At 48.3% G+C, this 72,089-nt stretch overlaps 1 protein-coding gene across 7 annotated transcripts; it reads right to left on the bottom strand.

Annotated features, from left to right (window-relative positions):
- Positions 1–47,649: 47,649 nt before the first annotated feature.
- On the bottom strand, positions 47,650–66,137 carry LOC100216561 (uncharacterized). 7 transcript variants are annotated; one of them, XR_560959.4, is made up of 18 exons: positions 64,916–65,006; positions 64,486–64,795; positions 64,319–64,382; positions 64,198–64,231; positions 63,594–63,727; positions 63,347–63,420; positions 63,129–63,207; positions 62,944–63,033; positions 62,228–62,301; positions 61,826–61,913; positions 61,314–61,440; positions 61,125–61,229; positions 57,427–57,550; positions 57,286–57,337; positions 55,800–55,844; positions 49,621–49,665; positions 48,859–48,957; positions 47,650–48,721 (listed from the first exon to the last, which is right to left on the bottom strand). XR_560959.4 is itself a non-coding variant. In XM_020546705.3 (17 exons), the coding sequence occupies exons 2-17, from the start codon at positions 64,539–64,541 to the stop codon at positions 48,739–48,741; spliced, it is 1,266 nt and encodes a 421-aa protein (XP_020402294.1). In that variant the 5' UTR covers positions 64,542–64,795; positions 64,916–65,007; the 3' UTR covers positions 47,650–48,738. The 7 variants fall into 7 exon arrangements, 5 of the variants coding, with proteins under 5 accessions (XP_020402294.1, XP_008664680.1, XP_020402292.1 ...); XR_004855415.1 differs by having other exon boundaries at positions 48,493–48,759; XM_020546705.3 differs by lacking the exon at positions 55,800–55,844 and having other exon boundaries at positions 47,650–48,759; positions 64,916–65,007.
- Between the last annotated feature and the right edge of the window lie 5,952 nt (positions 66,138–72,089).

Raw genomic sequence — 72,089 nt, 5'->3', positions numbered from 1 at the left:
CTTGATTTGTACATAATTTTGTTAAAGTATCGTAATTAGGGGTACCTAGATTACGTCCCTAAATGCGCTTAAACTACCATAAGACACATTCTCTGAAGTCAAGAAAGGATAAGTCGCGATTCGCTCGAGACCCCACTCGACGTTCGCTCCAACTCCGCCTCTTCCCTGAACAACGGTTTCTGCCTCGCCCGAGCCCGTCTTGGACAGGAGGACAATCCCGAGCCCCGCCTCGTCAAAGGTCAATCAAATAGGAGCGACACGACCGCGGGCCCATCCACTTTCACCAACTACGATGACACATGCCCAAGAATAATAGCCACTGCTCCTCCACGTCGTCTGTTGTATTCAAACAACTCCGGACGGGACGTGTGTATGTCAGAGCACAGTCTCACCCTCGAGAGGGAACTTCGCCTCGCCCGAAGCCAACTTCAGCCTCGGAGAAACCTCCGCCTAGCCCGAGCTCGGCCTCGACCAACTACCCCCTGCGAATCCCGTAGGAGGCCACTCCTTCAACTGTTCCCTGCACGATTGCATGCCTAGAGCAGGCTCGTCCATGGCCTCGGGAGGACTTCCGTCTCGCCCGAGCGTGGCTTCGGCCTTGATAGCATCAACAAAAGGACGTTCAACATCACCAGAAGCTACAACACTAACGTCAGATACCCTACAGACCGCCAAGTGCTTTTAGCCATACTTGTCACTATTTCAACAACTACGACTCGGACAACTCTTCCATCAGGCAGGCTCGTGTACGTGTCTGAGCCCTAGACATTGGCTTCAGCTCTCTGCTCAATCAAAGATGCAAATACAGGGATCAGACATCCTTCTCTCGGCTCAAGTCAACAACGAGTACGAAGGCCACGTCGATGACCATACTGGCTATAGGGGTTTGGACACGTCTCCTCTCATATGTGACAGACCCTGGCGCTCCTGGTAGCCCTCCTTAAGGCTATAAATATATGAACTTAGGGCTTCGTTGAGGGAAGAGAACACTTCACGACTTTCACCTCCATGCTGGACATACTGCGAGGCGCGGACGATCCGCACGGGGCCTTCGGACGGCCCGCAACCTGATATCCCCAGATTGTCTGCTGACATAACCTAGATTGTCTCTGAAAGTCGCCTGGAGGGGGGTGAATAGGCAGAAACTGAAATTTACAAACTTTAAGCACACTTCAAACCGGGGTTAGCGTTAGAATAAAATCGAAGTCCGGAAGAGAGGGCGAAAAACAAATCAACCAAGAAATAAAGCGAGTGACACGGTGATTTGTTTTACCGAGGTTCGGTTCTTGCAAACCTAGTCCCCATTGAGGTGGTCACAAAGACTGGGTCTCTTTCAACCATTTCCCTCTCTCAAACGGTCACTTAGATCGAGTGAGCTTTCTCCTTAATCAAACGGGTCACTTAGACCCCACAAGGACCACCACACAATTGGTGTCTCTTGCTTTGATTACAAGTGCTTGAAGAACAAGAATGAGAAGAAGAAAGCGATCCAAGAACAAGAGCTCAAAGAACACGAGCAAAACTCTCTCTAGTCACTAGGTGTTTGGAGTGTGTTTGGGACTTGGAGAGGCTTTGATTTTTTTGAATTGTGTCTTGTATTTATTGCACTAGCTCTTGTATTGAATGAGATGTCTGAAAAACTTGGATGCTTGGAGTGATGGTGGTTGGGGGGTATTTATATCCCCAAACACCAAACCAACCGTTGGGGAGGCTGTCTGTCGATGGGTCCGGTGCGCCAGCCACGTCACCCAACCGTTAGGGTTCTGACGGTTTCGATCGTTGGAGCTCTGACATCTTGGGGCACCGGACAATCCGGTGCCGCACCAGATAGGCACTGTTCACTGTCTGGTGCGCCTTCTGGCGCTGCTCTGACTCTACGCGAACTGTCCGCGCACTGTTCACGTTTGTAGGCGACCGTTGGAGTTGACCGTTGCGCTTGATAGTCGTTGCTCCGGTGGCACACCGAACAGTCCGGTGAATTATAGCGGAGCGGCTTTCCAAAAACCCGAAGGTGGCAAGTTTGAACTGTATGGCCCCTGGTGCACCGGACACTATCCGGTGGCACACCGGACTGTCCGATGCGCCAGACGAGGGTTCTCTTCGGTTTCTGTCGGGGACCATAATTAGGGGTACCCCCAAGACTCCTAATCTCAGCTGGTAACCCCCATCAGCACAAAGCTGCAAAGGCCTGATGGGCGCGATTCAGGTCAAGGCTCCGTCCACTCAAGGGACACGATCTCGCCTCGCCCGAGCCCAGCCTCGGGCAAAGGCAGCCAACCCAGGAGGATTCACGTCTCGCCCGAGGGTCCCCTCAAGCAACGGACGCACCTTCGACTCGCCCGAGGCCCAGCTCGGGCAGGCTTCGCGGAGAAGCAACCTTCGCTAGATCGCCATGCAACCGTCCGTATCACAGGAGCATTTAATGCAAGGATCGACTGACACCTTATCCTGACGCGCGCTCCTCAGTCGACAGGGCCGAAGTGACCGCAGTCACTTCGCCGCTCCACTGACCGACCTGACAGGAAAACAGTGTCGCCTGCCCTGCTCCGACTGCTGTGCCACTCGATAGAGTGAGGCTGACAGCAGCTAAGTCCAGCCTTGGGCGCCATAGGAAGCTCTGCCTCGCCTGACCCCAGAGCTCGGACTCAACCTCGACGCCGGACGACGGACTCCGCCTCGCCCGACCCCAGGGCTCGGACTCTACCTCGACCTCGGATGACGGTCTCTGCCTCGCCCGACCCCAAGGCTCGGACTCTACCTCGATTCCGGACGACGGTCTCCGCCTCGCCCGACCCTAGGGCTCGGACTCTACCTCGACCTCGGACGACGGTCTCCGCCTCGCCCGACCCCAGGGCTCGGGCTCAACCTCGACCTCGGAGGAGTCACCGCCTCGCCCGACCTCGGGCTCGGACCGACCACGTCATAGGGAGGGCATCATTATCCTACCCCTAGCTAGCTCAGGCTACGGGAAACAAGACCGGCGTCCCATCTGGCTTGCCCCGGTAAAACAAGTAATGATGGCACCCCGCGTGCTCCATGACGACGACGGTTCTCAGCCCCTTACGAAAGCAAGGAGACGTCAGCAAGGACCCGACAGCTCCGATAGCTGTGCTCCTACAGGGCTCAGGCTCTCCTCCGACGGCCACGACATCACATGAACAGGGTGCCAAAACCTCTCCGACAGCCACGACGACATGTACTTAGGGCTCTGGCTCCTCTCTGCTAGACACGTTAGCACATTGCTACACCCCCATTGTACACCTAGGCCCTCTCCTTACATCTATAAAAGGAAGGTCCAGGGCTCTCGTACGAGGAGGTGGCCGCGCGGGAGAACGGGCCGACGCGCAAGGCTCGCGCCCTCTCTCTCCCTCCCTCGCGGACGCTTGTAACCCCCTACTGCAAGCGCATCCGCCCTGGGCGCAGGACAACACGAAGGCCGCGGTTTCCCCTTACTGTTTCCCCCCTTGTGTTCCGTCTCGCACCGACCCATCTGGGCTAGGACACGCAGCGACAATTTACTCGTCGGTCCAGGGACCCCCCGGGGTCGAAACGCCGACATTTTCTTTTGCTCCTTTCTTTTTGAACCCTAACCTGATCTTTTTATTGGTTTGTGTTGAACCTTTAGCACCTGTAGAATATATAATCTAGAGCAAACTAGTTAGTCCAATTATTTGTGTTGGCTTTCAACCACCAAAATTATTTAAGAAAAGGTTTGACCATATTTCCCTTTCAATGCCTAGAACTAGATGTCTCATTCTTATACATAAAAGCATGATGAGGACCAGAATGATACTTCCTAGAATGAATTCTCCTAATTTTATGCTCAGGATAACCAGCAGGATATAAAATGTAACCCTCGTTATCCTGTGCCATGGGAGCCTTGCCCTTAACAAAATTGGACAATCTCTTAGGGGCATTAAGCTTGACATTGTCTCCCTGTTGAAAGCCAATGTCATCCTTAATGGCAGGGCGTCTCCCATTATAGAGCATGCTTCTAGCAAATTTAAATTTTTCATTCTCTATCTCATGCTCATTAATTTTAGCAGTTAGTTGAGCTATGTGATCATTTTGTTCTTTAATTAAAGCTAGGTGATCATGAATAGCACCAACATTAATATTTATACATCTCATGCAAATAGAAACATGATCAACAGTGGATGTAGAGGGTTTGCAAGATTTTAATTCATCTATCTTAGATTTTAGCATGGCATTTTCATCTCTAAGACAGGAAATAGATACATTGCAAACATTTAAATCCTTAGCCTTAGAAATTAATTTATCATTCTCAATCTTAAGGCTAGAAATTGATTCATTAAATTTATCAATCTTAGCAAATAAACTAGCATTATCATTTTTAAGATTGGCAATTGAATCATCACAACCATTTCTCTTTTCAACCTTAGCGATCAAATTAGCATTTTCAATTCTAAGGTTGGGGATAGTGTCATGGCAAATGCTAAGCTCACTAGTTAACTTTTCACATTTCTCTATTTCCTTAGCATAAGCATTTTTCACTTTAACATTATTTTTGTTTCCTTAATGAGGAATTCCTCTTGACTATCCAAGAGTTCATCCTTCTCATGAATGACACCTATCAATTCATTCAATTTTTCTTTTTGTTGTACATGTTTAAGTTGGCAAAAAGAGCAAGCAAATCATCTTATCATCAATAGAGCTACCCTCATCACTAGATATCGTATATTTAGTGGAGGCTCTAGATTTTACCTTATTCTTTTTGCCGTCCTTTGCCATGAGGCACTTGTGGCCAATGTTGGGGAAGAGGAGGCCCTTGTTGACAACGATGTTGGCGGCGTCCTCGTCGGAGGAGGAGTCGGTGGTGCTCTCGTCGGAGTCCCATTCCCGGCATACATGGGCATCGCCGCCCTTCTTCTTGTAGTGTCTTTTCTTTTCCTTCCTCTTTCCCTTCTTGTCGTCGCCCCTGTCACTATCACTAGATAATGAACATTTAGCAATGAAATGACTGGGCTTACCACAATTGTAGCACAGTTTTTTGGAGTGGGGTTTGTAATCCTTTCCCCTCATTTGCTTGAGGATTTGGCAGAAGCTCTTGATGATGAGCGCCATTTCCTCGTTGTCGAGCTTGGAGGCGTCGATGGGGAGCCTACTTGTTGTAGACTCTTCTTTCTTTTCTTCCGTCGCTTTGAATGCGACGGGTTGCACCTCGAGTGTGGAGGTGCCGCCTTGCTCGACAATTTGTTTGGAGCCTTTGATCATCAACTCAGAGCTCACAAACTTTCCTATCACTTCCTCAGGAGACATTAGCTTATATCTAGGATCACCACATATTAATTGAACTTGAGTAGGATTACGAAATACGAGTGATCTAAGAATAACTGACCATTTCATGGTCATCCCATTTAGTTCTCCCGAGGTTGTGTACTTGGTTGACCAAGGTCTTGAGCCGGTTGTACATCGCTTGTGGCTCCTCTCCTTGGTTGAGGATGAATCGACCGAGCTCCCCCTCGATCGTCTCCCGCTTGGTGATCTTGGTCACCTCATCCCCTTCATGCACGGTCTTTAGCACATCCCAAATCTCTTTGGCACTTTTCAACCCTTCCATCTTATTATACTCCTCTCGACATAGAGAGGCGAGGAGTATAGTAGTGGCTTGGGAGTTAAAGTGCCGGATTTGAGCGACCTCGTCCGAGTCGTAGCCTTCACCCCCCACGGATGGTACATGTGCTCCAAACTCAACAATGTCCCAAATGCTAGCGTGGAGTGAGGTTAGATAATGCCTCATTTTATCACTCCACATACAATAATCTTCACTGTCAAAATCCGGTGGTTTGCCTAATGGGACGGAAAGTAAAGGAGTGTGTTTGGAAATGCGGGGATAGCATAGAGGGATCTTACTAAACTTCTTGCGCTCATGGCACTTAGAAGTGACGGACGGAGTGTCGGAGCCGGAGGTGGATGGCGACTGAAAGTCGCCTAGAGGGGGGTTGGATAGGCGAAACCTGAAAATTAAAACTTTATGCCCCAACTAGATCCCTTGATTAGTGGTTAGAACAAGATATACAATTGTCCGAGTAGAAACTAAGTCCTTGCTTGTAAAGAGTATTGCTTTTAAATAATGCGGAATTGATAAATCAATACTACTAATAAGTCTATGAATAAATCAAGAGGGCTTAGATAAGAAGAGCGATAACACAAGTTCTTTCTTGCAAGGTGTTGCTTCTCTAAATGAGAATTTAACTCGAAGCAACACAAAATAATGTTGGCAAGGAATAGCGCAAGAGAACTTAGAAAGGGAAAGAACAAACAAATCACAAGCAATAAGCGCACAAAACACGGGTGATTTGTTTTACCGAGGTTCGGCCCTCGAAGGCCTAGTCCCCGTTGAGGAGTCCACTAAGGACGGGTCTTTTTCAACCCTTTCCCTCTCTCCACCGATCACTCAAGACCGGAGAGCTCTTCTTCTTCTCAAGGATCACTTAAGACCCCGTAAGGACCACCACACTCTTTGGTGTCTCTTGCTAGCTTTACAAGCCTCCAAAACTTTGGAGGAAGTTCAATGGGAGTCAATACTCCACGCGCAAATGAACACAAAGATGTAGCACACACTATCTCTCAATGAATCTTACAAGGCACTAGTGCTAAACTCAAATGAGTAGCTCTCTCTTGCTTGCTTTCTCTTTTGTGGCACTTATGTTGGTTGTATTGGTCTAAGTCTTGTGTATAGGATGGATCAATGAATAGATGTGGTTGGGAGGGCTTGAGTATGTCAACTAGATGACTTGGAATGTTGCTTGGGCTCCCACACCTTGAAGTGGCCGGTTGGGGTGGTATTTATAGCCACCAACCAAATTGTAGCCGTTGGAGAAGGCTGCTGGCGATGGGCGCACCGGACAGTCCGGTGCGCCGCCATGTCATCCTCCCGTTAGGGCTTGGAGCTGGTCGACCGTTGGAGGCTTTGTCCTCATGTGGCACCGGACAGTCCAGTGTGCCACCGGACAGTGTCTGGTGCACCACCGGACAGTCTGGTGCACCTTCTGACCAACTGCTCTGACTTCTGTCGCGTTCACTGTTCTGCACTGTTCCTGTCAGAGTCGACCGTTGCGCGCATGTAGCCGTTGCTCCGCTGGCGCACCGGACAGTCTGGTGGCACACCGGACAGTCCGGTGAATTATAGCGGAGGTGCGCCTGGGAAACCCGAAGGTGAAGAGTTAGAGTCGATCCTCCCTGGTGCACTGGACACTGTCCGGTGGTGCACCTGACAGTCCGGTGCGCCAGACCAGGGAGTACTTCGGTTTCCTTTTTGCTCCATTCTTTTGAAGCCTAACTTGTTCTTTTGATTGGTTTGTGTTGAACCTTTGGTACCTGTAGAATGTATGATCTAGAGCAAACTAGTTAGTCCAATTATTTGTGTCATAGTATAAGTGTGATGCTCATGACAGTTTATGCACTAATGAAAGCATGTTATAGACAACTTAAGCATTTTCCCTTAAGGATTTCAAAGAGGCTTAAGGACCATCCACCTTTGGAACAAAGGCAGCTTATCCTCATTACAAGGTTAGGCTTTAAGCTCTTTGACAATAAAATCACTTCACCCAGCTTTAACAAAGATGCATAAATTCAGGAATGAAATATTTGAGAAGTTAAACTAGGTATGAAGTAGGGCTAATGCATGGACATGCTTTCTCTTCCTTTTATACAAGATATGCAAAGAATGTATAGAGAAGGAAGATTTAGGTACAAGTTTAAATGAAAGGAAGTTGTTTTACTCTTTTGTACCTTCTCATAGAGATGCTCTCTTCATTGTGCTTTGTCCTTGGTCTTAGTTGTTTAAGACCTGTACTCAAGACAATATATGGAAATATTTTGCACAAGAGAGAGTTCTACAACTAGTGATCCTTTCCTAAGTCATTGTCAGCATATATCAAATAGATCACAAATTGCATAGATGTATCAGGAATTCTCCTTTTAACTTAGTGCATATCAAGAGATATTGATTGATAGAATATGCGGCACTAAGAAACATAAGTGTTCATTCAATGATCAAACAAATAACAGATGTGATCAAAAGAACAACATATGCAATAGATAAGCTTTCAAATAGGAGAATCCAGTAAATATGCTACTTTAACATTGAAAGCTACAATCATTGATAAAGGTGACATTATTTTACCAAGTTGGATTGAAATGTAGTAGCATGCCTTATGAGAAACTTGTTCTCATACAAGAGACTATATGGGATTACTAAGATAAAGTGATAGTCTCGATATGACCAAGATATAGAAATAGGCTCCCCCTAGATATATGCATCAAAGAATTGGAATGAAGAGAATAGATGCATTCAATTTTAAAGACAAGTAGGGAGAAGCATTATACATCTTGATCAAGGCTTATAAGATTTGCAATAAGTAACTTATGCCTAGTATTCTCACAATGAAAAAGGTTTAGAGTGCTTACAACCACACCATTGATTGTTTTGAAGATCTCATTATCCAAGTAGGTGTTGTTGCTCTTGATGTCTTTCTCTTTCATGTGAGTGTCCTCCCTTTGTAGTTGTTTCTTTTTCTTTCCAAACTTATTGAAAATACTCAAGAAAGATGTTAATGGCACAAGGGAGTATATGATGAACGATGATTTCTTTAGATAGAAAATAAGAACAATTCATCATCCATAAGTCACATAGATATGAAGTAAACTTCTTAACATTAGTGCACATCATTTAAGAAAAAGGAATATACACTTTTTAAACATTTTGATCAATCATAGGAAATTTACTTCTTCATATTGAATTCATTAATCATTACTTAGAAGCAAATCAATATGAGAACATATATAGCAAAGGCATGAAATAGATTCTAATGGACAAGTGCATTTTATGAGAACGAGATTGAATGCACACCTAGCAAAAATTAAGTCCAATAAAGAATCTATTCTTCACATAGGTAAAATAAGATAATTAAGAGTAAATATCCATTGATGGGAAAAAGAGTTCCCATACCTTTGCTTTTACCTTTCTTCCTTAGGGTGAAGAGTAACCCTAGAGGCTTGTGACTTTAGACATGCACTTTCTCTTTTGTAGATTTCCATAAGTAAGCTCAAGAGATACATGGTTAGTAACACAAGCACAAGTTTCCATTTTTGTAATCATTTTGACAATATTTAAAAGTGGATTACTAAAGCATGGAAACTTTATAATATGAACTAGATTATTCTATGATATATGCTTAGTTTTAACTTATGAAACAAGCATAGTTAATTCTTTAAGATAATGGGAACAAATCTAATTCAATCATGGAGAGCGATGAATGAAGAAGAATTATATCCAATATAAGCAAGAAACAAAACAACATAAATCATTGGATTGACTTTTCTTTTCATGTTAGATTACGCATCTCCAAAAAGAAACTTATTCTCTACTAGTGAGACTACATGGGTTATTTAGATAAAAGCATTAGTCTCACTATTCTAGTTATAGAGAGAATTTTCCTTTTATAAGTGTCATAGGGATTTGAATTTTCCTTACATGACACCATATTCTTTTAGGAACTTGAAAATCTCTCTATATCTAGACTCAAGGCAATCATAAGATAATTAGCGTAAAACATGCCATGAGGTACTTACAACAATTTAAAGCATGTAGATTGCTATGGTATAGAGATGATGAATGTACAATCTACCATATGAGAGAAATTTTTTCAAAGAATGGTGACATAATTAAAAAACATTTGAAGTGCTTTCCTTTTCTATGTGACTACACAAGACACATAAGAAATAATAATTTAAGATACTTGCACTTAAAAGCATAAATGTTACCATCCTTTGGCTTTTCTCCATGTTGTAGGTTTTGACTTTCCGGCATAGGATTAATTCTTTATTTCCTACAACATTGATACTTTCCTCGAGATGATATGAGTTTAAGACATAGTAATTAAAAAAACAACCTTGAGTCAATCATGGATATAGATTATTGAAGATTGATAGCTTGAGTTAACAATAATTGAATTAACTCTCTCAATCACCCCAAAGCTTCATATCATCTCCTTCTTCTGCAAGGCTTGTCAAGCACATTTTGGTACCCATCTCTTGATGGGTCCATCAAGGTTAGTCAACAAAGATCTAGGAACCCAAACGTCCTTTGTGCTAGCACTAGGTAAACTCATTACCTTTCTAGCACAAGTTGCAATTTTGGGTTGCCTAGTTACATGTGAATTAATTGACAAGCTAGGAGTGGGATTGTTACCAATGGAACAATCCTTGAATTGATGTCCCTTCTTTCGGCATATGTAGCATAGGCGATCCTCAAGTCTTGAGGATTTCTTCTTTCCTTGTTTCTTTCTTGCTACATGGTTAGTGAGCATTTTCTTTTCTAACACTATGCCTTTTTGTTTCAAATGGGGACAAGACCTAAACAAGTGTCCCTCCTTGGAGCATTTAAAACAAAGTTTATCATCCTTGTTAATAATCAAGTCATTTTTAATATAGGGACATGACCTAATAGAGTGCCCCTTTTTAAAGCATTCACTACACTTCTTACTTCTCTTAGTGTGAAGTGTGACTTGATTATTACCTTGGATGTTACCTTTTATGGAGGCGTGGTTGAGGCTTTTGGAAGAGGTATTGATTTTCTTCTTTCGTTCCTTCCTCTTGACAATCCTCAAGTCCTTGACATTTTCTTAAAGGGATTTAGTGCATGCCATGGTTGTTCCCGTCTCAAGCTTCTTCACCATGTGATCACGGTTATCTTGAGAAGGTTGAGCAATGCACTTCCCTTTTGGTTGTGTCAAGCTCATTTTAGCCTCTCATTTTCTTCTTTGAGCTTTTGATATGTATCATCATTTGTTCCTGCAAATTCTAGCTCAAAGGAAGATTTTTTTGTCGATGGACAACAAGCATTAGCACATGGTAATGTAGTTTCAATTTGAATATATGTGCATGAGTGAGGTTGTTGGGATTTTAAGTTTTCTATCACAACCTCATGAGCAATATTTAATATGATATGATCATCCATAAGATTTTCATGAGAACATAGGAGCTGTTGGGGACTTGTTCTCAAATGCTATGAGTTAAGAACAAGGCAACACATAAAATGTTAATCGGTAAAGTCCTTCGTCCTTCGAAGCATTATTTCCCTTAGGATATAATGATTTTTGGACGAAGATTATGAAGGACGTACCTTCATAAACACAGCATACGATGACGAAGAATGAATCATAAGGAATATGAAGGATAACATAGACAATTATATATTATTATCAACTTATTTTTGCATTATTATTATGAAGAAACAGAAATGACATTGGATTACAAATGTACCTTCAGCTTGGAAGGAGATGAAAGTACAGGTGTGACGCAAAAGCAAATGCCAAATCAGCGTGAACAGTACGGGGGTACTGTTCACCTATTTATAGGCACGGGACACAGCCCATACAAAATTACATTCATGCCCTTTACATTTGGTAATAATTCTATAGTAATCCACCGAGGTCTGAATAGCCTTTTCATCTTTAAGTCGGTTTCATTTTCTGCTACCACGCCGAAGCTTTCCCGCTCACATCTTCGGCGCTGTATCAACCTTCGTATTATTTCGGGCTTCTCCTACTGTGATACCGACTCGAGTCCGAAGATACCTGTTCACACATTATACTCCAGAAATATTGTTAAATCCTGTTTTTGAGGACCTTCGTAAGCCGAAGGCCCCCAACAGTAGCCCCTCGCAATATTAATTTGTTAAAATAATAAATTTAGATTGCGACATGGACGAAGGCTTTAAGCCGAAGGTCCGAAAAAACACCTTCCCTTTGCTAGAATAGCAACATTCACTGACAGGCGGGGTCTTTCAATTTTCAACGCACTGGGCGTATAAATAAGATCATACCGCAAGCTCATTTGGCACGCTCTCTTGCCATCTGCTCCCGCTCACTCAATTTTTAGCTCTTGCGCACCAAGATTTGCTTAGCTTTTTAAGTTTTGAAGCTTCGGCATTGAAAACAGTTTTTTAGTGTTTCCGAAGATGTCTGAAGATAAGAAGGCTGCTGCCGAGATGAAGCTGAGTCTCTCTGAAGAGAAGAATCTGGGGTTTCTTATAGCAATGTCGAAGACCAATACCGAAAAAATCACCAAAGAGATTTTAGAAGGTTTGTCTGAAGATACTGATGACAGCGATAGTTATGATGTGGATAGTGGTGGTGAAGACTCCGAAGATCGCCCTTGGCGACCAAGCCATGCGGTTTTCGGCAAATCAAGTATCAAAGAAAATCATCTTGTCAACATGAGAGGGAGGTATTTCCGGGACTTGTCCGTTGTGAGGGCCGACGAAGGAGAAAAGACTTGTCCGAGCCCTGAAGAAAATGAAGTCGTGGTGTACCGAAGCTTTTTGAAAGCTGGGCTTAGATTTCCTCTGAGCAACTTTGTCGTAGAGGTGCTGAAAATATTCGAAGTCTATCTTCACCAACTTACCCCCGAAGCAATCATAAGGCTGAATATCTTCGTGTGGGCCGTGAGAAGCCAAGGTCTGGAACCTGATGCGAAAAGTTTCTGCAATATACACGAATTATCATACGAGACAAAACCTTGGGGTAAGGAACAGTATCACAATAATTTTGGCTGCTACAGTTTCGTTTCTCGGTCTGGGTCAAGCTGTCCCGTGCCAACCTTTCGGAAGAGATGGCCCGGCGACTGGATGACAGAATGGTTTTATGTGAAGAACGACCTGAAAGTACGGGAAGATATCAAAGGTATAATTATGCGCCCTATTTGGTAAAGCTTCGGCCTGCGGAGGCCGAAGGTTGAAATGAATGAAGCTGCCGAAGAATGCCAGAGAGCCTTCGGTGTTATTTGCTCTTTTATTGGAACGAGAGATTTGGTACAAGAGCATATTGCCTTCAGAGTATGGCCGCTCGCGGAAAAATGGGAAATGCCGCAAGAAACCATAAAGGAGGCTGACGAAGGTGGACTTATCAGGCTGAAGTATACTTTCAAGTTCGGAGATAAATTCGTTGAGCCAGATGATGACTGGCTAAAAAGCATTGAAAATTTAAGTGATGAACTGCTTGGGGCTTACTCGAAGGCCGAAGATACTGCACTGTCAGCAGCCTTCGGAGGCCGAAAAAAGAAAAGACTGAACCGGGTGTTTGACGCAATCGGGTTCGTCTACCCTGACTATCGTTATCCCATTCGAGGGCAGAAAAGAAAAAGCACAACCTCTGCGAAAGAAGAAGCTGCAACTGCTCCTAGTGAGCCAGCACCGAAAAGAAAAAGGATAAAGGTCCTCACACATCGGCCACGCTATATTGAACCAGCCTCGGTGCCTGAGTTCACCGGAGAGACCTCTTCGGCCACCGAAGCTGAAAAAGCCAACCAAGCCAACCTTGCTGCCAGAAGTCGCAGAATTGGCCGAAGCGCCAACAAGAATAGAATTGGAAGAACCAAAGATTTTGTTACTAGAAACCAAAGAGATGGCCGAAGTGCCATCGATAGAAAAAAATGGAAGAAGTAAAAGGATCAACCGAGGGATCAAAAATATCAGAAGCTTTAAGTCCTTCAGCAAATGTTGAGACAATAAAAAATCAAAAGGGGCCAGCGGTGACTCCGAAAAGAAAGAGAATGGTCAATGTGTTAGATGTTCTGGAAACAATTAAGTCCTCAAGCACAACTCCGAAGAAGATTGTTGCAACTTCCGAAGCAAAAACTGAAATTTCTGATACTAAGGCTCTAGAGCAAGAAACTGAAGCTGAAGCTGGGCCCTCAGAGCCTACAAAGGTAAAATCCTTGGAAACCGAGGAAGAAAAAATAACGGAGCCAATTCTTGTTGAAGAAATCAGTGCTGTTGCCCCCGAAGCATCCCCCAAAGTCCTTGATTATATTATTCGTCATGCTTCGGGGAAAAAATTATCAGAAAAAGAGAAGCAAGAGGCCCAGCTTTACGCCCAAAAACTGAAGTATCCAAAGGGGGCGTTAATATTCAACGGCAGTGGAGAAGAAGACTTTTTGTATTGTCTCCCTGACAGCAAGGAGATTTCTGTCTGTCGGGAGATGAGCAAGAGCTTCGGATTCCCAACACTAGAAGACGGGCTCTCGGTGTTGTCGAAAAACGAACTCGCCGACAGCCTGGCATACAATAGCTTAAAGGTGCAAAAAATGAGATCTTTGTATTTTTTGTTGAGACCAAAATTTTTCGTTTGCTTAAATCTATTGACGCACACACATTTTTCTTTGCAGGGCCTTATACTTAGCAATGCCCTCAGGGCCCAAAAAGATGCCGAAGACGAAGGGTGCGCTATAGCCCTGAGCAACCTTTGTTCCGAAGTAATTGAACTGAGGAACGAAGGTCTCGAAAAAGATAAAATATTACATTCATTGATAAATAGAATAAAAGAAGACGAAGCTATTTTTAAAGGTCAAGCTGAGGCTCAGAAGCGTGAAATTGAAGATCTTCGAAAACAACTGGCCAGAGCCAAAGAGGAACGCATACTTGAAGAAACGAAGCGAGAACTTAGCGACCAATGGGCAAATCATTTAGAGGGAACTGTTGAAGAGCTTCGTTCGTCCAGGAAAAGATGCTATAACAAATCTATGGAGTGTGTTAAGAAGTTGAAAACTAGCTTCGCCAGCGTCGACGCATTCTCGAGCGAAGAAAACTTTACAAGAGGCAACCCCGAAGGTCCCATCGAATGGATTAATCACGAAGCTGAGGCCTTCGAGGAAATTTTAAATAGCCGCGGAGACATATGTGCTTTCTCGGGTGCCAGGGGGATTGCCACCATTTTGGAGAAAAAGGGCTGCGAGCATGTAAAGATTTTAGCGCAATCCGAAGCTACCTTGTCCTTCGAAGATGCGAGAGATCCTTCAGCCGAAGCTAGAATGGTTGGTGGAAAATTTTTCACCGATATCTGGGATAATGGCGGTCGAGAAATGGCTCGAGAAATTATCCAAAAAAGCGAGAAGGGCATTCACGATGCTAGAGAAGTGGCTGAGGCTGCTGAGAAGAGCGCAGAGCCCGAAGGGCAAATAGGTATTAACTAATGGTTTTTATTGTGTTGTAATTTTTGGTTTTAAACTTCGTTCGCAATTTGTAATAGCAATGTAGCCGTATCCTGTCCTCCTTCAGATCCTACTAAAGCGTCTCCGGGCCCTCCCCCGAAAGGAGACGACGAAATTAAAAAGATGGCTGAAGCTATCATGGATGAAGTTGTTAATCGGCTCCTGAACGAGGCTGCAGAAGTTGTTCTGAGAGAAGATTAAGTACTATTGTAAAAACTTCTGAAATGTAACATGTGTAACATCTTGTAACCCTGAATATAATATACCTGTTTTTATTGTTCAATTCTTTACGATGCATGAAATTTTACATACGTACCGTTTTTGAGTCTTTGACGAAAAAACACCTTCCCTTCTTTTCATGCTTCGTGAAGAATAATTTTTATTTGTCACAACAATATCCGTAGTGTTCTGATGAATAATATCCAAGCTTCGTGAAGATATTTTCCGAAGCTACACTTCCGAAGATGAATAGTGTATCTCCTTGCGACTTAGCATGATTTTCCCCTTTTTCAAAACATTCTTCTGAAGATCGATACTGTGTCCCCCTCTTGTGCCATATGCAGCATGATGTATGATGCTTATGCTATGCGGAATGATGCGATGATGTTATGTTATGTAAGATGATGTTTATTCCGAAGATACACACACATCCCTGCGATAAAACACATAATCTTTTTGAATCAGCGTTGTCTTTTTGCTATAAGCCTCCCTTAGGAGCTTCTTCGCCTTTTACTTCAGCGGAATCAGCGTTTATTTTTCGCTGTAAGCCTCCCTTAGGAGCTTCTTCGCCTTTTACTTTCAGCGGTATTCGCGTTGACTTTTCGCGCTTAGCCTTTTACTTAGGCGGTATCAGCGTTGACTTTTCGCTGTAAGCTCTGCATTCCCTTTGGAACGACTTTGGAGCAGAAAACTTACACTGCGCTCCCTTTGGAACGGCTTTTTGTGACTTCAGCAAACTTACTCTGCGTTCCTTAGAACGACTTTTTGTTGCTTCGAAGAATTTTTGATAATTCGAAGGTCCTCCTTGTTATCGCAAATCTTTTAAGCTTCAACGACTTAAGCCTGTGAAGAAAATATATTTTCCTTGTGCAAACAACGAAACTATTACATGGAATTTGAAAAATGTCCTTTATTACACAGAAAATAAAACTGAACGAAAAAGACTGTTATCAAGGAAGGATATTTGTCAATAGTGCTGTTGACTGTGCGAGCTTCGGACTGTTCTCTGAAGTCCCTTTGGTGTGGAGCATATTGGCTCCCTTCTGGCTATTGGCCTTGTTGCAGTGGTGGTGGATGCGGAGGCTGTTGCCAGGAAGCTTGAGGTTGACTCGCCGAAGCAACAGAAACTGCAGGGTGGTTGCCTACATATTCTGGAATGTAAGGCGAATGATACGAAGCAGTGTGCATGACCAGCTTCGGCTGAGCCTGTTGTGCCGCAGCTTCGGCTATTTCCTTTTGCTTCTGGATGGTAACATGGCACATCCTGGTGGTATGGCCCTTGTTCTCACCACAGAACAAGCAAAAAATTCTTCTTGGTTGATCTCCAAATCTTCCGCCGAAGCCTCTGGCGCCTCTGCCTCTTGGAGCTGGTGGTCGGAAGGAGCCTTGCTGTTGCCCCGAAGCCTGTGAGGAGCACTGTGGCCTTTGCTGCTGGCTCCCCCTATCATCATTTTGAGTAGAGTTATGGATTGACCTGACGTGCCTCGGATAGAATCTTCCTCCGAAGCCCCTGGTCATTTCAGAAAACCTGAAAGCCTCCTCCCTTCTTTGACGAAAATCATTATCGGCCCGAATATACTCGTCCATCTTCTGGAGCAGCTTCTCCAAAGTTTGAGGAGGCTTCCTAGCGAAGTACTGAGCTGAAGGTCCTGGCCGAAGCCCCTTGATCATGGCCTCAATGACAATTTCGTTGGGCACTGTTGGTGCATGTGCCCTCAAACGCAAGAACCTCCTGACGTACGCCTGAAGGTATTCTTCGTGATCCTGGGTGCACTGGAATAGAGCTTGAGCAGTGACCGGCTTCGTCTGAAACCCTTGGAAGCTGGTTAACAAGTCCTTTAGCTTTTGCCATGAAGTGATCGTTCCTGGTCGAAGGGAGGAATACCAGGTTTGAGCAACACTCCTGACAGCCATAACAAAAGATTTGGCCATGACTGCAGCATTGCCACCATACGAAGATACTGTTGCTTCGTAGCTCATTAAAAACTGCTTCGGGTCTGAGTGGCCATCAAATATGGGAAGCTGAGGCGGCTTGTAGGACGGAGGCCAAGGTGTAGCCTGCAGCTCAGCGGACAGAGGAGAAGCATCATCAAAAACAAAATTCCCATGATGGAAATTGTCATACCAGTCATCTTCGTTGAGGAAACCCTCCTGATGAAGGTCTTGGTGCTGAGGCCTTCGGTGTTGCTCATCCTGAGTAAGATGACAAACTTCTTCAGAGGCTTTGTCTATCTGCCTTTGCAGTTCAGCTAGCCTGGCCATCTTTTCCTTCTTCCTCTGCACCTGTTGATGAAGCATCTCCATGTCTCTGATTTCTTGGTCTATCTCATCCTCTGGCGGTGTCGGGCTAACAGCCTTCCTTTTCTGACTTTGGGCCTCCCGAAGGGAGACAGTCTCCTGATTGTGGTCCAGCGGTTGCAGAGCTGCAGCCCCAGTTGCTGAAGGTTTCTTCGGCGCCATAGCGAAGGTTTATGATCACCGAAGGTGTTCAAAAACTCGAAGAGTGGAAGTGAGTTCACCGGAGGTGGGCGCCAATGTTGGGGACTTGTTCTCAAATGCTATGAGTTAAGAACAAGGCAACACAGAAAATGTTAATCGGTAAAGTCCTTCGTCCTTCGAAGCATTATTTCCCTTAGGATATAATGATTTTTGGACGAAGATTATGAAGGACGTACCTTCATAAACACAACATACGATGACGAAGAATGAATCATAAGGAATATGAAGGATAACATAGACAATTATATATTATTATCAACTTATTTTTGCATTATTATTATGAAGAAACAGAAATGACATTGGATTACAAATGTACCTTCAGCTTGGAAGGAGATGAAAGTACAGGTGTGACGCAAAAGCAAATGCCAAATCAGCGTGAATAGTACGGGGGTACTGTTCACCTATTTATAGGCACGGAACACAGCCCATACAAAATTACATTCATGCCCTTTACATTTGGTAATAATTCTATAGTAATCCACCGAGGTCTGAATAGCCTTTTCATCTTTAAGTCGGTTTCATTTTCTGCTACCACGCCGAAGCTTTCCCGCTCACATCTTCGGCGCTGTATCAACCTTCGTATTATTTCGGGCTTCTCCTACTGTGATACCGACTCGAGTCCGAAGATACCTGTTCACACATTATACTCCAGAAATATTGTTAAATCCTATTTTTGAGGACCTTCGTAAGCCGAAGGCCCCCAACAGGAGCATATCATATTTTTCTTGAAAAGCTAGATTTTCATATTTTAGCTTTTCTACTTGGTCCTTAAGCAAGGCATTCCTATTTACTAATTGTGCAATACAATGTAAAGCGTTATCTTGCTCAATTGAAATAGTTTCATACCTTTGGACCAAATCAACATGAGAGCACTTTAGCTCCTCATGTTCTTTAGTCAACTCGTCAAAGTGTAGCATTTTCATGAAGAGAACATTTTCTAGCTTTTGACGAGCTTCGCTTTGCTCTCTCGCTCTTTCTAGAAGTTTGAGCATGATCGCCTTATCTTCTTGGCTTAGGCGAGCGTAGAGTTGCATGAAGCTTCTTTCTTCCTCCTCATCCTCGTTTGTGCTTCCGCTATCATTTTCATTAGCCACACAACATATGTGGGAATCGAAATGGGAAGACAGACCTCTTGGAGAGGTGGATTCATCGTTTGGTCTCCATCGGTCATTTTCTTCTTCTTCCTTGCAAGGGTTAGTATCACAAAAACAAAAGGAAGTAGAAGCACAAAAAGAACTATCATGTTTGGACTCATCAAATTTGCTTTTAATTCTAGTCCAAATATCATGCACATCACAAATAGGTTTATCATATTTTATTATGAAGGCATGATAACCTTCTTTGCTAAGGGATTTACTTAAGATGTCATAAGCTAAATAGTTTAAGCGTATACATCTTAAATCTTCTTCAGAGGCATTTTCCCTAGCATAGTTAAAAGGAATGATACTCTTGTCTAAAATTTGTTCTAATTGAGGATCTATTGTCCTAAAAGCATTTATCACCCTAGTAGACCATGAATTATAATTAGAACAATCGGAAAGTAATATCTCAAGAGTTACCTCCTTGTTCTCCTTGGTCTTCTTGTTCTTTTGGGATCTTCTTCGAGCCATCACTTCGAGTTGTTAGACTCAATGTGAAATTCCTAGTTTTGATACCAATTGAAAGTCGCCTAAAGGGGGGGTGGATAGGCGAAACCTGAAAATTAAAACTTTATCCCCCAACTAGATCCCTTGATTAGTGGTTAGAACAAGATATACAATTATCGAAGTAGAAACTAAGTCCTTGCTTGTAAAGAGTATTGCTTTTAAATAATGCAGAATTGATAAATCAATACAACTAATAAGTCTATGAATAAATCAAGAGGGCTTAGATAAGAAGAGCGATAACACAAGTTCTTTCTTGCAAGGTGTTGCTTCTCTAAATGAGAATTTAACTTGAAGCAACACAAAATAATGTTGGTGTCGGGGACCATAATTAGGGGTACCCTCAAGACTCCTAATTCTCAGCTAGTAACCCCCATCAGCACAAAGCTGCAAAGGCCTGATGGGTGCGATTAAGTCAGGGATCGGTCCATTCGAGGGACTCGATCACGCCTCGCCCGAGCCTAGCCTCGGACAAGGGCAGCCGACCCCGGAGGATCTCCGTCTCACCCGAGGCCCCCCTCCAGTGACGAATATATTTCCGGCTCGCCCGAGGCCCTGTCTTCGCCAAGAAGCAACCCTGACCAAATCGCCGCGCCAACCGACCAAATCGCAGGAGCATTTAATGCAAAGGTGGCCTGACACCTTTATCCTGACGCACGCCCTTCAGTCGACAGAGCCGAAGTGACCGCCGTCACTTCGCCGCTCCACTGACCGGCCTGACAGAAAGACTGCGCCGCCTGCGCCGCTCCGACTGCAGTGCCACTTGACAGAGTGAGGATGACAGGCAGTCAGGCCCGGCCTCAGGCACCATAGGAAGCTCCGCTCCGCCCGACCCAGGGCTCAGACTCGGGCTAAGCCCCGGAAGACGGCGAACTCCGCTTCGCCCGACCCAGGGCTCAAACTCGGGCCAAGCCCCGGAAGACGACGAACTCCGCTCCGCCCGACCCAGGGCTCGGACTCGGGCTAAGCCCCGGAAGACGGCGAACTCCGCTCCGCTCGACCCAGGGCTCGGACTCGGGCTAAGCCCCGGAAGACGGTGAACTCCGCTCCGCCCGACCCAGGGCGCGGACTCGGGCTAAGCCCCGGAAGACGGCGAACTCCGCTCCGCCCGACCCAGGGCTCGAACTCAGCCCTGGCCTCAGCCGACGGTCTCCGCCTCGCCCGACCCAGGGGCTCGGACTCGACCACGGCCACGGAAGATAGACTCAACCTCGACTTCGGAGGAGCCTCCACATCACCCAACCTAGGGCGCGGACCGACCACGTCGACAGGAGGCGCCATCATCACCCTACCCTAAGCTGACTCAGGCTACGGGGAACAAGACCGGCGTCCCATCTGGCTCGCTCCACCAGATAGGCAATGATGGCGCCCCGCACGCTCCCTGACGACGGCGGCTCTCAGCCCCCTTACGGAAGCAAGAGGACGTCAGGAAGGACTCGATAGCCCCGGCAGCTGCCCCTCCACTAGGCTCCAGTGCTCCTCCGACGGCCACGACACCACACGAACCGGGTGCCAAAACCTCTCCGGCTGCCACGATGGCATGTACTTAGGGCGCTAGCTCTCCTCCGCTAGACACGTTAGCACTTTGCTACACCCCCATTGTACACCTGGATCCTCTCCTTACGCCTATAAAAGGAAGGACCAGGGCCCTCTTACAGAGGGTTGGCCGTGCGGGGACGAGGACGAGACAGGCGCTCGCGTGAGGCCGCTCGCTCCCTCTCCCGCGTGGACGCTTGTAACCCCCTACTGCAAGCGCACCCGACCTGGGCACGGGACGAACACGAAGGCCGCAGGATTTCCACCTCGTTCACGCCCATCTCCGGCCACCTTTCTCCCCCCTTCGCGCTCGGCCTCGCGCCGACCCATCTGGGCTGGGGCACGCAGCGACATTTCACTCGTCGGCCCAGGGACCCCCCGGTCTCGAAACGCCGACAGTTGGCGCGACAGGTAGGGGCCTGCTGCGTGTTGACGAACAGCTTCCCGTCAAGCTCCAGATGGGCAGTCTCCAACAACCTCTCCAGCCCGGGACGGTGCTTCGTTTCGGGAGTCTTGAGTTCATGTCCCTCGACGGCGGCTACGACATGATACTCCTTCCCCCGCCGTGCGACAGCAGCAATGGCGGCCGACAGCCCGCCCGCCGGCGGCGGAATCGACGACGTCTTCCCCGCATGGTGGAAGAACAACGTTCGAGCTCACCCCGTCCTCTCCCCCGCCGACGGAGGAGGAGGCGGGGCAACCAAGGCCAAGCAGGAGGCAGCGCCTCGTCGGCCGTCGAGCGAGTCGACAGCGCCAGCACCCCAACGGGGGGTGCGCCGGGCATCGACCTCGCGTTTGAGACAAAGACGAGCGCCGTCTCCCCGCAACGCGCCAATTCCAAGCAAATGGACGACGCCAGCACGCTCGCGAAAGGCTTGCTGGGCGTCACCCTCGTACCAGAGACGACAGTGCAGTCAGTCCCTGACGTGACTTCATCACCGCCCGTCGACCAAGAGGTACCGACCGATTCTCATCTCACGCCCCCTGGATTCAGCCTCGACCCGCCAAGCGACCTCGCTTTGGCGGGCGCCCTCGTAGAGGCGAGTCCAAACCCTCTGGGGTTTCGTATGCAGTCACCTTGGGACCGGCTGACAGACGTCTCGACCTACGGGCCCTCTGGGTCCGAGGAAGACGACGTGCCCGACTTCTGTTGGGATTTCTCCGGACTTGGCAACCCCAGTGCCATGCGGGACTTCATGACCGCATGTGACTACTGCCTTTCCGACTGTTCCGACGGTAGCCGCAGCCTCAGCGACGAGGACTGCGGCCCAAGCCGCGAATGTTTCCACGTCGATCTAAGGGGTCCCTCCGAAGGCGACCATCTCGGTATGCCGGAGGACGGTGATCTTCCTAGGCCGGTGCCTCGCGTTGACATCCTACGGGAGCTAGCTGTGGTCCCCGTTCAGGCGGGGGGTCATGACCCACAGCTCGAGCAAATCCGCGGGGTGCCGGCCAGGCTCGACGAGGGAGCAGGAGCACTTGAGCCGATCCGCCGGGACGTCGGGCAGGAATGGGCGGGCCAACCTTCGGCCGGGGAAATGCGTCATCTACCCCAGGGCTTCCAGCACCGCATCACCGACGATGTCAGGATGAGGCCGCCGCCCGCTTCCAGTGGAGTCGGCCAGAACCTGGCTGCAGCAGCAATGCTTCTCCGCGCGATGCCGGAGCCATCAACAACCGAGGGACGGCGAATCTAGGGAGAGCTCAAGAATCTCCTGGAGGGCGCCGCGGTCTGACGGGCCGAAAGCTCTGCCTCCCGAAGGCAGGGGTACCCCTCGGAACATCGCGCCGCGACTTCCCGATTCATGCGGGAAGCCTCGGTTCACACCGGGCGCACGTGCAACACAGCGCCTGTGGCCCCGGGTCGCCTCGGCAGTGAGCACCATCACCGCGACCATCGGGCCCACCTCAACGAGAGGGTGCGCCGAGGCTATCACCCCAGGCGTGGGGGGCGCTACGACAACGGGGAGGATCGGAGTCCCTCGCCCGAACCACCCGGTCCGCAGGCTTTCAGCCACGCCATATGTCGGGCACCGTTCTCGACCCGGTTCCGACCCCCGACTACTATCACAAAGTACTCGGGGGAGACAAGACCGGAACTGTGGCTCGCGGACTACCGGCTGGCCTGCCAACTGGGTGGAACGGACGATGACAACCTCATCATCCGCAACCTCCCCCTGTTCCTCTCCGACACCGCTCGCGCCTGGTTGGAGCACCTGCCTCCGGGGCAGATCTCCAACTGGGACGACCTGGTCCAGGCCTTCGCCGGCAATTTCCAGGGCACGTACGTGCGCCCAGGAAACTCCTGGGACCTCCGAAGCTGCCGGCAGCAGCCGGGAGAGTCTCTCCGGGACTACATCCGGCGATTCTCGAAGCAGCGCACCGAGCTGCCCAACATCACCAATTCAGACATCATCGGCGCGTTCCTCGCCGGCACCACCTGCCGCGACCTGGTGAGCAAGCTGGGTCGCAAGACCCCCACCAGAGCGAGCGAGCTGATGGACATCGCCACCAAGTTCGCCTCTGGCCAGGAGGCGGTCGAGGCTATCTTCCGGAAGGACAAGCAGCCCCAAGGCCGCCCACTGGAAGATGCCCCCGAGGCGTCAACTCAGCACGGCGCCAAGAAGAAGGGCAAGAAGAAGTCGCAAGCGAAACGCGACGCCGCTGATGCGGACCTTGTCGCCGCCGCCGAGTACAAGAACCCTCGGAAACCCCCCGGAGGTGCCAACCTCTTCGACAAGATGCTCAAGGAGCAGTGCCCCTATCACCAGGGGCCCGTCAAGCACACCCTTGAGGAGTGCGTCATGCTTCGGCACCACTTCCACAGGGTCGGGCCACCCGCGGAGGGTGGCAGGGCCCGCGACGAAGACAAGAAGGAAGATCACCAGGCAGGAGAGTTCCCCGAGGTCCGCGACTGTTTCATGATCTACGGTGGGCAAGCGGCGAACGCCTCGGCTCGGCACCGCAAGCAAGAGTGTCAGGAGGTCTATTCGGTGAAGGTGGCGGCGCCAGTCTACCTAGACTGGTCCGACAAGCCCATCACATTCGACCAAGCCGACCACCCCGACCACGTGCCGAGCCCGGGGAAATACCCGCTCGTCGTCGACCCCGTCATCGGCGACGTCAGGCTCACCAAGGTCCTCATGGACGGAGGCAGCAGCCTCAACATCATCTACGCCGAGACCCTCGGGCTCCTGCGTGTCGATCTGTCCTCGGTCCGGGCGGGCGCTGCGCCTTTCCATGGGATCATCCCTGGGAAGCGCATTCAGCCCCTCGGACAACTCGACCTTCCCGTCTGCTTTGGAGCACCCTCCAACTTCCGAAGGGAGACCCTCACGTTCGAGGTGGTCGGGTTCCGAGGAACCTACCACGCAGTACTGGGGAGGCCATGCTACGCGAAGTTCATTGCCGTCCCCAACTACACCTACCTCAAGCTCAAGATGTCGGGCCCCAACGGGGTCATCACTGTCGTCCCCACGTACCGACACGTGTTCGAATGCGACGTCGAGTGCGTGGAGTACGCCGAGGCCCTCGCCGAATCCGAGGCCCTCATCGCCGACCTGGAGAGCCTCTCTAAGGAGGTGCCAGGCGTGAAGCGTCACGCCGGCAACTTCGAGCCAGTGGAGACGGTTAAGTCCGTCCCCCTCGACCCCAGTGGCGACGCCTCCAAGCAGATCCGGATCGGCTCCGAGCTCGATCCCAAATAGGAAGCAGTGCTCGTCGACTTTCTCCACGCAAACGCCGACGTTTTCGCGTGGAGTCCCTCGGACATGCCCGACATACCGAGGGATGTCGCCGAGCACTCGCTGGATATCCGAGCCAGAGCCCGACCCGTCAAGCAGGCTCTGCGCCGATTCGACGAAGAAAAGCGCAGAGCCGTAGGCGAGGAGATCCACAAGCTAATGGCGGCAGGGTTCATCAAAGAGGTATTCCATCCCGAATGACTTGCCAACCCTGTGCTTGTGAGAAAAAAGGAGGGAAATGGTGGATGTGTGTAGACTACACTGGTCTAAACAAAGCATGTCCGAAGGTTCCCTACCCTCTGCCTCGCATCGATCAAATCGTGGATTCCACTGCTGGGTGCGAAACCCTGTCTTTCCTCGATGCCTACTCATGGTATCACCAAATCAGGATGAAAGAGTCCGACCAGCTCGCGACTTCTTTCATCACACCCTTCGGCATGTACTGCTATGTCACCATGTCGTTCGGCTTGAGGAATGCGGGTGCGACGTACCAGCGGTGCATGAACCATGTGTTCGGCGAACACATTGGCCGGACGGTCGAGGCCTACGTCGATGACATCGTAGTCAAGACGAGGAAAGCCTCCGACCTCCTTTCCGACCTTGAAGTGACATTCCGATGTCTCAAGGCGAAAGGCGTGAAGCTCAATCCCGAAAAGTGTGTCTTCGGGGTACCCCGAGGCATGCTCTTGGGGTTCATCGTCTCCAAGCGAGGCATCGAAGCCAACCCGGAGAAGATCGCAGCCATCACCAGCATGGGGCCCATCAAGGACTTGAAGGGCGTATAGAGGGTCATGGGATGTCTTGCGGCTCTGAGCCGCTTCATCTCACGCCTCGGCGAAAGAGGTCTGCCTCTGTACCGCTTCTTAAGGAAGGCCGAGTGCTTCACTTGGACCCCTGAGGCCGAGGAAGCCCTCGGGAACCTGAAGGCGCTCCTCACGAATGCGCCTGTCTTGGTGCCCCCAGCTGCCGGAGAAGCCCTCTTGATCTACGTCGCCGCGACCACTCAGGTGGTTAGCGCCGTGATTGTGGTTGAGAGACGAGAAGAGGGGCATACATTGCTCGTCCAGAGGCCAGCCTACTTCATCAGCGAGGTACTGTCCGAGACCAAAACCCGCTACCCACAAGTTCAGAAGCTGCTGTACGCGGTGATCCTGACGCGGCAGAAGTTGCGACACTACTTCGAGTCTCATCCGGTAACTGCGGTGTCATCCTTCCCCCTGGGGGAGATCATCCAGTGCCGAGAGGCCTCGGGTAGAATCGCAAAGTGGGCGGTGGAAATCATGGGCAAAACAATCTCGTTCGCCCCTCGGAAGGCCATCAAGTCCCAGGTCTTGGCGGACTTTGTGGCTGAATGGGTCGACACCCAGCTCCCAACAGCTCCGATCCAGCCGGAACTCTGGACCATGTTCTTCGACGGGTCGCTGATGAAGACAGGAGCCGGCGCAGGCCTACTCTTCATCTCGCCCCTCGGGAAGCACCTACGCTACGTGCTACGCCTCCATTTCCCGGTGTCCAACAATATGGCCGAGTATGAGGCTCTGGTCAACGGGTTGCGGATCGCCATCGAGCTAGGGGTCCGATGCCTCGACGCTCGCGGTGACTCGCAGCTCGTCTTCGACCAAGTCATGAAGAACTCCCACTGCCGCGACCCGAAGATGGAGGCCTACTGCGATGAGGTTCGGCGCCTGGAAGACAAGTTCTACGGGCTCGAGCTCAACCACATCGCCCGGCGCTACAACGAGACTGCGGACGAGCTGGCTAAGATAGCCTCGGGGCGAACAACGGTTCCCCCGGACGTCTTCTCCCGAGACCTGCATCAACCCTCCGTCAAGATCGACGACACGCTCGAGCCCGAGGCACCCTCAGCCCAGCCCGAGGTACCCTCGGCTCGGCCCGAGGCACCCTCCGCTCGGCCCGAGGCATCCTCGGTTCAGCCCAAGGTACCCTCGGCCCCCGAGGGTGAGGCACTGTGCGTCGAGGAGGAGCGAAGCGGGGTCACGCCTAATCAAAACTGGCAGACCCCGTACATGCAATACCTCCACCGAGGAGAGCTCCCCCTCGACCGAGCCGAAGCTCGGCGGTTGGCGCGATGCGCCAAGTCGTTCGTCTTGCTGGGAGATGGGAAGGAGCTCTACCACCGCATCCCCTCAGGTATCCTCCAGCGATGCATTTCAATCACCGAAGGTCGGGAACTCCTACGAGAGATACACTCGGGGCTTGTGGCCATCACGCGGCACCTCGAGCCCTTGTCGGAAACGCCTTCCGGCAAGGTTTCTACTGGCCGACGGCGGTGGCCGACGCCGCTAGAATTGTCCGCACCTACGAAGGGTGTCAATTCTACGCAAGGCAGACCCACCTGCCTGCTCAGGCTCTGCAGACGATACCCATCACCTGGCCTTTTGTTGTGTGGGGTCTGGACCTCGTCGGCCCCTTGCAGAAGGCACCCAGGGGCTACACGCACCTGTTGGTCGCCATCGACAAATTCTCCAAGTGGATCGAGGTCCGACCCCTAAACAACATCGGGTCCGAGCAGGCGGTGGCGTTCTTCACCAACATCATCCATCGTTTTGGGGTCCCGAACTCCATCATCACCGACAACGGCACCCAGTTCACCGGCAGAAAGTTCCTGGACTTCTGCGAGGATCACCACATCCGGGTGGACTGGGCCGCCGTGGCTCACCCCATGACGAATGGGCAAGTAGAGCGTGCCAACGGCATGATTCTACAAGGACTCAAGCCTCGGATCTACAACGACCTCAACAAGTTTGGCAAGCGATGGATGAAGGAACTCCCCTCTGTGATCTGGAGTCTGAGGACAACACCGAGCCGAGCCACGCGCTTCACGCCGTTCTTTCTAGTCTATGGGGTCGAGGCCATCTTGCCCACAGACTTAGAATACGGTTCCCCGAGGACGAAGGCCTACGCCGACCAAAGCAACCAAGCTAGTCAAGAAGACTCGCTGGACCAGCTGGAAGAGGCTCGGGACAAGGCCTTACTACACTCGGCACGGTACCAGCAGTCCCTGCGACGCTACCACGCCCGAGGGGTCCGGTCCCGAGACCTCCAGGTGGGCGACCTGGTGCTTCGGCTGCGACAGGGCACCCGAGGGCGGCACAAGCTCACGCCTCCCTGGGAAGGGCCGTTCATCATCGCCAAAGTTCTGAAGCCCAGAACGTACAAGCTGGCCAACAGCCAAGGCGAGGTCTACAGCAACGCTTGGAACATCCAACAGCTACGTCGCTCTCCTACCCTTAAGATGTTTTCAAGTTGTTCATATACCTCACCCCCACGCAAAGTTTAGTCGTCAAGGAAGGGTCAGCCTTGCCTCGGCAAAGCCCGACCCTCCCTCGGGGGCTAAAAGGGGGGGGAACCCCCTCTGCGTTGAATTTTTTCCTGAAAAAAGATCCTTTCTGCCAGAATGTCTTTCGTGCTTTTCGACTACTTCGAAAGTGGATCCTGAAAACGACGGAGTACACGTAAGCAGCCAAGGCTGACCGAGCCGAGGGACTCCTACGCCTCCGAGATACGGATACCTCACTCATCACCTTCTGCGATAAGTAACTCACGCTCGGATAAGTGATTCCGCGGACCGAACAAGTCTTCACGTTCGAAAGCTCCTCTGCCGAAGCGGTTCTTCGGGCCTTCTCGACTGCGTCGGTGACAGAACCCCAAGGTCAGGCAAGAGCGCACGTAAGCGGCAAGGCCGACCGAGCCGAGGGATTCCTACGCCTCCGGGATACGGATACCTCACTCATCACCTTCCGTGAAAAGCAACTCTCGCTCGCACAGACAATTCTGTTACCGACGAAAAAGTCCAGATACTCGAAACAAGAGGAAAAGAAGCGCAGCTTTACAACACGGCGAGGGTGTGTTTGGGCCTCGGAGACCGCAGAAAACACACACTACAAGATAATCCGATCCTGCAGGCTCGGATCTTGACGGTTGAAGGGAGCAGCAGCACCCTCGGCGTTGGCTACACCTTCGGCGAGGTCCGACCTAGCCTCGGACGGCGACGCGGTCTGAGGATCTACACTCTGAAGGACGACATCATCATCTCGCCTGGGCCATCGCCGCCAGGGTTTTCTCCGAGAATCCGGCCCGAGCAGGCGGCTCGGCTGGTCACCCCGAGGCCTCGGCCAGCTGTCCCCCGAAGACATCAGCCCGGCCCGAGGCCTCGGTAGGTCAACTCCGGCGTCGGTCCCGCTAACGGACGACCCGGCCAGGCTCCGGCCGACCAAGTCTTCTTTTCGAGCCAACTCTGCCTTTGTCCATGCTGACACCGCCACCCCTAGCCTCGGCTCATCGAAGAGCGGCCGAGGGGTTCCTTTAACTAAGCAAGAGAAGCCTCGGACAACAAGGCTGACCGAGCCGAGGGACTCCTACGCCTCCGAGATACGAATACCTCACTCGTCACCTTTACACGGGGCGACTCACACTTGGTGAAGCGGTTCAGACAACCAACAGGCGAGTCTTAGTGCTCGAAAATGAGGAAAAAACACGGCTCTGTGCCAAAAATACATACATGTTCAGGCCTCGACAGCCACAATGAACAAAAACACTGGCATTCAAAGTGCCATTACAAACGGAACTCCGGTTCCACCTCCGCAGGTACGAACAACCCCACTCGATGGGGGGGGCCTACGGAGCAACAGAAGACCGACGGGCGGCTCGCCGTCGCCCGTTCCGGCAGCAACGACAACGACCCCCGCTCCGGGTGGTCGAACTGCAGCAGCAGCCATGGTCCCAGGACGGACGCGGCCACCGGAAGGCGCTCGTTCGCGTTCCCGCTCAAGGGACGCGAACCAGCCATCAAATCCAAAGAGCGGGCCGCTCCAAAGCACACCGGCAGGTCCTCGCTCCCGTCCTTGCCACGAAAGCGAGGAAGAGGGCGGAATGTTGCATCCTAGCTGGGCAGCAACAGTTCGCCTTCCCCGGCATGGCTGGAGGACGCCTCCTCCGCAGAGCTGGAGGATGGTTTCCACCACCAGAAGCTGGAAGAGGAGGTGGCCAGCCGGCCCGCGCGGGAGGTAGAGCCCCGGCTCGCCTCGCTCTCCGCCCCAGCAAGGATGATGAACATCCTTGAAGCTGAGGGCGAGACCAAGATCACAGCCCGACTTGCCTCTCCCCATCCAGGGGCTGGAGGTCACCGTCTTGGGTGACCACCGGCGGAGGGGTGCAGCCAGGCTGCATGATGAAAATCCTTGAAGCCGAACGATGGCTGAATGGTACCAACTCCCACGGAGTTGCGTTCCTCCAACGGCAAGGCGGAAGGACTGCGGGCATCCCCCATCCAGGGGCTCGGAAGGTGGAAAGACACAATGCATAAGGGAGCGCGAAGACATGGTCACCCTTCAAAGGGGGTCACCCTTCTTTTAAAGGCGACTCTCCCTACTTGCGTCCCCAACCGTCGTGGGCTGAGTCTTCTCCAACACGCTCCAAGGTCCTCCCCTACGGCGCGGGGGCTGGGCCCCACGCGTCATGCAAGCCGGCCCAGGGCGGAAGAAGCCAAACCGCCGCGCGCGGTGCATGCAACCGTCCAGCGGTTACAAGCGTCCCTCCACTTTCGCCCAGACCAGCGGGTGAAAGGGCGGGCAGCCATGCAGGCGGCATGCAACCGCGCCAAGTGGGCGCACCTCTCTGACTTCCAGCACGCACAGCATGGAGGCCCAGGCCCACGCGTCATACAACCGGCGCGCCGGATGATATGTGCGAGCAACTGCACCGCCACTCGCGCCACTGCCACGCTTCCTCGACTGCGGAACCAGTACCGCGACTCGAGGCAACCCTACGCACGACCCAGCAGCGCCAGCCTGGCGCGACGGTCAATGCGACCAAAAATGGGCCGGCAGTAATGGCGGTGGCAGGCGGGCAGGAGCAGCGGTCACGTCGTCAGCCAAGCTTACATCCCATCCGGGGGCAGCGAGAGAACCCTCTCTCACGGCGTGAAGACGACGCGCCCGTGTTCCGTTCCTCGAACGGCTCGCGCACGCGCAACGGCCGCCCCACGAACCGCACGCCTCGTCGCATTAACTCCGCGGCGGGACAGGCGGCGCCCCTGGCAGGAGAAGCAAGCAACGCTTCGCCTTCGCCATAATGACCACGTCAAAAAAGGTACGCTGCGTCGTTCAATTTCGTATCCTTTTCCTTTTCCTCTTTCTCTCTCTTACAACAGGGACCGGGAAAGGGGGATACCCCGAAAAGGATCCTTCTCCGTGAAGGAACCAGGCTCCGAGCCTCCCTACTGATCAGAGGTTCGAAGGCTGGCCCCTCGGAAGGGTTCAACAGCCGCCTCAGAGCGCGTGGGCTCCACACCCACTACTGGTCAGAGGTTCGAAGGCCGGCCCCTCGAAAGGGTTCAACGACCGCCTCAGGCTACTCGGGCTCCGCGCCCACTACTGATGAGGGGTTCGAAGGCTGGTCCTCGAAGGGTTCACAGCCGCCTCAGACACAGAGCGAGGGATGACCATGGGTACGTTCGATACATAACCAAGGCTCGGGCTGCTCCCGAGGTACCCTAGGACATTTCCGAGACTAGCGGGAATGATCTTGTAACGGAATCCCATCAGAGGGAGGCATCGAGTCCTCGGACCCCATCGACAAGGGACCGGGTCCGGCAGATCACCCGCAGGTACTTTTGGGCGCGCCTCTGGGCCTCTAGCCGACCCCTAGCGAATGGGGCACGGACGTCCACTCAGATTACCCGCCAGCAGCTCACCGGAGACACCATGTTCGGCGCCCTCCGAGGGCAACATGGCGCTTTCCCCCCCTCCTCCTTGCGGAAAGGCGACGCAGGGGCGTATGTAAAAAAGTCGAGTCTGTCCCTGACCGTCCTCTCGCCCTGTGCAGAGGCTCGGGGGCTGCTCTCGCAAACCCGGCTCCGGCCAAACCGTTGACAGTGTCAACATACCAGCCCGAGAACTTGGGACCCGACCGTGCACCCGGGCTACGACCAGTTCGCATGAGGGAACGACCAGACCAACCAAAGCATTGCGCGAGGCATTAAGACCTCGGAGGAGTCAAACCACTCCTCCGAGGCCTCGGGGGCTACACCCGGCGGGTGCGCTCGCGCGCACCCACCGGAACAAAACGCAACCGAGAAAGGCTGGTCCCCTTGCAAAAAAGTGCGACAAAAGCCTCCAAGCGAGTGTTAACACTCCCTTCGAGGCTCGGGGGCTACTGTCGGGGACCATAATTAGGGGTACCCTCAAGACTCCTAATTCTCAGCTGGTAACCCCCATCAGCACAAAGCTGCAACGGCCTGATGGGTGCGATTAAGTCAGGGATCGGTCCATTCGAGGGACTCGATCACGCCTCGCCCGAGCCTAGCCTCGGACAAGGGCAGCCGACCCCGGAGGATCTCCGTCTCGCCCGAGGCCCCCCTCCAGCGACGAACATATTTCCGGCTCGCCCGAGGCCCTGTCTTCGCCAAGAAGAAACCCTGACCAAATCGCCACGCCAACCGACCAAATCGCAGGAGCATTTAATGCAAAGGTGGCCTGACACCTTTATCCTAATGCGCGCCCTTCAGTCGACAGAGCCGAAGTGACCGTCGTCACTTCGCCGCTCCACTGACCGGCCTGACAGAAAGACAGCGCCGCCTGCGCCGCTCCGACTGCAGTGCCACTTGACAAAGTGAGGATGACAGGCAGTCAGGCCCGGCCTCAGGCACCATAGGAAGCTCCGCTCCGCCCGACCCAGGGCTCAGACTCGGGCTAAGCCCCGGAAGACGGTGAACTCCGCTCCGCCCGACCCAGGGCTCGGACTCGGGCTAAGCCCCGGAAGACGACGAACTCCGCTCCCCCGACCCAGGGCTCGGACTCGGGCTAAGCCCCGGAAGACGGCGAACTCCGCTCCGCCCGACCCAGGGCTCGGACTCAGGCTAAGCCCCAGAAGACGGCGAACTCCGCTCCGCCCGACCCAGGGCTCGGACTCAGCCCTGGCCTCAGCCGACGGTCTCCGCCTCGCCCGACCCAGGGGCTCGGACTCGACCACGGCCACGGAAGACAGACTCGACCTCGACTTCGGAGGAGCCTCCACATCGCCCAACCTAGGGCGCGGACCGACCACGTCGACAGGAGGCGCCATCATCACCCTACCCCAAGCTGACTCAGGCTACGGGGAACAAGACCGGCGTCCCATCTGGCTCGCTCCACCAGATAGGCAATGATGGCGCCCCGCACGCTCCCTGACGATGGCGGCTCTCAGCCCCCTTACGGAAGCAAGAGGACGTCAGCAAGGACTCGACAGCCCCGGCAGCTGTCCCTCCACCAGGCTCCAGCACTCCTTCGACGGCCACGGCACCACATGAACCGGGTGCCAAAACCTCTCCGGCTGCCACGATGGCATGTACTTAGGGCGCTAGCTCTCCTCCGCTCGACACGTTAGCACTCCGTTACACCCCCATTGTACACCTGGATCCTCTCCTTACGCCTATAAAAGGAAGGACCAGGGCCCTCTTACAGAGGGTTGGCCGCGCGGGGACGAGGACGAGACAGGCGCTCGTGTGAGGCCACTCGCTCCCTCTCCCGCGTGGACGCTTGTAACCCCCTACTGCAAGCGCACCCGACCTGGGCGCGGGACGAACACGAAGGCCGCGGGATTTCCACCTCGTTCACGCCCGTCTCCGGCCACCTTTCTCCCCCCTTCGCGCTCGGCCTCGCGCCGACCCATCTGGGCTGGGACACGCAGCGACATTTCACTCGTCGGCCCAGGGACCCCCCGGTCTCGAAACGCCGACAGTTGGCAAGGAATAGCGCAAGAGAACTTAGAAAGGGAAAGAACAAACAAATCACAAGCAATAAGCGCATAAGACACGGGTGATTTGTGTTACCGAGGTTTGGCCCTCGAAGGCCTAGTCCCCGTTGAGGAGTCCACTAAGGACGGGTCTTTTTCAACCCTTTCCCTCTCTCCAACGATCACTCAAGACCGGAGAGCTCTTCTTCTTCTCAAGGATCACTTAAGACCCCGCAAGGACCACCACACTCTTTGGTGTCTCTTGCTAGCTTTACAAGCCTCCAAAACTTTGGAGGAAGTTCAATGGGAGTCAATACTCCACGCGCAAATGAACACAAAGATGTAGCACACACTATCTCTCAATGAATCTTACAATGCACTAGTGCTAAACTCAAATGAGTAGCTCTCTCTTGCTTGCTTTCTCTTTTGTGGCACTTATGTTGGTTGTAGTGGTCTAAGTCTTGTGTATAGGATGGATCAATGAATAGATGTGGTTGGGAGGGCTTGAGTATGTCAACTAGATGACTTGGAATGTTGCTTGGGCTCCCACACCTTGAAGTGGCCGGTTGGGGTGGTATTTGTAACCACCAACCAAATTGTAGCCGTTGGAGAAGGCTGCTGACGATGGGCGCACCGGACAGTCCGGTGCGCCACCGGACAGTGTCCGGTGCACCGCCACGTCATCCTCTCGTTAGGGCTTGGAGCTGGTCGACCGTTGGAGGCTTTGTCCTCATGTGGCACCGGACAGACTGGTGTGCCACCGGACAGTGTCCGGTGCACCTTCTGACCAACTTCTCTGACTTCTGTCGCGTTCACTGTTGAAAGTCGCCTAGAGGGGGGGTGAATAGGGCGAATCTGAAATTTACAAACTTAATCACAACTAAAAGCCGGGTTAGCGTTAGAAATATAAAACGAGTCCGCGAGAGAGGGTGCAAAACAAATCGCAAGCGAATAAATAGTATGACACGCGGATTTGTTTTACCGAGGTTCGGTTCTCGCAAACCTACTCCCCGTTGAGGTGGTCACAAAGACCGGGTCTCTTTCAACCCTTTCCCTCTCTCAAACGGTCCCTCGGACCGAGTGAGCTTCTCTTCTCAAATCAATTGGGAACCAAACTTCCCGCAAGGACCACCACACAATTGGTGTCTCTTGCCTTGTTTACAATTGAGATGATCGCAAGAAAGAATGAGAAAAATAAGCAATCCAAGCGCAAGAGCTCAAAAGAACACAACAAATCTCTCTCACTTAACACTAAAGCTTTTGTGGAATTGGGAGAGGATTTGATCACTTGGGTGTGTCTAGAATTGAATGCTAGGGCTCTTGTAAGTAGTTGGAAGGTGGAAAACTTGGATGACTTGAATGTGGGGTGGTTGGGGGTATTTATAGCCCCAACCACCAAACTAGCCGTTTGGTGGAGGCTGCTGTCGCATGGCGCACCGGACAGTCCGGTGCGCCAGCCACGTCACCAGGCCGTTGGGTTCCGACCGTTGGAGCTCTGACTTGTGGGCCCGCCTGGCTGTCCGGTGGTGCACCGGACAAGTCCTGTAGACTGTCCGGTGTGCCACCCGCGCGTGCTCCGCTCCTCTGCGCGCGCTGGCGCGCATTTAATGCGTTGCAGTCGACCGTTGGCGCGAAGTAGCCGTTGCTCCACTGGCTCACCGGACAGTCCGGTGTGCACCGGACATGTCCGGTGAATTATAGTGGAGCGGAAATCCGAAGCTGGCGAGTTTAGAGTCGCTCTCCCCTGGGACACCGGACACTGTCCGGTGGTACACCGGACAGTCCGATGAATTATAGCGAAGCGCCTCTGCATTTTCCCGAAGGTGGGGAGTTCGGCTTGTAGTCCCCTGGTGCACCGGACAATGTCCGGTATGCCAGACCAGGGCACACTTCGGTTATCCCTTGCTCTCTTTGTTGAACCCTTTTCTTGGTCTTTTTATTGGCTTAGTGTGAACCTTTGGCACCTGTATAACTTATAGACTAGAGCAAACTAGTTAGTCCAATTATTTGTGTTGGGCAATTCAACCACCAAAATCATTTAGGAAAATAGGTGTAAGCCTAATTCCCTTTCAATCTCCCCCCTTTTTGGTGATTGATGCCAACACAAACCAAAGCAAGTATAGAAGTGCATAATTGAACTAGTTTGCATAATGTAAGTGCAAAGGTTCCTTAGAATTGAGCAAATATGAATACTTATAAGATATGCATGGATTGTTTCTTTATTTTTAACATTTTGGACCATGCTTGCACCACATGATTTGTTTTTGCAAAAACTTTTGTAAATCCTTTTCAGAGTTATTTTGCAAATAGTCAAAGGTAAATGAATAAGATTTTTGTAAAGCATTTTCAAGATTTGAAATTTTCTCCCCCTGTTTCAAATGCTTTTGCTTTGACTAAACAAAAACTCCCCCTTAATGAAATTCTCCTCTTAGTGTTCAAGAGGGTTTTAAGATATTGATTTTGAAAATACTACTCTCTCCCCCTTTTGAACACAATAAGATACCAATTTGAAAATCATACCAATTGAAAAAAACTCTTTTTAAAATAAGTGGTGGTGCGGTCCTTTTGCTTTGGGCTAATACTTTCTCCCCCTTTGGCATGAATCGCCAAAACGGATACTTTGAGTGAAATATAAGCCCTTTTAACTACTTTCTCCCCTTTGGCAAATAAGACACGAGTGAAGATTATACCAAAGCCAGAGAGATGCTCGGAGCGACGGCGAAAGATGAGTTACGGAGTGGAAGCCTTTGTCTTCGCTGAAGACTCCAATTCCCTTTCAATACACCTATGACTTGGTTTGAAATTCACTTGAAGACACATTAGTCATAGCATATAAAAGAGATATGATCAAAGGTATATTTATGAGCTATGCATGCAAGACATCAAAAGAAATTCCTAGAATCAAGAATATTTAGCTCATGCCTAAGTTTGTTAAAGGTTTGTTCATCAAGTGGCTTGGTAAAGATATCGGCTAATTGATCTTTAGTATTAATGTATGCAATCTCGATATCTCCCTTTTGTTGGTGATCCCTTAAGAAATGATACCGAATGGCTATGTGTTTAGTGCGACTATGCTCAATGGGATTATCCGCCATGCGGATTGCACTCTCATTATCACATAGAAGAGGAACTTTGGTTAATTTATAACCATAGTCCCTAAGGGTTTGCCTCATCCAAAGTAGTTGCGCGCAACAATGGCCTGCGGCAATGTACTCGGCTTCGGCGGTAGAAAGAGCTACGGAATTTTGCTTCTTTGAAGCCCAAGACACCAAGGATCTTCCCAAGAACTGGCAAGTCCCCGATGTGCTCTTTCTATTGATTTTACACCCGCCCAATCGGCATCCGAATAACCAATTAAATCAAATGTGGATCCCCTAGGATACCAAAGCCCAAACTTAGGAGTATAAACTAAATATCTCAAGATTCGTTTTACGACCGTAAGGTGAGCTTTCTTAGGGTCGGCTTGGAATCTTGCACACATGCATACAGAAAGCATAATATCCGGTCGAGATACACATAAATAGAGTAAAGAGCCTATCATCGACTGGTATACCTTTTGATCGACGGATTTACCTTCCGTGTCGAGGTCGAGATGCCCATTGGTTCCCATGGGTGTCTTGATGGGTTTGGCATCCTTCATCCCAAACTTGGTTAGAATGTCTTGAATATACTTCGTTTGGCTGATGAAGGTGCCCTCTTGGAGTTGCTTTACTTGAAATCCCAAGAAATACTTCAACTCCCCCATCATCGACATCTCGAATTTTTGTGTCATGATCCTACTAAACTCTTCACATGTAGATTCGTTAGTAGACCTAAATATAATATCATCAACATAAATTTGGCATACGAACAAATCATTTTCAAGTGTTTTGGTAAAGAGTGTAGGATCGGCCTTTCCGACTTTGAATCCATTAGTGATAAGAAAATCTCTAAGGTATTCATACCATGCTCTTGGGGCTTGCTTGAGCCCATAAAGCGCCTTAGAGAGTTTATAAACATGGTTAGGGTACTCACTATCTTCAAAGCCGGGAGGTTGCTCAACATAGACCTCTTCCTTGATTGGTCCATTGAGGAAGGCACTCTTCACGTCCATTTGGTAAAGCTTGAAGCCATGGTAAGTAGCATAGGCCAATAATATACGAATTGACTCAAGCCTAGCTACGGGTGCATAGGTTTCACCAAAATCCAAACCTTCGACTTGTGAATATCCCTTGGCCACAAGTCGGGCTTTGTTCCTTGTCACCACACCATGCTCATCTTGTTTGTTGCGGAAGACCCACTTGGTTCCTACAACATTTTGATTAGGACGTGGAACCAAATGTCATACCTCATTCCTAGTGAAGTTGTTGAGCTCCTCTTGCATCGCCACCACCCAATCCGAATCTTGAAGTGCTTCCTCTACCCTATCTGGCTCAATAGAGGAAACAAAAGAGTAATGTTCACAAAAATGAGCAACACGAGATCTAGTGGTTACCCCCTTATGGATGTCGCCGAGGATGGTGTCGACGGGGTGATCTCGTTGGATTGCTTGGTGGACTCTTGGGTGTGGCGGTCTTGGTTCCTCATCCTCCTTGTCTTGATCATTTGCATCTCCCCCTTGATCATTGCCGTCATTTTGAGGTGGCTCATCTCTTTGATCTTCTCCTTCATCAATTTGAGCCTCATCCTCATTTTGAGTTGGTGGAGATGCTTGCATGGAGGAGGATGGTTTATCTTGTGCATTTGGAGGCTCTTCGGATTCCATAGGACACGCATCCCCAATGGACATGTTCCTAAGCGCGATGCACGGGGCCTCTTCATCACCTATCTCATCAAGATCAACTTGCTCTACTTGAGAGCCATTAATCTCATCAAACACAACGTCATAAGAAACTTCAACTTGTCTAGAGGACTTGTTAAAGACTCTATATGCCCTTGTGTTTGAATCATATCCTAGTAAAAAGCCTTCTACAGTCTTAGGAGCAAATTTAGATTTTCTACCTCTTTTAGCAAGAATAAAGCATTTGCTACCAAAGACCCTAAAATATGAAATATTGGGCTTTTTACCGGTTAGGAGTTCATATGATGTCTTCTTGAGGATTCGGTGTAGATATAACCGGTTGATGGCGTAGCAAGCGGTGTTGACCGCCTTGGCCCAAAACCGATCTGAAGTCTTGTACTCATCAAGCATGGTCCTTGCCATGTCCAATAGAGTTCTATTCTTCCTCTCCACTACACCATTTTGTTGTGGCGTGTAGGGAGAAGAGAACTCATGCTTGATGCCCTCCTCCTCAAGGAAGCCTTCAATTTTAGAGTTCTTGAACTCCGTCCCATTGTCACTTCTAATCTTTTTGATCCTTAAGCCGAACTCATTTTGAGTCCGTCTCAAGAATCCCTTTAAGGTCTCTTGGGTATGAGATTTTTCCTGCAAAAAGAATACCCAAGTGAAGCGAGAATAATCATCCACAATAACTAGATAGTACTTACTCCCGCTGATGCTTATGTAAGCAATCGGGCCGAATAGGTCCATGTGTAGGAGCTCCAGTGGCCTGTCAGTCGTCATGATGTTCTTGTGTGGATGATGAGCACCAACTTGCTTTCCTGCTTGGCATGCGCTACAAATCCTGTCTTTCTCAAAATGAACATTTGTTAATCCTAAAATGTGCTCCCCCTTTAAAAGCTTATGAAGATTCTTCATCCCAACATGGGCTAGTCGGCGGTGCCAGAGCCAACCCATGTTAGTCTTAGCAATTAAGCAAGTGTCGAGTTCAGCTCTATCAAAATCTACCAAGTATAGCTGACCCTCTAACACTCCCTTAAATGCTACTGAATCATCACTTCTTTTAAAGACAGTGACACCTACATCAGTAAATAGACAGTTGTAGCTCATTTGACATAATTGAGAAACGGAAAGCAAATTGTAATCTAAAGAATCTACGAGAAAAACATTGGAAATGGAATGGTTAGGTGATATAGCAATTTTACCCAATCCTTTGACCAAACCTTGGTTTCCATCCCCGAATGTGATCGCTCTTTGGGGATCTTGGTTTTTCTTGTAGGAGGAGAACATCTTCTTCTCCCCTGTCATATGGTTTGTGCACCCGCTATCGATGATCCAACTTGAGCCCCCGGATGCATAAACCTACAAAACAATTTTAGTTCTTGACTTTAGGTACCCAAATGGTTTTGGGTCCTTTGGCATTAGACACAAGAACTTTGGGTACCCAAACACAAGTCTTTGATCCCTTGTGTTTGCCCCCAACATACTTGGCAACTACCTTGCCTGATTTGTTGGTTAGCACATATGAAGCATCAAAAGTTTTAAATGAAATGCTATGGTCATTTGATGCACTAGGAGTTTTCTTCTTAGGCAACTTAGCACGGGTTGGTTGCCTAGAACTAGATGTCTCACCCTTATACATAAAAGCATGGTTAGGGCCAGAGTGAGACTTCCTAGAATGAATTCTCCTAATTTTGCTCTCAGGATAACCGACAGGGTACAAAATGTAACCCTCGTTATCCTGAGGCATGGGAGCCTTGCCCTTAACAAAGTTGGACAATTTCTTAGAAGTGGCATTAAGTTTGACATTGCCTCCCTGTTGGAAGCCAATGCCATCTTTAATGCCAGGGCGTCTCCCTCTATAGAGCATGCTTCTAGCAAATTTAAATTTTTCGTTTTCTAAGTCATGCTCGGCAATTTTAGCATCTAATTTTGCTATATGATCATTTTGTTGTTTAATTAAAGCCATGTGATCATGAATAACATCAATGTTAACATCTCTACATCTAGTACAAATAGTAGTATGTTCAACGATAGATGTAGAGGGTTTGCAAGATTTTAATTCTACCACCTTAGCATGTAATATATCATTTTTACTTCTAAGGTCGGAAATGGAAGCATTGCAAACATCTAGTTCTTTAGCCTTAGTAAGTAATTTTTCATTCTCAATCCTAAGGCTAGCAAGAGAAATGTTTAATTCTTCAATCTTAGCAAGCAAATCATCATTATCATTTCTAAGATTGGGAATTGAAACATCACAAACATTTGAATCAACCTTAGCACTTAAACTAGCATTTTCATTTCTAAGGTTGTCAATAGTCTCACGGCAAGTGCTTAGCTCACTAGATAATTTTTCGCACTTTTCTACTTCTAGAGCATAAGCATTTTTCACCTTAATATGCTTTTTGTTTTCTTTAATAAGGAAGTCCTCTTGAGTGTCCAAGAGATCATACTTCTCATGAATGGCACTAATCAATTCATTTAATTTTTCTTTTTGTTGCATGTTTAGGTTGGCAAAAAGAGTACGCAAATTATCTTCCTCGTCACTAGCATTATCATCGCTAGAGGACTCATATCTAGTGGAGGATTTGGATTTAACCTTCTTCTTTTTGTCGTCCTTTGCCATGAGGCACTTGTGGCCGACGTTGGGAAAGAGAAGGCCCTTGTTGATGGCGATGTTGGCGGCGTCCTCGTCGGAGGAGGAGTCGGAGGAGCTCTCGTCCGAGTCCCACTCGCGGCATATATGAGCGTCGCCACCCTTCTTCTTGTAGTATTTCTTCTTCTCCTTTCTTCTCCCCTTCTTGTCGTCGCCCCTGTCACTGTCACTAGAAATAGGACATTTTGCTATAAAGTGACCGGGCTTACCACACTTGTAACAAACTTTCTTGGAGCGGGGCTTGTAATCTTTCTCCCTCCTTTGCTTGAGGATTTGGTGGAAGCTCTTGATGACGAGCGCCATTTCCTCGTTGTCGAGCTTGGAGGCGTCGATTGGTTGTCTACTTGATGTAGACTCCTCCTTCTTCTCCTCCGTCGCCTTAAATGCGATCGGTTGTGCTTCGGACGTGGAGGGACCATCAAGCTCGTTGATCTTCCTTGAGCCTTTGATCATGAACTCAAAGCTCACAAAATTCCCGATCACTTCCTCGGGAGTCATTAGTGTATATATAGGATTGCCACGAATCAATTGAACTTGAGTGGGGTTAAGGAAAATAAGTGATCTTAGAATAACCTTAACCATTTCGTGGTCATCCCATTTTTTGCTCTCGAGGTTGCGCACTTGGTTCACCAAGGTTTTGAGCCGGTTGTACATGTCTTGTGGCTCCTCCCCTTGGCGAAGACGGAAGCGACCAAGCTCCCCCTCGATTGTCTCCCGCTTGGTGATCTTGGTTAGCTCATCTCCTTCGTGCGCGGTATTGAGCACGTCCCAAACTTCCTTGGTGCTCTTTAATCCTTGCACCTTGTTATACTCCTCTCGACTTAGAGAGGCGAGGAGTATAGTTGTGGCTTGGGAGTTGAAGTGCTCGATTTGGGCTACCTCGTCCTCATCATAATCCTCATCCCCTACGGATGGTACCTGTGCTCCAAACTCAACAACATTCCATATACTTTTGTGGAGTGAGGTTAGGTGAAATTTCATCAAATCACTCCACCTAGCGTAATCTTCACCGTCAAAGATTGGCGGTTTGCCTAATGGAACGGAAAGCAATGGAGTATATTTAGGAATGCGAGGGTAGCGTAGGGGAATCTTACTAAACTTCTTGCGCTCATGGCTCTTAGAAGTAATGGATGGCGCGTCGGAGCCAAAGGTGGAAGGTGATGAAGTATCGGTCTCGTAGTAGACCACCTTCATCATCTTCTTTTTCTTGTCGCCACTCCGATGCGACTTGTGGGAAGAGGCTTTCTTCTCCTTCCCCTTCCCCTTGTTGCGAGACTCTTCCGATGAAGCCTTCCTGTGGCTTGTAGTGGGCTTGTCGCCGATCTCCATCTCCTTCTTGGCGTGATCTCCCGACATCACTTCGAGCGGTTAGGCTCTAATGAAGCACCGGGCTCTGATACCAATTGAAAGTCACCTAGAGGGGGGTGAATAGGGTGAATCTGAAATTTACAAACTTAATCACAACTACAAGCCGGGTTAGCGTTAGAAATATAAAACGAGTCCGCGAGAGAGGGTGCAAAACAAATCGCAAGCGAATAAAGAGTATGACACGCGGATTTGTTTTACTGAGGTTCGGTTCTCGCAAACCTACTCCCCGTTGAGGTGGTCACAAAGACCGGGTCTCTTTCAACCCTTTCCCTCTCTCAAACGGTCCCTCGGACCGAGTGAGCTTCTCTTCTCAAATCAATTGGGAACCAAACTTCCCGCAAGGACCACCACACAATTGGTGTCTCTTGCCTTGTTTACAATTGAGATGATCGCAAGAAAGAATGAGACAAAGAAGCAATCCAAGCGCAAGAGCTCAAAAGAACACAACAAATCTCTCTCACTTAACACTAAAGCTTTTGTGGAATTGGGAGAGGATTTGATCACTTGGGTGTGTCTAGAATTGAATGCTAGAGCTCTTGTAAGTAGTTGGAAGGTGGAAAACTTGGATGACTTGAATGTGGGGTGGTTGAGGGTATTTATAGCCCCAACCACCAAACTAGCCGTTTGGTGGAGGCTGCTGTCGCATGGCGCACCGGATAGTCCGGTGCGCCAGCCACGTCACCAAGCCGTTGGGTTCCGACCGTAAGAGCTCTGACTTGTGGGCCCGCCTGGCTGTCTGGTGGTGCACCGAACAAGTCCTGTAGACTGTCCGGTGTGCCACCCGCTCGTGCTCTGCTCCTCTGCGCGCGTTGGCGCGCATTTAATGCGTTGCAGTCGACCGTTGGCGCGAAGTAGCCGTTGCTCCGCTGGCTCACCGGACAGTCCGGTGAATTATAGCGGAGCCGAAATCCGAAGCTGGCGAGTTCAGAGTCGCTCTCCCCTGGGGCACCGGACACTGTCCGGTGGTACACCGGACAGTCCGGTGAATTATAGCGAAGCGCCTCTGCGTTTTCCCGAAGGTGGTGAGTTCAGCTTGTAGTCCCCTGGTGCACCGGACAATGTCCGGTGGTGCACCGGACAGTCCAGTGCGCCAGACCAGGGCACACTTCGGTTATCCCTTGCTCTCTTTGTTGAACCCTTTTCTTGGTCTTTTTATTGGCTTAGTGTGAACCTTTGGCACATGTATAACTTATAGACTAGAGCAAACTAGTTAGTCCAATTATTTGTGTTGGGCAATTCAACCACCAAAATCATTTAGGAAAATATGTGTAAGCCTAATTCCCTTTCAACTGTTCTGCACTGTTCCTGTCAGAGTCGACCGTTGCGCGTATGTAGTCGTTGCTCCGCTGGCGCACCGGACAGTCCGGTGGCACACCGGACAGTCCGGTGAATTATAGCGGAGGTGCGCCTGGGAAACCCGAAGGTGAAGAGTTGGAGTCAATCCTCCCTGGTGCACCGGACACTGTCCGGTGGCACACCGGACAGTCCGGTGCGCCAGACCAGGGAGTACTTCGGTTTCCTTTTTGCTCTGTTCTTTTGAAGCCTAACTTGTTCTTTTGATTGGTTTGTGTTGAACCTTTGGCACCTGTAGAATGTATGATCTAGAGCAAACTAGTTAGTCCAATTATTTGTGTTGGGCAATTCAACCACCAAAATCATTTAGGAAAAGGTTTGACCCTATTTCCCTTTCAGCAACGAAGAATCGGTCTCGTAGTAGACCAATTTCTTCATCTTTTTCTTCTTGTCGCCACTCTGATGCGACTTGATGCGGGGAGGTGAGTCCTCCCTTCCTTTGGCGCCGGACTCCCTTGATGGAGCCTTCCCGCGGCTTGTGTCCGTTTCCATTTCCCTCTTAGCGGATCCTTCCGACATCACTTCGAGTGGTTAGACTCTAATGAAGTATCGGCTCCGATACCAATTGAAAGTCGCCTAGAGGGGGGTTGAATAGGCGGAAACTGAAATTTACAAACTTTAAGCACACTTCAAACCGGGGTTAGCGTTAGAATAAAATCGAAGTCCGGAAGAGAGGGCGAAAAACAAATCAACCAAGAAATAAAGCGAGTGACACGATGATTTGTTTTACCGAGGTTCGGTTCTTGCAAACCTAGTCCCCGTTGAGGTGGTCACAAAGACTGGGTCTCTTTCAACCCTTTCCCTCTCTCAAACGGTTTGTTAGACCGAGTGAGCTTTCTCCTTAATCAAACGGGTCACTTAGACCCCACAAGGACCACCACACAATTGGTGTCTCTTGCTTTGATTACAAGTGCTTGAAGAACAAGAATGAGAAGAAGAAAGTGATCCAAGAACAAGAGCTCAAATAACACGAGCAAAACTCTCTCTCTCTAGTCACTAGGTGTTTGGAGTGTGTTTGGGACTTGGAGAGGCTTTGATTCTTTTGAATTGTGTCTTGTATTGATTGCACTAGCTCTTGTATTGAATGAGATGTCTGAAAAACTTGGATGCTTGGAGTGGTGGTGGTTGGGGGGTATTTATAGCCCCAACCACCAAACCAACCATTGGGGAGGCTGTCCGTTAGGGTTCTGACGGTTTCGACCGTTGGAGCTCTGACATCTTGGGGGCACCGGACAGTCCGGTTCCGCACCGGACAGGCACTGTTCACTGTCCGGTGTGCCTTCTGGCGCTGCTCTGACTCTGCGCGAACTATCCACGCATTGTTCACGTTTGCAGGCGACCATTGGAGTTGACCGTTGCACTTGATAGTCATTGCTCCGCTGGCACACCGGACAGTCCGATAAATTATAGCGGAGCGGCTTTCCAAAAACCCGAAGGTGGCAAGTTTGAACTGTACGACCCCTGGTGCACCAGACACTATCCGGTGGTGCACCGGACACTGTCCAGTGGCACACCGGACTGTCCGGTGCGCCAGACCAGGGTTCTCTTCGGTTTCTTTTGCTCCTTTCTTTTTGAACCCTAACTTGATCTTTTTATTGGTTTATGTTGAACCTTTAGCACCTGTAGAATATATAATCTAGAGCAAACTAGTTAGTCCAATTATTTGTGTTGGCATTTCAACCACCAAAATCATTTAGGAAAAGGTTTGACCCTATTTCCCTTTCAGTCTCTGTCCTGTTACTCCGGACTATCCGCGGTCAAGGTCCTAACAGTCTGTGGCATGATACTCAGTTTCCATTTTTTGTCCATTTTATGAATCCAAAATTCAAATGGGGTTCTTTGCTTAAATATGGATATTTTGATTGTTACAAGGGTTAGCATGTATGCATAAACACATAATGTACTAGAATAAATAGCATTTTCACATAGAACCCACTTAGATCATGTAAGAATAAAAAATTCAAGAAAAATAGTCAATAAATGACTTAGAGAGATGCACTAGGGCTCAAATGGATGTCTATACATGTGCCCTCGACTTCAAGCCACGTTTAAGAAGTCAATTACATTCATTTCGTTTTTCAACTTGCAAAACCTTGATTCATCCAAAGATTTTGTAAATATATCCACTAATTGATCATTCGTGCTAATAAAACATATTGAGATATCCCCTTTGACACCATGATCCCTCAAAAAATAATGTTTTATATCAATATGCTTCGTTCTTGAGTGTTGAACCGAATTTGTACCCAATTTCACTGCACTCTCATTATCACACATGAAAGACACATTTTTGAAAAAGATCTCATAATCCAATAGAGTTTGCTTCATCCACAATACTTGAGCACAACAATTACAGACTGATATGTATTCCACCTCGGCGGTAGATACATCGACCAAATTTTACTTCTTAGAAGACCATGAGACTAGAGATCTTCCAAGAAATTGACAACAACCAGAAGTGTTCATTCTATCAACTTTGTGTCCCGCATAATCGGAATCCGAATATCCAATTAATTCAAATTGAGCACCTTTATGATACAATAAGCCAACATTGGGAGTATGCTTCAAATACCTTAGAATCCTCTTTGCGACTTTCAAATAAACTTCTCTAGGTGAAGCTTGAAACCGAGCACACATGCAAACACTAAACATTACATCAGGCCTAGATGCAGTAATGTAAAGTAAACTATCAATAATAGAACGAAAACACTTTTAATCAACAATTGCACATCCCTCATCTAAGTCTAGATGACCATTTGTAGCCATGTGAGTCTCGATTGGATTTGCATCTTCTAGCCCAAATTTCTTTAGCATGTCCTTTAAATACTTAGATTGGCTCACAAAAATCCCATATTTCCATTGTTTGTTTTGAAGGCCACAAAAGAAATTCAATTCCCATATCATTGACATTTCAAACTCTTTTGACATCATTTTCCAAATTCCTCGTAAAACAACTCATTAGTAAATCCAAAAATGATATCATCAACGTAGATTTGACAAACAAATAAATCTTTACCAATTCTTTTAGTGAACATATAGTGCCAACCTTCCCAATTTTAAACTATTTGGAAAACAAGAATTCTCTAAGCCTTTCATACCAAGTGCATGGAGCTTGCTTAAGCCCATAGAAAGCTTTAGAAAGCTTGTACATGTGGCTATGCTTCTTGGGGTCCTCAAAACCGAGAGGTTGCTCCACATACACTAGTTCACTAATCTTAGCATTTAGAAAAAACGTCATTTACATCCATTTGGTAGAGTTTAATGTTGTAAGCACAAGCATAAGCAAGAAGAACCCATATTGCCTCTAATCTTGCAACATGAAAATTATCTCACCAAAATACAATCCTTCTATTTAAATATAATCTTGTGCCACTAATCGTGTCGTGTTCCTCACTACCAATCTATCTTCATTATGCTTGTTGTGAAATACCCATTTAGTACCAGTAACATTGTGATTCTTGGGTCTTTCAACAAGCTCTCAAACTTCATTACGGATGTAGTTATTTAATTCCTCATGCATTGCATTCACCCAATCAACATCAAGTAGTGCTTCATCTATACGGTTATGTTTAATACAAGATACAAAAGAGAAATATTCATAAAATAAAGCAATGCGGGAGCGAGTTTAAACACCCTTACTTATGTCACCCATAATTTGATCGACCATGTTATCTTTTGCAATATAATGATGGATCCTTGATACAATATGAGAATCACTTGATGAAGCTTGAGGAACCGAATGACTTGTTACCATTATCATGAGCATTCTCAACTTCATTATTTTGTTAACTTTGATGAATTTCCTCATTTAGAGTTGAAGATGATGGAATGACAACCATGCATCATCGTCATCTTCTTTTGGCTGAATTTCACCAATGGTCAATCTTAATGGCATTCCTCAAGTGAACTCCACTTACATCATTAAGATTTTGATTTTCATCTTAAAACCTATTTGTTTCATCAAACTCAACATCAAATGATTCCTCAATAATGCCACGAGTTTTGTTTAAAACCCTACAAGCCTTGCTATTTGAAGAATACCCGAGTAGAAAACCGCATCACATTTCTTCTTAAATTTAGAGAGTCGACTACCTTTCCTCAAGATATAGCATTTGCAACCAAATATTATAAAACATGAAATATTATAAATCTAGTTGAACTTATGAAAATTTGACCGATTAGAATAACCTAGCAACATCAATTTCAGAAACGAGAGTACCGAAAACAAGTTAAAGGAAGTAGTACTATGGGCCACACAAGGTCGGTGCAATACAAATACCACGTACTAGTTCGTCAGCGATGAACGATTGATCCATCGTGATCCGGAAACCATTCCATGAAGGCTCGCAATCCATGGGCTGCGAGTTAATACCATTTGGACCCGTCCGATCACGCAACGCAATTTGATGCGTCCGACTCATCAAGTCTCCAGAGGACAGGGTGGTGGATCCAGCTCTCCTTGTCTCTCACTCCACCATCACACACAAGCAAGCGTGGTTGTTGCTACACTTTTCAGTACTGTCATTTGATCACCTCTTACTCTCTTAGCATGGCCTGATAGATCTCGATCTCAAACGTGCAATTCAGGAGATCTGATCTGAAGTGGAGCTGAGGGGCCGGAGTACTGATGCACTGGTTACCTCCTCCCCCGGTACATTGGTTCAACAGATTTAAGGTCAAAGGCATTCTCTGTCACGGTTTCTTAAATAAGCAGCGAGCTGAAGAGGAACAGACCACCTATGCCGGCAGTGGTGACACGAGCTGGTGGCTGGTGCCATTCTCTCTCGACGGCAGAGAGCCGGTGCCAAACCGTCGTCGCCTCAGGCACGAAGAAACGCCACGCGGAAAGAGGGCCGAATGCCCACGCACCTCCAGCTAGGTCGTCAGTGGGATACGTCAGGTCATCTGCATCACGTAGTAGGATACCAATCTGCCTTATTTCCCCCCCCCCCCCCCTAAAAATCATTATATTTCAAGCAAGCTAGCTACTAGTTCGCTGACAAGTTAATGAATGCATACATCATATCAAATGGTAGCTTACAATTCACCAGAATTTCATTCTAACACCACAAAAATGGATAAGGCCAGTAACCATGCATAAAGCAAAGGTGTATACTGACAGAATCATGAAGGCGGTGAGGGAAGAAGCAGAGAGCGTGTTAACTGAGAGATTAACCAGACCAGTAAGGATATTTGCCTGAAAGAAGAAGACACTTAAGTTTCAGTTCGATTGACCTGGCAAATTGAACAACTATCAAATAAAAGCACAGTGAAAGTTTAATAACTTGATAATTTCCATTTTCTAGTAATAAAGAAAGCAGGCAATGGTCTTACCAGAAGGAATGAACCGAGCATATTTTGATTGAATGCATCTTCAAGAACCAAGTTCTTTTTATATGAGACGAACCCAGCTAATGTGAGGATACATAAAACCTAAATTGGATAATCAATCAGCATAAAGCCATGAACAGTGAAGCTAATGTGAAGCATAAACAAAAATACTAGACCAAACAACTAAAGAAAAAACAGACAAACCCACTGTTCGTAAACTCTCAGGAAAGTGTGATCATTTAATTGGCTAAGTAGTTAACTTCGTGGCTTTGCAAACCCCCGTGCTACTACTCACGGGTCTAATGATTGATCGAATAAGTCTTGTGCCTACCTTAGATTTCAGCTTCTAGTCAAGTAGTAGTTGGTGCATATGTCCACAGCTTATCATCTACCTTATCTAGCCTAACGCTTTGGCTTTCTTTGGCCACATTATGGGTTAATTTGTCGGCATTATCAGATAAAGTGCATATTGTTAAAGAAAAGTCCAGTATTTGTCTATTGCTTAACAAATACGAACACTACCAAGATGTTAAAGAAAAGACCAACCTGGTGTGCTAATTAATGTATTCTACTCCTTTCGTCCCAAATAAAAATACGTTTTACCTTTTTATTGGATTCACACAATAATTAATGTATGTGTTCTATATATGTATCTAGATTCATCTTCATCCATATGAACAGTCATAAAAATATAGAGCTAAAACGACTACTATTTTGGGACGGAGAGAGTATAATTAAACAAAAGAACATAGAAAAGCACATTACCTGAAAATTCTGGCCAAAAACAAGCATAACATAAGCAAAGTTGCACTGCAAAATGAATGCTTTGATCACGTTTTGAGCTATATGTATTAACATCCAATTCAATCTAAAGACTGATGAGAAAAAAGGTTAAGCATTAAGGTTTATTTACTGCAAATTGGAATGCTATAACTCCTTTTACACTGTATTCAGCCTATTCATAAGCATTAAAGTTTCCTGACTAAAAAATTGCTTAAGCCTAAATAATTGTCATTCCATGTTACGACCACAATATTCTGCTCCACGAACCATAAAATTGCAATAGCAACTTTTAAAAACATTCTCCAAGATGGCTTCTGATAGGATTGCGGATCCTACCGGGGATGTGGCGAAGGGAATAGCGATGAGGTGCTGGAGCCCGACAGCGATCACGGCGCTGGAGCGCCATGGCTCGGTGTGGCCGGCAGAAAGCGAGAGAACAGGGGCGCTACAATACTCATGCTACAGCACCCGCGCTACAGTACCGGCGAGTACTGTTCACGGTTAGGGCTGCAAGCGAGGGGAGGAAGAAGGGGGTGGCGGCTGCGTTGTCGCCGGCAGTGTGCACGACGGAGGGCACCGTGGCTAATCGAGAGAGAGAGAGAGAGAGAGAGAGAGCTGGTGGCTAGGGTTCGCCCTGCTCCCTGAGGGAAGCGGGCAATAGTAATTGCTTCTGCTTATCCTACAATCAAGGGTCTTACAGATTATTTATAGTCTCATCTGGACAACTCTCATCTAGATAACTCTCATCTAAACTAACTCTCATCTGGATAGCTCTTTTGGATATCTATCCTTATCTAATGACTTGGATATCTATCCTTATCCAGTAACTAATCTTATCTAAGGATACTTGGGCCTTAAGCCTGATGACCGCACCACATTGGCACCCAGCCATAACAGCTTCGCCTTCACTATTCTGTCAGTTGGGCTTTCCTGATGGAAGTGCTGCATCATTTGGGGTTTGGACAGATTTGGTGCAATCTGGTTTTTAATCTTCTCATATCTTCTTCTACCCAAATTTTGGTGAATGGAAAACCCGGTCAGTCTATCAGGCACAGGAGAGGGTTAAGGCAGGGTGACCCCTTGATTACAATCAATTGCTAATCAGGCTCATGGTATCAGCTCTCTAGATCCTGCGCCCATCTCCCTGCTGTGCGCAGCGCCAACTCCTCCCTGTTGCGCCGCACCTCCTCCCCCCTGGTCACCATGACCGACGCCACCACTCCTGCTCCCGCTGTGATTGTCGCCCCCTATGCGACGATCAATGTCAAGAACCACATCCCGGTGACTCTTGAACTGGCAAAACCCAACTTCAACCAGTGGGAACCATTCTTCACCTCTCTCTGTGGAAAATTCGCTCTCCTCTCGCATATCGACGGACTGCAGGAAGCCCGTCCCACAGATCCTTCTTGGGGCATCGCCGATGCCTACGTCCGCAGCTAGCTTCTCGGCTCGGCTGGGCCCGACGTCATCGGCCTCGCCGCGGCTCCAAACCAGACTGTGCGCGAGCTCTGGGTCGCCATCAAGCGCCTCTTCGAGGCCAACAAGGTTCCACGCGCCATCTTCCTAAGCCACGAGTTTCACTCGATGACTCAGGGCGACTCCTCCATCAATGACTATGCCCAGCGTATGAAGGCCACCGCCGACGCGCTCCGTGATGTCGGCCGCACCATCACCGACGCGGAGCTCGTCCTCAACCTCCTCCGCGGCCTCAACCCACGTTTCGCCAGCACCGCCGACAACATTGCCGACTCCCACCCGCTGCCGGACTTCGCCACCACTCGCGAGAAGCTCGTGCTGAAGGAACTCCGCCTCGCCAATGAAGGCACGGTTGCGGCCCAGATGGCACTCCACGCATCGTGCGGTACCAACTGGCAACTGCCGCACCACCCCCACCACCAACGGCGGCGGCTCCACTGCCAGTAGACAGGGCAGTCACGGCAGTAGCTCCAGCAGCGGCGGCAACCCAGGTGGTGGCGGCGGCCGCTGGAAGAAGAAGGGCAAGGGCGGCCCTCACTCTGGCGGCGGTCCCAGGTTCCCAGCCGCCCCCTGGTACTGCTACCCCCCTTGGACCGCCGGGGTTCATCAGCAGCCCTGGCGCCCGCCGGCGCCAACCCCTGCCTGGCGCAGTCCTGGCATCCTCGGCCCCTTCACTCAGGCTCAGGCGCACACTGCGCTCGCCCCTGTTCAGTCCCCCGACAACCCTGCTCCACCTATGGCAGCGCAGGGCGGTTGGGATCAGGCTGGCCTCATCGCCGCACTGAATCAGATGTCCCTCCAGGGGTCCTCCCCTTGGGTCCTCGACACTGGCGCCACAGCTCACATGTCCTCTTCGGCTGGTATACTCCTGTCCCATCTCCCCCCTCCTTCATTCGGCATCACCGTTGGAGATGGCACCACCATACCCATCACCTGTCGTGGCACATCTACACTATCCTCCCCCACCTCTACCTATCGTATTAACAATGTTCTAGTTGCACCTGCACTTGTGCGCAATCTTTTATCTGTTCGTCAATTCACTCGTGACAACTCTTGTTCAATTGAATTTGACGCCTATGGTTTTCTGTCAAGGACAAACAGACGGGGCACGTGACTCTTCGCTGCAATAGTGGTGGCGACCTCTACACCTACTCCTCCACCACAACTCCCTCCTGCAGCCTCGCCACCACGTCGTCTATGTGGCATCATCGCCTCGGCCACCCCGGTCCCTCCAGCCTCGCCAAACTTCGCAGCATGTCGGTCATTTCCTTCAATAAAAGCTCGCCATGCCTCTGCCATGCCTGTCAACTTGGCAAGCATGTGCGCCTTCCATTTAGTCACTCGACATCTGTTACTCATGCTCCGCTTGATTCACTTCACTGCGATGTATGGACATCTCCCGTGTTAAGCAATTCTGGGTTCAAGTATTACCTTATTATACTCGATGATTATTCCCATTACTGCTGGTCCTTCCCACTTCGTCACAAATCTGAGGTGCACCGCCACATGATTGAATTCATTGCATACGCTCAGACCCAGTTTCGTACCACACCTAAATCCTTCCAAGCCGATAATGGGACCGAGTTTGTCAACCGCGCCACCACTTCCTTGCTAGCCACGGCATCACTCTCCGCCTTTCCTGCCCCTATACCTCACCACAAAACGGCAAGGACGAACGCATGCTCCGCACTACCAACAACACCATCCGCACCATGCTGCTCCATGCGTCCATGCCACCTCCATACTGGGTTGAAGCCCTCACAACAGCAACATACCTCCTCAATAGGCGCCCCTCCTCCTCCATACAAAACCAAATACCTTACCAAATTCTTCACGGCATACTCCCTGATTACGCTTCCCTTCGCATCTTCGGATGCCTCTGCTATCCGAACCTCACTGCCACCTCCCCTCACAAACTCGCCCCTCGATCCACTCCTTGTGTCTTCCTCGGATACCCATCCTCTCACAAGGGCTATCGCTGCCTTGACATGTCCACTCGCCGCATCATTATCTCGCGCCATGTTATTTTTATGAGTCTGTGTTCCCATTCTCGGCTGCACCATCGGCGGCCTCCATGCCGTCGTCACTTGATTTTCTGATGCAGGACCTCACCTCCTCGACGGCTCCTGCAAACACCCATCTGTCGCTCGTTGCCAGCAGCGAGGATGATCTCCAGGTGTTCCTGGACCCGGCCATACTTCAGCTTGGCCCCCGGGTTCACCCTGCGGGCGGGCCACAACTGGGCGCTCATGGGCCCCAAGTGGGGCAGCCGGCGGCTCCCCCAACTGATGGTCAGCACTTCGGCAACACCTACACCCGCCGCGCCCAGCCTCCAGCAGCACCGGTCACCGCAGAGGTGGCCCCTGTGGCTGCTGCACCTTCAGCGCCAACAGCAGCTGCACCAACTTCGCCACCAGCGGCTCCAGCAGCTCGGCTCCTCTCTACTGCAGCGAACCGGCCTGTGACACGCTCACAGACCGGCTCCCTTCGCACTGTCCAGCGCTTCGGCTTCTCCGCCTCCGTCGCCTCGCCAATCCCGGCGAACTATCGCAGTGCCCTGGTCGATCCAAATTGGCGTGCTGCGATGGCGGACGAGTACAAGGCATTGATCGACGACGGCACTTGGCGCCTCGTACCCCGGCCGCCTGGTGCGAACATTGTCACTGGCAAGTGGTTGTTCAAACACAAGCTCCACTCCGACGGCTCCCTCGCCCGGCACAAGGCACGCTGGGTCGTTCGTGGCTTCTCCCAGGAGGAAGGCGTCGACTACGACGAAACATTCAGCCCGGTCGTCAAGCCGGCCACGATCCGCACCGTCCTCAGCATTGTTGTGTCCCGAGACTGGCCCATCCGGCAGCTCGACGTGAAGAATGCCTTCCTCCACGGCAACCTCGAGGAGACTGTCTACTGCGAGCAGCCGAAAGGATTCGTCGACCCCGCTACACCTAACTCTATCTGTTGCAGAAGTCCCTGTATGGGCTTAAGCAGGCACCACGCGCTTGGAATCAGCGCTTCTCCAGCTTCATTCGCAGTATTGGCTTCACCACCTCCAAAACGGATGCCTCCTTGTTCATCTACAAGAATGGAGACACCATGGCCTACCTTCTCCTCTACGTCGACGACATCATCATCACTGCATCATCGCCGGCTCTTCTCCAGCACGTCACCTCCCGCCTATCGTCGGAATTTGCCATGACGGACCTCGGGGATCTTCACCACTTCCTCGGCATCTCGGTGACACGGGACAGCAGTGGGATGTTCCTCTCCCAGCGGCAGTACGCCGTTGATCTTCTCCAGCGCGCTAGCATGTCTGAATGCCACCCGACAGCTACTCCGGTGGATGCCCGGACCAAGTTGTCTGCCTCCGAGGGCGCTCCAGTCGCCAACCCCTCGGAGTACCGGAGCCTCGCTGGTGCTCTCCAGTACCTCACTCTGACCAGGCCGGACCTGGCCTATGCTATCCAGCAAGTCTGCCTCTTCATGCACGACCCTCGCGAGCCGCATCTTGCGCTAATCAAGCGCATCCTGCGCTATGTCAAGGGCTCCCTGTCCGCAGGTCTGCACTTGGGACCTAGCGCCGTTGATCAGCTCACAGCCTACTCCGATGCCGACTGGGCCGGCTGCCCCGACACGCGTCGCTCCACCTCCGGCTTCTGCGTCTACCTCGGCGACAATCTGGTGTCATGGTCGTCCAAACGTCAGACGACTGTCTCTCGCTCCAGCGCCGAAGCAGAGTACCGTGTTGTGGCCCATGCTGTTGCTGAGTGCTGCTGGCTGCGTCAGCTTCTACATGAGCTGCACATCTTCATCCCGCGTGCGACCGTGGTCTACTGTGACAATGTGAGCGTTGTGTACATAGCAGCCAACCCAGTCCATCACCGCCGCACGAAGCACATCGAAATCGACATCCACTTCGTCCGTGAGAAGGTAGCTTTGGGGCAGTTCCGTGTTCTTCATGTTCCGTCTACACACCAGTTCGCCGACATCATGACCAAGGGACTGCCCGTACAACTCTTCACTGAATTTCGGAACAGTCTATGCGTCCGTGATCCTCCCGCTCAGACTGCGGGCGGGTATTAGGATATGTATCTATCAGGATCAATCAGAGCCTGATTAGCAATTGATTGTAATCCCCTAGATTGGCTAGCTGCCTTGTATAGACTAGGATTACCTTCTATCTATAGCCTAGGTCTGTTTCCTTGTACAGGGAATAGCCTTCCTTACATGTACCTTCCATGCATGCCTATTGGCTATATATGACAGGCTCCCCACCCTCAATGGGTGTGTGGTGATTCAATCCATTCTTCCCTCTCTCTACACCCTTATCCCCTCTTCTGTTCATTTTGGTCATGGATGTGCTTAATAGCTTTTTTATTAAAGCTGATGAGTGTGGGCTTATTCATTCCATTGCTGGCAGAAACATTAACCAGAGGGTTTCACTGTTTGCTGATGACGTGGTCGTCTTTGTTTTTTTTTTGAAGTAAATGTTACTTCAAAAAAAAACAAAGACGGCCACGTCATCAGCAAACAGTGAAACCCTCTGGTTAATGAGGATTTTTGGGGCTGCTTCTGGGCTGCACACTAACATGCAGAAGAGTTTCTTTTTCCCAATTCGATGCGATGAAGAGATGGGGTTGGCTGTCCAAACCTTGGGTTGTGCCTCTAAAAGATTCCCCACAACTTACCTGGGTCTTCCTTTGAGTAACAAAAGACTTAATTCAGGTGACCTCCTGCAATGGATTCAAAAAATTGTTGATAGACTTCCGGGTTGGAAAGCTAATCTTCTAAACATTACTGGGAGAATAACTTAAATCAGTACTCTCTATCATTCCTGTTTATCTGTTTATTGCTCTCAAGATACCTAAATGGGTTATTAAAGCCATTAACAAAATTAGGAGAAATTTCTTGTGGAAAGGCAGAAAAGAGGCTAGAGGAGAAATTGTCTTATAGCTTGGGAAAAGGTTACTAGGCCAGTTGACTTGGGAGGCCTTGGAATATCTAATCTTCTCACCATGAGTTGGGCATTACAAATGAGATGGCTATGGCTTCCGAAAACAAACTCTGATAAACCTTGGAGAGGCCTTGATCTTAATGTTTCCAATCAAGCCAGAGCTTTATTTCGGGTATCTGTGACTTCTATTATTGGTGATGGAGCTACAACTTATTTTTGGATGGATAAATGGATTAACGGGTGCTCTATTGAGGAGCTTGCACCAATCATTGCTGCTGCAGCCCCAAAAAATATAGGAAAGTTAGGACTGCAGCAGGCCCTCCCTTCTCATTCTTGGGTTCGGGATATACAGGGAACCTATCTCTTGCGGGCATTATGCAATACTTGCAGCTGTGGGATGCCCTGGAAAACAATGATACACATGTTTGGAGATTCTCTAGTGATGGGGTTTTATCTCAAAGTCTGCCTATAGAATTTTCTTCAGTGGTGCAATCTCCTTTGAACCTTGGAAGAAAATTTGTAAAGCCTGGGCAGCCCCCAAATGTAAAACATTTATTTGGCTAGCCATTAATAATAAATGTTGGACGGCAGACAGACTTCAGAAAATAGGTCTTGATTATCCCCAGAGTTGTGTTCTTTGTGACCAAGAGAAGGAAACGATCTAGCATATCTTAACCAATTGTGTTTTTGCAAGGCAGTTTTGGCATGCTATCCTTTCTTCACTTAGACTCAATAATGTGGAGTCTAAGAGAGGTGATAGTTGTTTCGAAGATTGGTGGAGGAAAGCTTCTCATCTATTTCCCAAAGGCAAAAGAAAGAGTTTCAATAGCATTGTCATCCTTGGAGCATGGAGCATTTGGAAGCATAGAAACAGTTGTGTTTTTTATGGAGCACGACCTTGCCTATCTTCCCTAGAGGAGAGATTTAAAGAAGAGCTGCATCTATGGTCTTTGGCAGGCGCCAAGAGCATTCGAACTCTGTTCGACCCTGGCTAAAGGAGGAGTTTTTTGTACTGGTGGTGTAAGCCGGTGGGGTGTGTAGGTTGGGCTTTGAGGGGTGTCTTTGTGTGCGTGTGTGTGGATGTGTGTTTGTTTGTTTTGGGCTTGATGCCTTTATTCTCTCCTTTCAATATAATGATATGCAACTCTCCTGCGTATTCAAGAAAAAAACATTATTGATTTCATGCTAGAGTAAAAAACCAATCAAAATTAGTATCTTACCATTCGCCGAGAAACTCTCTCAATATAGCTATCAAAGATGATTGCCAAAATCCTATAACACAACATGTGAACAGATCTTAATAAGCAGAAAACATTTGAAACAGCAATCAAACATGTTGTCGCTGTTTCAATGTTTCTTACCAAAACAACGCAGCAAGAACCCAGATTTTCATGACTTGAGTGTTCCTGTTCTTGCCCTTTGAACTAGTGTCAAAAAACAGATAGAAACCCAAAGAAACACCAATTAGAAACATACCCCAGTATCCTGTTATGGAAGGATATCCATTAGTGGAATGCATATTTTTACGGCAAATTTAAAATACAATGCATGCTAATTTATGGCATCTAGCTATTAAAAGGGTGTGATGGCTAACGGTAATTAGTGTGTGTACTTAAGCTTAGTAAGATAAAAAAAGAAACTGTGTGTAGCATACTGTCGTCGAAACCACAAGGTACCAAGGAGAGCAGGACGTAAGTCCTGACATCATAGAGTATGTCTACGAAGTCATGACATCCGAGCCTAAACGCACAGATTTTTATAGAAATTCGGACTGCAATGTAAATAATACCCTACATCCTCTGGCTAATCATCGATTGCTGAACATAAATGGCAAACAGATTACAAACTCAAACACCAGTGAGCATCAAGACTCTCTAGCTCCCCCTCATCTCAAGGTTATGGTGAAAGGTCTAGCCTAATGATCCTAATCCTCCCTTTACCTGCCTTCTAGACGAGTTGTGGTAAGCTTGATTACCACCAACTAGAGCTATTTTGGTTGGGTCAAATTGAATGCAAGAGTTGGAATCAGTATGTTGGACCCCCCATAAATGATGTTCATACAGGGGCAAAGAATAGGGGGGCACAGGGGAGCAATGCCCCCCCCCCCCAAAATGCTCCCCTAATTCCATAGGAGCCACTATATTTTTTTAGCTAATGACCATGTAAATAATGCAAAGTACTCACCTGGCAGCCCCCTAATCTGACCACCCACCCCCCAAACTCAAGTCCGGGCTCCCTTTTATAGCTCAAGGTAGTGGTAGATCTTACATGTACGTTCTACCTGTCCCTACCTATCATCGGGCCTATTGTCCTTGTCATATCGCAATCTCGTATTTGTACAACTGCAGACCCTATACCTCAGCCATGTAATGCACGTCGGACATGCGCCAATGTTAATTATTCCTGTTGAGTTGACCTTCCGAGCCCTGCTCAGAGCATGAGTGCCTTAATGGCACTGGCAAGCCATAATAGGAGTATAGTACGCCTCCTCGTACATTTAATATGTGAAACTAATCATGGCTATAGTGATTTTTCCATTCCCTGGTCACGGGCATGATTGGCTGACCTGGTTTTGCCTTAAATGCAATGGCACTCCTGCCCAGTGGCAGCGAGTACACCTGCCCCCCAGAGAGCATGTCAGGGTGAAGGCGTGACCATAAATAAGGTCATCCGTCACATTTACTATGGTAGTTGGGAGCCTTACCATTCTCCCCATCCGCAGCCGTTCCTATTCAGATTTTATGCTACATTTGAGGACCTTCCCAAGGTGATTGTCATACCAGTTGCAGTAGGTATAATAAGTTGCGTCTATGGGTGTCGAGGCCCGTGTCGCTTGGTACGATATAATTGGTAGCGGTGTAGCCTTTGTTCTTGATTATATTTCATGGTACACTTCGTGTGCGCACGTGCGGCTATAATACATGCACCGTACAATGGTCATGACTCATGAGTACCCTACAACCTAAGTCGTGGCAACAACACACGCCATGCTTTCAATGTAGCCCATCACACATTTAATGTGTTATATCCGATACTTATCCATTAAGCTATTGTTATGAACTTATCCTTAGGCCCTTAGATGTGGGGTCCATCCTCCAGGGGTTGTACCATCCCTGGTGGGTCCGGACACATCCTTCTGTCATGAGACATGATTACACTTAACTGCCACAAGTCCTTAGCTCTTTTGTAGGCCTCGGGCCCTGGAGGGTCCGGATCCTGGCCGCCCTCAGAGTACGAGGTTGAGGACTCCTTAGGACCTCGCGGGCAACGGATGGCCCCGATCACCTAAGTGTTAAAGTGCTCGGGGGCAGACTGCCCCGAGCATCCGTAATCTTCTTATCGTCCCGAAGCACGAGCCCCCCCTCCCCCGAGAACCTACACATACAAATGCCCTAGAACACGAGGGGCCTAAGGACTTAGGATTATAAATACCCCAAGATATGAAAGGCCCTCCAAGGGCCTAAGCTTATAAGTGCCCATGACATGTGGGGACCTGAGGACTTATACTTACAAGCGCCCATGGGAATAGGATGTCTCGAGGACTTAAGTCTCATAGGTTTCCCAGGACACAGGAGGCCCCGGGGACTTATCCTTTGGTCATTGCCCCACGGTACAAGGTGCCTTGGGAACTTGGAATATTTTACTCATGGAGTGGTAGCAGGGGCGGACCTACAGGTGGGTCCGGGTGGGCCCTGGCACACCCTAAGCCAGGCCCACCGGGGACCCACCCGGCCTGGCCGTCCGTTCGGCTGACGCTGCGTCACTTGACTTTCATCTTCTACGTGACTTTCCAACTTCTACGGTTCTTTTGTTCGCTCGTTCGGCCGCCGATTGCGCAGAACAGCCTGAGTTCCTGGCGGCATCTGGGCGTTCTGGGCTCTGGCGACCGCCTATCGGCGTGACGAGCTGACGACGTCCTGCAGGCTGCAACTCTACGACATCTTGCTCGCCTGCTCGGTCGGCTCGCACAGAGGTGCTCTTCCCCAGACCCTAGTTCCTCGCATACAGGTGCACAGCCCAGATAAATAGTATTATTGTAATCTTTATGTTTAATATATGCAATTTTCATGCTTATTTGTTGAGTGTCAAACTTTATATCTATATATCAGATTGTTTACCAAATTTACTATGAAATTATCTGTATATTAGATAGATAGAGTTCTACATAAAAATTTTGTTGTGGCACACCCTATGTAAAAATTCTAGGTCCGCCACTGAGTGGTAGAGCTCGAGTTGCGGAGTTGGTAATGGTGGTGAGTAGGTGGGCGAGGGCATGGACCCCAGCGCCTAGTCGTCGTGATCTCGGCCTGGGTGATAGAGAGATAGCAGAGAGAGAGAGAGATGCGACTGAGAGCAGTAGGCAAGAGTTGCCCTGCTTAATCCTTCATTAATGATAATAGTCTGTACATATAGGCAATTTCTAACTTATTTGATTGCCTCTTCAACTAATCTCCATCTATCTAGGTGGATCTCCACATTATTCTCCAACTAACCCTATCTTATCTAGACGACTGCTAATTCTCATCTTATCTATCCGGCTGTTAACAAACCAGCAATAAACTGGCCAATAAACTAGCTAGCTGCTATGGCGCTTATGGCGTCTGACATATTGGATGCCGGTCATAACATGGAGGTATTGGGGCGCTAGGGGTCCAATCTTCATTGCATGTGGGTCGCCCGAAAGAACACCGGCCTTCTGACATTTGAGAAGTCATTGCATCCGGACACTTCTATAATGTCTTCTAGTGCTAAGCCCTCCCTTGGTCGGGGCCAGAGGAGGTCCCTACGACTAGGGGCCCCAGGAGTAGTGGATTTCAAAGTCAGTTTCCCGAGTCGAGATCTCTAAATGTGTCTTGGCGGCAACCATGGGTATGGCCTTCCCCGGGCGCTTACACATACATAAATAAGGTAAAAGGAATAGAAAAAAGATTAGTAAGATGCATGTGCAAGACCAGCATTTATGCCTACATGGCTGCATCTTCATGCTAAGATTAAATGGTTCTATGTTTCTCAGCATTTCAGAAAATAAATGACAAACTGCATTGAGCTGCATTTTTACCAAGGATGCTATAAATGCCCTCCTTATTCTGGCTGATTATATCAGCACTTCTTTTATCAGAAATGAGGTACTCATTTAATCCAGAAGATAGCCAAATCTGGTATCCTGAAACCAAAAACAGAGACAAATCTTTAAGAAAAATGTTTTAGCAATGTAAAGTCCATCTAAGCAAACTGGACAAATCTGTACCAGCAAGGATAAGCAGACCAACTAAGCCACAATGTTTTGGATGAATCCTGACAATGGATGTAAGGATAGAAACAGCTGCGAGGGTGAAAAAGAAGTTCCAATGAACACCATATTCTCCTACATGGACCTACAAGATAAAAAAAAACAGTAGTGTCTTCAAATATGGAATTACTTAGTAGCTTCTCTATGACACCAGGAAAATTGATATCCTATCAGTAACTTCTCTATAACACCATGAAAATTGATATCCAATCACACCACTTTCAGTATTACTGAAAAGCAAATATGTTGTGGACTTGTGGTGTATAGAGTTTCAATTTCCAGAAAAGAAAATGGGGTATCATAAATCATATTCATAATATAGATCATTGGGGAAAATGAAAGTAAACAATTGCATGAATGGTATGCCTAAACAAAGAAGTTGTGCACCAATGTATGTGTTAGTTACAATGGATCACCAAAATAATTAAATAGTAATGCAGGTAATTGGTGCAAAGAAACAAGAAAAGCACCTGATAATCAACACCCCATGTGGATATAATGCGAGCAAAGCCAAGAAATACTAGTGGACTTATGGAACTCAGAGCCGCCTTGAAACTCCTAAGGAACCCAAGTAGAAAAACTGTAAGGTACATCATATGAATCTGGTAGACTGATGCTGATTGGCACCTATGGCACATAAACTAATGTATTCGCACAGTGAAATTAACGTATTCAAATCAAACCTTTAAACATGTGAAAGTTCTAGTTATTAGAGATTACAGTAGATGAATGGAGCATCAAGTGTCAGTACTAAATGAGAATCAGTGGAACATATGCCATGCAGTGCACTACACTTTCTGTAAGTGTCTATTCGGTATCCCTAAAGATAATTTGTTATGGTAAATGACATCAAATCATAGTTAAGGACTTACATTGAGGCTATGTTTCGTGCTTGTCTAGATACCAGTGCATTAGCCACTACAAATGATCCTACTCCAAGATCCATCTGTTAGACCATGTGTCAAATTCTTAATATCATTAAAATGGGAAGGTGATTTCAGATTGTACATTGTAATTTCTGAACTTTCAAAATTAGTATAATACACTCCAAATCGTACATGGCAGCATAAGTTCAACACTGAAAACACAAGGAAAGAATTCTAGACAAAAGGTCAATTAATTCAAATAAAAACTGAGAAGAATAAAATAACAGATGTTTCTCGGTTGCCACTTATAGTAAAAAATAAAGGCCATTGTCTATGCAAAACACAGGAACAAAATATACTAAGGTGATTAGTAGTTCATGTTTCCTGCCCAAAGTTCTGTCCACTGAACCAAGCTAATAAATCATATACTCATATACCTTTAAAGTGGCAGAGCAAGGAATATCAAAGCCTGAACAAGCCTAAGCATGGTAACATACTCGTAAGTCCATAGACTATGTACACAACTACAAGAGCAGAATTGTTTTGCCTGCAGTCTAGGGTCTGAAACTGCAATGTTCGCAATGTTCGATGGCAGTGAGGCCAGGCAAATGGCCTGTGTCACCAGGCATTCAATCCGTCACTGTATCGTTAGCAATTTAAACATCCTTATAACTGTATAAACAGTCAGATGAAAGGAAAAGGAGGCTGAATATATGACTTACGATGCCACTACCATATGTTTCAGCCTTGGCATAGCGTCTTGGAAATATTTTGAAGTCCACAGCTAAAATGCACAAACATGTCACCAGAACCTACAGATTAAGTTATTAGTTTTGATACTTCAGTGGTGCTGCTACATCTCCAGTACTAAAGGACACATGTTTTCCAATAAATAATATTTACACACCACTGAGACACGGTAAGAAGATATGTCTGCCCTCATCGAAGGCAACTGGCTGAACCCATCTTTAAGATAAAGCTGAGGCCTGGGAGGACAGGATTACATCAATTTCACAATACCACAGGCTTTCCAGTTAGAAAGAAATAAATACAAAATAAACTTTAGAATGGCAGAAAATGGCTTTCCAGTTTCCACAATTCATGTAATAACTCATACAAAAATACCTTTTAAACATGACGTAGATGTATATCAGGATTGCAAGAGAAATAGCACAACCAAAAGCCCATTCAGATAAGACCTACAAAATCAAGAAATAACCCAAGGACCGTCATTCTCCTTTTCTTCCGACTAAAAAGTGTTTCATTTATGCCCTGTACTGCAAAGTTTGTTTCTCGGTAGGCTCTTTGATCCTTTTTAATTAAAAAACACTAGCGACTAAGCACAATCAAAATATAGAGAAGGGTTACTCACTGTGAAAACCACAATAATTGGCAATACAACAGTGAGATAGTCTACAGCTAGTGTAGAGAAGTATTGCATCCAATCTTTACCAACAGGGTGAACTTGATCATCGTTTTTCTTTGCTGAATCCTTCCTAGAATTATCTAAAACATGATGAAACAAGAGACGTATTGTGCTTTGTCAGATCAAATCTATACATGGAAAATAAAATAAGAGAGTGTTTTTTTGTTAATGTGATAATTTAAAAGGTCATACTTATAAAATACAGAGTATACTTGAAATGGATGGCCTAACCTATGGCATCAACCATCAGATTTATCAACAAGCTATAAATGGAGGGTGACACGTACAATTACTAATAGAAAGTTAAAAGGTATACATTTTCTACGCTGACACAGTGACACACTGTAGAATAACTTGGACTATATTGTTGAATTCACGATTTACATAAAACAGATCCACAGTTAAATATGCAAAAGTTGCAGCCTACTAGTAATCTGATTTTCCAATCATATTAGTTGATCTCACTTGCAGATTTCTCGTGGGAATTGATTCATTGACACCTTAGGCTACAATATAAGAGCACAATTCGCAGTATTTCATATGAACTGACCTCTGCTGCTCCACTTTCTGAGAACTACCAATGCCTATGCACCAAAAGAGAAATGAAGTCAAAGCCCTAACTCAATGTGCTTCGCATACAGAAAAATTAGCAGGAGATTTGAATGGGTTACCGGCACGACGGTGGAGAGCGCCGCGATCTCCAGCAGGGAAGACCCCGTCAAGTTGCTGACGAATCTGCATCACCAAGGCAGGAAAAGGTTAATTAGAGTCGTAAGGGCAAGAAGGGGAGCGACTGAAACCACAGCCTCGATTCATGGGCTAGGGACCCTGGACTTACTGTTCCTTCAAAAGCTTATTCGGGTTCAGGGACTTATCGAAGAGGCGGTCCTCCATCGAGACTCAGAGGTGCGGGAGTTGAGGCGTGAGGGACGAGGAGAACTGCAGGTAAGGCGTCACATATGACCGCAGGAACGGCAGCCGGAGGACGACGGCGAGGTGAGTGCTTCGCTGGCAGCGGCGAACCGGCAACCTGCGACGACGCCTTGCCAGCCCAGTTTGGTAAGGCTCCCGCTCCCGCTTTCAACAACTTTCACTCCGGCCGCTCTCTAGTCAGAGTCAGTGGCTTCTCCGTCTGCTCCCTCCCACATCTGGGAGAAATTTTCCATTATAAAACACAGCAGAGGTGGATTCGACGAACGGGAGGGCTTCGACAATTTGGAAAAATAAAGAAAGGCCAAACTCTGGAATGGAAAAGATTTCTCTATTACCCGCTACCGACACAGATTAATTTCCTGATGCTCACGCCGTCAGCTACCTCTCCTCCGTCTGAGATGTAGATGAACAGAGGTCGCCACGGTTGGTGCCCTCGCCGCGTTCTACGCCCTTGCTGCTCGTCCTTTGCCTGGTCAACAGAGGCGGTGGAGAGGGCGAGGCCCTGGGGACGGTGACGGTGTTCCTGGCGCTGCAATGCGCGGTGCACCTGGCCGCCGTGGCCGTTGTCGCGCACGAGAAGCCGTTCCGCTCAGCGGCGCTGGCCCTGCGCCACGACGTTGGAGCTGTCGGACGTGCCGACGCTGGCACCGTCCCACCCGGAGTGTATGCACGAGCACAAGCTCTTCACCCTGCACTGCCCGTCGTCGTGGGCGTCCAAGGACAATAACCCGCACACGCTGTTCCGCGCCTTCTGGGCGCAGTTCCTACTGAACGCGTTGCTGGCGCTGCTCCGACTGGCCGTCATGTACGTTGGCCCGACGCTGATCCAGAGCTTCGTGGACTTCACGTCGGCGGGCGAGCAGCGACTGTTCGAGGAGGGCGCGCGGCTGGTGGTGACGCTGCTGGCGGCCAAGTGCGCGGAGACGCTGTGCAACCACTAGTACAACTTCCACAGCCATCAACTGGGGACGAAGATCCGGAGTGCCCTCATCGTGGCGTTGTATTCATGTGATGAATTAGTGTGTGGCTGTTTAACTGAAACCATGTTGTTTATCAGAAACCATGTTGTTTATCTGAACACGGTTTATCAGAATGTTGTATTGATTATTTGAATACAAGTTCAGAATGCTATGTTGTTTATCTGTATGCTTCACCCTTGTTAACGGAAACATGTTCTCTTATCAAGTTCAAATAGCATACATGGTCCAACGAGACAGAGAAATACAATTTTAGTACTTAACAAGTAGCAGGGCGTGGGAAGGAGGAGCGGGCCGCTGGCCGTGGTATCGGCAGTGTGCGCACAGGGAATGGTGTGGGCGCTGGGAGACGGAGGACGAGCGACAGTGGTCTGAGGTGGAGATCGGTGACTGCTCACCAATGTGGCAGCAGCAGCCATCGCCGTCGCCCTCGTGCGCAGTGGCCGAAGAAGGAGGGGGCGACGAGCCGACGAAGATCCCTTCGACGACCACATCGCGATCCCTGCGCTACCTCCAGAAGCTGCTCGATGGCGCCGGGTCCTTGGACGGTGAAAAGCGAAGGCGGAGAACGAACGGCATTGGCAGCTGGCCGAGACACAGGGCAGTGGCGACGGTGGCTGCTGCGCAGACGATGGGCACGACCGGACGAAGACATGAGCAGGCACGACCGGACGAAGACATGAGCAGGCAGCGACGGCGGTCGGTCGGAGCGCGACACGAGAAGGCAGCGATGGGACAGACGCCGTGGAGGCCTTGTTCGTTTATGTCGGATTGTATCTGGAATCGAATCAAAGTTTATATAAATTAGAGAAGCAATTCGATTAGAAATCGTTTCGACCCACCAATCCAGCATAAACGAACAAATCCTAATTCTCACGGTGGGAGATTAATCTATGTCGGCAGCGGGTAATAGGGAAATCTTGTCCATTTCAAAGTTTGGTCTTTCTCTACTTTTCTAAACTATCGAATCCTCCACCTATGTCTCTATTTGGTCGAATCAACATCTGCTATATTTTATAATGGCAAATTTCTCCACATCTGGAGGAGCTTGCTCCCTCGTCATCCGTAAGGGCTGGGCGTTCGGTTTTTCTAGAAATTTCGTAGGTTGTTCAGGTTTTTAAAATTTCGTATATCCAAGCTAAACCTACTCGAAATTTCAGGTACGGGTACTAAGAACCCGATATATTAGAGATTTTTATTATTATGAAACACGTCATATTCGGCTTCGTCAAAACATATACGTTAGGAAGAGATTCGACGATTTAGAAATCCACACGACACGTAGCCACCGGTATGGACTCAAAATCTCTCTTAGACGTTGAGGAGAGCCATTAAGCCTCCTCCGTCAGAACCAGTCTGCGCGGGCACAACTTTCGTTCGCATCGCCGTCAGTGCTGGTGTAGCTGCCGCCCGTGAGTACCTCCGGTGAGCTCTCTCCTTCCTCTTCTTCCTCCCCATTCTCCGTTCTCCATTCCTTGACCGTAATATAGATCCCCATTCCCCAATGCGAGATTTCCTCCACTACAATCTAGATCCTCATTCCACATTCCCCATTCTACATTCCTCGTTTCTTGCAGTGGAGCACGACCAGTTGAAATACTGCGCTGAAGTCATCTCCTCTATGGATGCATCAGCCTCGGACACCAACGCCGAGGTCGACGAGGCGTCCCCCTAGGTGTGTCTCTTTGTGTTGGTTGTGATAGGCACTATAAGATTTGTTCTTGCTTGTACCATGGAATTCATGTTTGTACCTAGCAAGTTCATGATTTGTCCTAGCAAGTTTAACCATATATGTACATTCATGCATGTACCAGTGCCAGGCATAGGCTTGTCTTCCATATCCTTAGTTACATTGGGACAGATGGATGGCAACAAGGTAAGATGTGGTTGCTCTTTGTTTTGTAGTAAAGTTATCTTGGCTTTTGGCTATTTCATTGAGTTGAGCTCTGTTGTATAGGACTATGAGAATGTATAAGAAAAATCTTTGTTTTATTGGGATTCTATGGTTCTCAATGTTTTTTGGGAGGAGGAAGGGAGACGTGATGTTCCTAGTGAGATGCAGATGTATTCTCAACTTGGACTTATTGAGAGGACGAGGCTGAGGAAAATAGAAGAGATGAAGCCTTACGAGGTGCTACAAGTAATTTGGATCAAATCGGACCATATTGATTTGGGAGACCACAATATAGACCAACCATGTGAAGACTATCTGTCGGACGAGAAGAGAGTTAAGTATGATAAAATAAATCCCTCAATGCAACCAGACAGTTTGTTTCCCAACATGAAGGAATTTCGAATTGCTATGAGGTAGTATGCCATAAAGCATGAGTTCGAACTTGGAATCGATGTTACTTTAACTATTCGATACGTTGGCTATTGCAAAGGTGGTGATTGCCCTTGGAGGATCTATGCACGGGAGGAAAAGAAAGGATTATCGACCATCGTCGTATGTTATTTCCTTTTTCCAACCAATCATTTTGTATTTTTTTTGTTTGTTGGTTACTAAATCGTAAACCGACAACTTGCAGGTTGTTGTCTTGCATGACGTGCATACTTGCACATCCAGTGGAAGGAGGAAGACGACAACACCAAGTAGTGGATGGGTAGATGTGAATCATCTAGGCCCTTTAGTGATGTTTTGGTAATTAATGACAACTGCTTGTGGACTAACGGTTCTTGGAGAAATAAGAATGCAGGGTTGGACCACATAGAACAGGAAATCTTGGAGATTCATAAGCATTTGTTGTGGATCAAGTGAAGGCAAAGGTATAACATAGGTTTCGTTTTTGCCGGTCTTGAGGAGTTTAGAGAAGATACTTGACCAGATTAGTAGATTAGATAGTCGTACTATTAAGAGGGGTCAATGACTTTGATCTGTGTAAAACTTAGTGCCTCATAGAGCATCTAGTGGTTGCATTTGCATGAGGACTAACAGCGCTTCAAATTTCATGAGTAAAAATCCTTTCAAAAGCTTGTTTGAAAAGTGCAAAGTCTTGGATGCACAGACCGTCCGGGTCTTGAGGGCGGACCGTCCGCGATCCACCAGTGGGGTCCGAAGTCTGACCACTTCGGACAAGTCCTGTTCCTTTGCACTGCGGACCGTCCGGGCCTTGGGGCCAGACCGTCCACAGTCCTGACTAGAGAAGACTGCTTTCGGGACAGTCCCTGAATTATAGTGTGGACCGTCCGGCTTTGATGGGTGGACAGTCCGCAGGTGCCAAATATGGTTTGGGCAGGGACTGTGTGGTTTTTGGGATTTGTACTACGGACTGTCCGGAGGATAAGTCCGGACAGTACTGTCTCCAGGTCTCGGACCGTCCGGCCTTGTAGGCGGACGGTCCGCCTGTGTTAACTGCTCTTGGTCAGAGGTCCAGGTGCTTCAAGTTGCCAGGTCGCGGACGGTCCGGCCATGGTGGGCGGACTGTCCAGACCTAACTTTTCTGACAGCTCTGACAGATTTCAAACGGGGAATATAGCCGTTATGTGTGCGGCGGACTGTCCGGCCCTAGGGCGCGGACCGTCCGCGTGTGAAGAACAGGTGCTTTTTACTCATAACGGTTGGAATTCAGTGGGGGACTATAAATAGAAGGGTAGCTCGTGTGTGAGACCTCTCTTGGCGATTCCTTGCATATACTGAGCTCAATTGTGATCCTCCAACTCACTCTCTCACACTCTTTGCTTGAGATTGCATTCTAGTGAGAGATTGAGTGTTCCTAGTGCATTTGCATCCATCGGTGATTCTTGAGGCACTAGGTGGTACACCGAGCAAGCGCCATTGGCTTGTTACTCTTGGAGGTTGCCGCCTCCTAGACGGCTCGGGTGATTGTCTCCGTCGAGCTCTCCAAGAAGATTGTGGAGAAGCCGTGGTGTTGATTGTGAGGGGTTCGCGCCTACCTCGTCGGAGCGGCAAAGGTGACATTAGTGGAATCGAGGTATTGAGTGATTTCTTGTCCACTTGGCTCAAAGATCAAGCTGTGTCTTGATAAAGGAGCAAGTGAGAGCTTGAAGTCCACCTCAACGTGGATTAGGGGTGATCGGCAAATCACCGATACCACGGGATAAAATTCGGTGTCTTTACTTTCTTGCATTACTTATTGTCGTGCAAGTGATTAGTGTTTTGCATATTGTTCTTCAAGTATTCAATCACCTTAGTTGATTCTCATAGATTGTTTACTTGTTATCACTAGAGAATTTATACCTCTTGTTATATTGATTAAATTTCCCTAGTGTTTTTGATTTTAGTCAAAACCGTCTATTCACCCCCCTCTAGCCGGTGTCCTAGATCCTACAAGTGGTATCAGAGCCAAGGACTCCATTGTTTGTGGATTTAATCATCCCGGAGTAGGACAAAATGCTTAGTAACAACAATGTGCACATTGGAAAGCCACCGCATTTTGATGGAAATAACTATGACTATTGGAAAATAAGAATGTCAATGCATCTTAGAGCAATGGGTGGAAAATTTTGGTCAATTGTTAGGGATGGATTTGTTGTGTTGAAAGAAGATGAACCATCCTGTAAGTGCAATCAACCCTAATTGAGGGTTTTGGTGATTAAATGACAAAACAAACAGAGATTCTAACAAGTTTGCTCCTAGCATGTACACAGTTATTCTACAGACAGGAGAAGCACAGATCTTATGAGCATAAAAATGTAAAGCACAGCAGATTGAAATTCTACATCATATGGCGTGCTCCAAGTGCTTGAAATCAACGGCAGTGTTCATTTTATAATTCTTGAGTTATAGGAATCGCCGTTCAATTAAGAGGGATCCGCAATGGTTAAGTAAGTTATGCAATGAGCTAAGTTCAAAATCCTTCAAAATCATCTTAGAGAACACTTTTCTAGATCATGAATGCCTTTGTGAAAAACCACTTTTACTTCCCACAAGTGTTCCACCTTTGTTCACTTCAAAATATTCAAATCTTGCTCTTCAGCCTTTGAAACCGGTTCAACCGGTTTCTGGACTATTTCTCTGCCACCCCTGCTCTGACCTGTCTGACACTCAGAGTTGTCAGAAAAATCGTTGTAGATATTTTTGTGAAACCAGTTAAACCGGAATTTTTCCCGACTCAACCGGTTTTGAATCCGGTCGAGTCTCCGGATGAGTAGATCAGTGAACCAAGATCTTCCTGGTGGAAACCGGTTCAACCGGTTTTTGGCTCTTTTCTCCCAACGGCTGCCAGCTTTTGGGGGATCCTTTAAATACCCCCCCACACTCTCTCTCTTCATTACTTCTGCTCTCTCCACGATTTCTCAGCTGACCAAACCCCAAACAAAGGAATTCAATTCACATCTCACACCCGAAATCGCATCTCCTTCAATCGATTGAAGGATCCTTGGTGTGAGGTGAAGTCGATCTAACACGCTATCAATTTCATCTTGATTCTCCCATTCTCTTTGTTCTTGAGCTCATTGCAAACTTGACCTTGTGCGGATTTGTTACTCTTGGAGCCTTGTGTTCCTTGACGGTTAGAGGTTGCTTAGGAGTCTCCAAATTTGTGGACGACCCCAAGAAGTTTGTATTACCCGCTCTTTGAGCAAATTTGAGAAGAGATTGCCTTGACCTTTGTGGTCGACTTGTGGAGGATTAGGGTTGGAAAATACTCGGCCCTTTGTGGGCTCCTCAACGAGGAGTAGGACACCTTTGTGGTGGATGTCGAACCTCGGGATAAATCGCGTGTTCTTGTGCTTTCTTGTTAAGTGCCTTAAATTGTTAGTTGGTTCATATTCATCTATTTGAGTGGATTTTCTGTAGGGCAAGTCATTAGCAAAATCTTTCACTACTTCGTAATATTTGTTTAACTGATTATTTAATCTAAGTTGAGCAGGTTCAAACTTGTTCAGTTGTAAACAAAATCAACTGAACCGGTTTGCACCAGTGCAACTTTAATTTGACCTATCTCGAAGTTTTTAGTGAAAAATTTCAGGTGTAGCCTATTCAGCCCCCTCTAGGCTACTTTCAATTGGTATCAGAACTTCGTGCCTCATTTTACGCTTAACCGCGTGAGGAAACGATCATGTCTACTCAAAGGGACCATGTGGATCCTCTCCTCGAGGAAATCCCCATCACATCTTCCGGCGAGGAAATAGACCCCAAGGTCCTCAACCTCGCCATGAAGATTGCCGAGAAGATGTTCCTCAAAATGAAAGAGGAAGATACTAAGAAAAGAGAAGAAGAAGAATCAAGGAGAAAGGCCGAAGAAGATAAAGTAAAGGGTAAAATTGAATACAATGATGACCTAGTGGAACTTTTGGTGTCGAAGGTGATGAGCAAGGTAAGTCTCAACACCGAAGGATCATCTACCAAAAGTAAAGGTAACGAATTCAGTAAAGTTCAATTTGATTACTCTAGAAATTTTATCCCCAACTTCTCTTCTGCCCCACTTGGAAAGTTACCAACTCTTAGTGAGTTGAAATATGACGAGTGGGCCGATAAGATGAAGTCGCATTTAATCGGTGTACATCCTAGTCTTTGGGAGATTGTCAATGTAGGTATGTATAAGCCCGCCCAAGGAGAAGAGATGACTCC

The sequence above is a fragment of the Zea mays genome, chromosome 1, assembly GCF_902167145.1.
Source record: "Zea mays cultivar B73 chromosome 1, Zm-B73-REFERENCE-NAM-5.0, whole genome shotgun sequence".
Classification (NCBI taxonomy): Eukaryota; Viridiplantae; Streptophyta; class Magnoliopsida; order Poales; family Poaceae; genus Zea; species Zea mays.
The sequence above is the reverse complement of the archived record's forward strand: the minus strand, read 5'-3'. Positions and strand labels throughout refer to the sequence as shown.

Excerpts from the sequence above, each read along its gene's own strand:
- LOC100216561 (NM_001321565.1), bottom strand. The coding sequence starts at position 64,541 with ATGGAGGACCGCCTCTTCGATAAGTCCCTGAACCCGAATAAGCTTTTG. Across the intron at positions 64,383-64,485 it reads AATAAGCTTTTGAAGGAACA|ATTCGTCAGCAACTTGACGG; the intron begins GTAAGTCCAGGG and ends TTGGTGATGCAG. Across the intron at positions 64,232-64,318 it reads CGCTCTCCACCGTCGTGCCG|GCATTGGTAGTTCTCAGAAA; the intron begins GTAACCCATTCA and ends TTTGGTGCATAG.